Source organism: Carcharhinus amblyrhynchos, chromosome 21 (genome assembly GCF_965287045.1).
Source record: "Carcharhinus amblyrhynchos chromosome 21, sCarAmb.v2.hapA, whole genome shotgun sequence".
NCBI lineage: Eukaryota > Metazoa > Chordata > Chondrichthyes > Carcharhiniformes > Carcharhinidae > Carcharhinus > Carcharhinus amblyrhynchos.
In genome coordinates this window covers 43604924-43677012 of record NC_137344.1, presented here as the reverse complement: position 1 = coordinate 43677012, position 72089 = coordinate 43604924, and positions in this window count along the sequence as shown.

Sequence of the window (72089 nt, the reverse complement as noted above, 5' to 3'; positions counted from 1 at the left end):
TCTAAGTGCCCACATCACCAACAACCTGTCCTAGTCCCTCCGCACTGAAAGTTAAGAAAGCCCACTAATGCCTCTACATTCTCAGGAGGCAAAGGAAATTTGGTATGTCAGCTACAATTCTCACCAACTTCTATAGATGCACCAAAGAATGCATTCTTTTTTGTCGTATCACAGCTTGGTATGGCTCCTGTTCTGTCCAGAAAGACTACAAAGGGTCCTGAACGAAGCCAAGTCCATCAGCCTCCCATCCATTGACTCTACACTTCCCACTGCCTTGGCAAGCAGCCAGCGTAATCAAGGATAATCATAATCTTCCACCTTCTTCCGTGAATCAGGAATTGGTGGAAAAGGCTGGCATGGTGATTTCAGGCAGTCCTGTGATCAACTTCTGCATTCCTGCCTGTCGGCTGCGAGAATTCTGAAGTGGTCGGGTCACTTTAATCTCCAGGCCTCCTCATCACCCGGCAAGATTTTGAATTATTGCAGCACTCCATTCTGCAGCAGAGATTCCCCTTTCTCCCTGTCAGAAGCTGCAGGTGTGAGCAGACCCCTTTGATGTCCTCCAACAGAGAGGAGATGTCAATTTCACTAGACACAGGGATGGGGATGGTTTCCATTTTGCCCAGCTCTGCGCTCAGCCCCAATGTATGCACACAGCTTTGATTTGAAGTTACTGAGGCTTCCCAACTAGCTCAATTCATTGAAACCCTCACCATTGCATTTGAAGTCTTTGATCTATAAAGAGTTCAACATGCAGTGCCTCATAAATGAATCAGCTTTCAGATAAATGGATTTCTATCATCTTCCAGCCACCAGTGTTTATTTTGATTTCTCGTCACCATAGAATGCACCTAAGTATCCTAATTGATTCAATGAAGACAGAGTCTAATCTTGATTGGCAGCCTGTGGTTTTACAAAGCCACACCCCCACTCAGTTCCCCCTCCCTTGGCATAGTGGCAGTGTCCATCTGGCCTAACTGGCACTGCCAGTGTGCCAGGTTGGCACTGCCCAGCCATGTCCCCAACCAAACAAGGGCTTCAATGGCCTCTGATGGCGTGGCCATCATCCTGTTCTTCGCTAATGGAGACCAGTGGTGATTATCACTGGGTTCTCACTGCACCCAAGTATTGGAAGATGCCAGGAATCGGAAGAAGCAGAGACTATTTCTTCGGGCGGATGTAGCTGTTACTAGGGGGCACAACTATAAGGTTCATGAGATATAGCAGGGATGTCCGAGGTAGATTCTTTGCTCAGAGAGTGGTTGGGGTGTGGAATGCACTGCCTGCTGTGATAGTGGAGTTGGACACTTTGGGAACTTCCAAGCGGTTATTGGATAGGCACATGGAGCACTCCAGAATTAGATGGAATGGATAGCTTGATCTTCGGATTGGACGTAGCTCGACACAACGTTGAGGGCCTGTACTGTGCTGTAATGTTCTATGTTTAAGCTGGTGTATATTTAAAAACTACATTAAACATGCTAATTGGCCGCACACCCTCTTTGGGCTAGATCTGGTTTGTGCCAGCAGAAAGGAACTGGGATAATGTCAAACTATTTAGTGCTGGGTCTATTTAGGCTTGATGTGGATATGCCGGCGTTGGACTGGGGTAAACACATTAAAAAGGTAAATATCGACACAGACATCAAACCTTTTTACTGTGTTTACCCCAGTCCAACGCCAGCATCTCCACATCATGACTACTATAGACACCACAAACTGTCGGATCCAAGAGGAGAGGATCTCCAAGAAGATTGCGCATATCGACACAGACATCAAGTCTTTTTACTGTATTTAGGCTCGCATGTGCCAGGTATGGTGAGGCTGGAAAATTGTGGGCAGCACGTGTGACGGAGTCGATTCCAAAATCCAGGAAAACCTGAAATTTGGCATAGTCTGGGTTCCACGAGTGCCAGATTTGGGATGCGCTCAGTGTATTGCCACAGTGCGCTGCGCCAACCATTCAACCAGATTTCAGCTGACCTCTACTTAACTGTTTTGGTTTCATATCGCTAAATACACTTCATTAACAAATGATTAGCTATCTCAGTTTAGAACTTTCCGATTGAAATAGAAGAAATTATAGTATCTCTACAGTGCAGAAGGAGGCCATTTGGTCCATTAGGCCTATACTGACAGCAATCCCACCCAGGCCCTATCCCCATAACCCCATGCATTTACCCTGCTAATCCCCCAAAACAGTAAAGGGCAATTTAACATGGCCAGTGCACCTAACCCACACATCTTTGGAGTGTGGGAGGAAACTGGAGCACCCAGAGGAAACCCACGCAGACATGAGGGAGAATGTGCAAACTCCACACACACAGTGACCTATGCTGGGAGTTGAACCCGGGTCCCCGGCGCCGTGAGGCAGCAGTACTAATCACTGTGCCATCAGGCTGCCCAGCTAATCTCCACCTTCTGGATCTTCTGTCCTCCAGCACCATTCCTACACCCTATTCTGCCCAATAGCAACATCTCCTTCAGCCATCTCTCCAAGGCACATGGAAATCCTTCCCCTCAGCAGCTCTGCATTTTCCTCTTTTCTGTCTCATGGTCACCCTTGCGATGGCTTCTCCTCCACTACTCTCTGTCTTTCAGCACCACCTCACTCTCCAGTGGCTGCCGTGTGTGCTCTGCTATATCTTTTTCTCGAACCAACGGTAACGATGGAATTGCAAGATGGCGTTCCATTCGTGGCTGACTCAAGCGAGACCTTTCTGCGTTGACCTTTGAGACAAAAGTCCCATTATTTGTTTGAATTGTTCAGATGCCTCGCTGAAAGTAGCAATTACTGCGCACACTATCATTTGGAGTTAGAGGGAGAATGTCTCCCCGCGGAGCTCATTTACTAATTGGACAGTTAGTGCCAATTCTGTTGGTAATTTGTTTGCAAAGGCAGCTTCCTTCTTTTCTTCCTGTCTCACGCCGCCATGAACAAAGGCCTCGTTTAACACAGCAGTGCCCTGCAGGCAAGGGCAGTAATGGCAACACACAGCAAGAAACCATTGAAATCCCACACCCAGCTGGATCTGTTAGCTGTGAAGTTCTGAGAAATAGATTTCTGGGGAAACATTGAGAGGAACGCTGTTGTTCCTTTTACCAGAGGTAGCATAGACATCTTAAAGCAGCAACGAATTCAAACATGTCACCTTACTCCAAATTAGAGTAGGGTGGTACAGTGGCGGCTGCCTCACAACCCCAGGGATCCAGGTTCGATTCCTGGTTTGGTCCACTGTTTGTGTGAAGTTTGCATGTTCTTCCCATGTCTGCTTGGGTTTCCTCCAGGCATTCCAGTTTCCTCCCACAATCCAAAAGACGAGCTGGTTACGTGCATTGGCCATGCTAAATACTCCCTTAATGTACCTGAACAGGCACCAGCCCGTGGCAGCTCAGGGATTTTCACAGTAACTTCATTGCGATGGGAATGTAAGCCTACTTGTGACACTAATAAATAAACTTTAAATGTTTGCCTTTCTTCCATGACATTCAGAGACCACAGGTACCTGGTCTCCTTTGTACAGCTATACTATGCTTCCTTCCACCTCTGCTTTACTGCAGCAATCATTTACACCTCCTCTGCACCCACACGCTCTTCCTAAACTAATCTCATCATCACCTCATTTTGCTTTGTACCGCCTCCCTATAACCAATTCAAATTTCTCCCCCACTCCACCCCATACATTGGCCAGAACTCTACCACCTCGCCCGCCACAGAATCATATGAACATAAGAACATAAGAAATAGGGGCAGGAGTAGGCCATCTAGCCCTTCGAGCCTGCCCCGCCATTCAATAAGATCATGGCTGATCTGAAGTGGATCAGTTCCACTTTCCCGCTTTCGCCCCATTACCCTTAATTCCCCTGTCTATCAGAAACCTATCTACCCCTGACTTAAATATATTCAGCAAGGTAGCCTCCACACTTCAACGGGCAGAGAATTCCAGAGATTCACCACCCTTTGAGTGAAGAAGTTCCTCAACTCTGATCTAGTCTGACAAATTTACTTGAGTTCTATGAGGATGTGTCTAGGGCAGTGGATAGAGGAGAGCCGGTGGATGTGGTCTTTCTGGATTTTCAGAAGGCGTTTGACAAGGTACCTCACAAGAGGTTATTGCAGAAGGTCAGGGGACATGGAGTTGGGGGTAGGGTGTTAGCGTGGATAGAGGATTGGTTGTCAAATAGGAGGCAGAGAGTGGGGGTCAATGGGTGCTATTCGGATTGGCGGTTGGTGACTAGTGGGGTGCCCCAGGGGTTGGTGCTGGGGCCTCAGCTATTTACCATTTATATAGATGATCTGGAGGAGGGAACCAAGTGTAGGGTGTCAAAATTTGCTGATGACACCAAGACTGGGGGAAAGGCAAATTGTGCGGAGGGTGTGGAGAATCTGCAGAAGGATCTAGATAGGCTGGGCGAATGGGCCAGGAAATGGCAAATGGAATTTAATGTTGGCAAGTGTGAGGTGGTCCACTTTGGTAGGAAGAATGGTAGGAAGGACTATTACTTACGTGGCGAAAAACTGCAGCAGGCGACGGTGCAGAGGAACCTCGGGGTCCTTGTGCATGAGTCGCAAAAACCCAGCTTGCAGGTGCAGCAGGTGGTCAGGAAGGCGAATGGGATGCTGGCCTTCATAGTGAGGGGGATTGAATATAAAAGTAGGGAGGTCTTGCTGCAGCTGTATAGGGCATTGGTGAGGCCGCAGCTGGAGTACTGTGTGCAGTTTTGGGCGCCGCACCTGCGCAAGGATATTTTGGCCTTGGAGGGAGTGCAGAGGAGGTTTACTAGGCTGATACCGGAGTTGAGGGGGTTGAGCTATGAGGAGAGGCTGAATAAACTAGGCTTGTACTCGTTAGAGTTTAGAAGAATGAGGGGAGATCTCATTGAGACGTATAAGATGATGAATGGGATGGATAGGATAGAGGTGGAGAGACTCTTCCCGCTCAAAAAAGACAGTAGGACTAGAGGGCACAGCCTCAAGATAAAGGGGGGGCGTTTTAGAACGGAGTTGAGGAGGAACTTCTTCACTCAAAGGGTGGTGAATCTCTGGAATTCTCTGCCCGTTGAAGTGGTGGAGGCTGCCTCGCTAAATATTTTTAAGAAGCGGATTGATGGGTTCTTGATAAGAGAGGGGATTAAGGGTTATGGGGAGAGGGTGGGAAAGTGGAACTGAGCCACGACAGATCAGCCATGATCTTATTGAATGGCGGGGCAGGCTCGAAGGGCTAGATGGCCTACTCCTGCTCCTATTTCTTATGTTCTTATGTTCTTATTAAACTGCACCCCCCCCCTTATTTTGAGGCTGTGCCCTCTAGTCCTGCTGTCCTTTCTAAGCGGGAAGAATCTCTCTACCTCTACCCTATCCATCCCTTTCATTATCTTATATGTCTCTATAAGATCCCCCCTCATCCTTCTAAACTCCAACGAGTACAGACCCAGGCTATTCAATCTCTCTTCATAGGCTAACCCCTTCATCTCTGGTATCAGCCGAGCGAACCTTCTCTGCACTCCCCCCAGGGCCAATATATCCTTCCGCGGGATCAGGGATCGGAGCGGGCGTGGGGGCCAACAGTGGACATCTCAGTTGACCTTGGATGGGAATTTCCGATCTCATCAAGCCAGGCTGTAAGAATTTGCCCATTGATTCTTTTTCCATCTCCTTTCCCCTGCCCGCTATTTTCTGGGAAAAAGAAACTTAGGAGACGAAATTGAATTCGATTGTGTTGTATTTCAGGGTCCTTTCATGAATCCCTTGGCCAGAATTCTCTGACCGTTCACACCCACACCTTCACTGTAAGCGAGGATGGAGAATTTGGCGTTCAGTTCAGTGGAGAGTTACAAAATCGTACAGTAGAGAAGAAGGCCAATGTTATTTTGGCGCCAGTGCTGCCTCAAAGCTCCACGCTTCAGCCAATTCCATCTCTAAACCTCATATCGCTGAACAAGAACTAAGCAACACAAAGGCCCTCCCTCCACCCTGCGTCATGTACCCACCAGCACTATTTAATAGAATCAACAAATAATTAAAGATTAGTCGCTGTTTATTTTTCTAGCCATTGCTGCAATTTGGCACGCTTTCCATAATTGTGTCTGGTCTCAGAAATCTGCAGAGAGCGATGTGCAAAGCGCTGAAGGTACTTTCTTTGGTGAGTTAAAGGCTTCTGCACACATCAGTCATCATGATGTGGAGATGCCGGCATTGGACTGGGGTAAACACAATAAGAAGTCTGACAACACCCAGGTTTAAGTCCAACCGATTTATTTAATAGTAAACTCACAAGCTTTCGGTGTTTGTCCCTTCGTCAGGTGAATGGAGAGGTCTGGCCTCAGACAGAGCATATAAAGCACAGACAGTTTACAGATTACTGATTAGAATGTGAATCTCTACACCTAACCTGCTGTTCAAGTCTTAAAGTGGCCAACAATGTGAGTGGAAGGAGCACTGATCACAGGTTAACGAGATGTGTATTGTCTTTACAGATGTTACAGATAACCCCCATGACTTGCCTGGGTTTGTAAAACCTCACTTACTGTACTGTCTGGAGACAATACACATCTCTTTAACCTGTGCTCAATGCTCCTTCCACTCACATTGTTAGCCACTTTAAGACTTGAATAGCAGGTTAGTTGTAAAGACTCACATTCTAATCAGTAATCTGTAAACTGTCTGCGCTGTTATATGCTCTGTTTGAGGCCAGTACTCTCCACTCACCTGACGAAGAGAGAAATCTCGAAAGCTTGTGAGTTTACTATCAAATAAATCGGTTGGACTTAAACCTGGTGTTGTCAGACTTCTTACCACATCAGTCACCTCCAGGCTTGGGTACTCAAAGCCTTCCTCTTGGCATTGAGCTTGACTCGGAGAATGGACAGAGGCAATGCAGACGTCCCACTTCCACAACAAGGCCTGTTCCACATGTGTTGGACTCTTTCCGAAGCCTCTGCACATTCCCAGCAAACTCTCCCAATGTACTCAGTGCCTTCTCAGATCAACCTTCCCCATGTCGCAAGATAGGGATTCCCAAGGATTGGGAAAAACATATTTCTTTTTCTCTTTATTCATTTTTATGGGATGTGGACGTTGCCGGCTGGGCCCAGCATTTATCACCCATCCCTAACTGCCCTCAGTCAGCATTCGTGAATCAACCACATTGCTGTGACTCTGAAGTCCCATGTAAGGCAGACCAGGTAAGGATGGAAGATTTAACCTTTTCAGTGATGCCAGTGGAGATAATGCACAGAACAAGTGGGAAACTATTCAACCTATGTCACCGTTAGCACTGAAATCTCTCCAACCTCAGTCAGACAGCTTCAGTGCAGATGGTACCTGTGTGCACACCCGCTCTGAAACTGAGAACCAGGTCAGTGTTGACTCCTTCTCGGAGGCACAGGCATTTCACTAAACACCCAGTGAAGTAACGCTCCCTTTTAACCAGTTCCCAAAGCAAAACACCATCCTTCCAGCCATTAAGGTGAACAGTGAGATCCCTGACACTATGGACCATTTCTCTTAGTGCGGGGGCCTCGCCTTGATGAAAGCATGTAATGATTTCAATCAGGCCATTGAGGTTGGCCTTTTGGAGTATGAGCTCCCTGATTAAGGATCCAATTGATGGACCAATCAGAGAGTCTTTGGCTTGTAATTAATGGAGAGTGTCAGTTCCTCTGACACACCCCGGAGGCTGATTACTAACTGCTAGCACTCTGTGTACTGATGTTAGAGTCTGTAAATTAATGGATTTTGCTGAAGGGACTTCTGCCTCTGCAAACTTATTACTAGGCAGCCACAGATAATGAAATTTAACATCTCCTTCACTGTTCCAGCTCTGCCGACAGAGGAATCGTACATTTGTGGACCAGCATCTCAAACCTGAGACTAAGATCATGAGATAATAGGAAGTAGTGGTCTCATGCTCCTATATGGTTCGGAGATTTGGGCAACCCACAGCACGAAAGAAGTACAACCAACAATGCCCTCGACAAGATCCTTCAACTCTGATGGCAAGAAAGATGGTCCTACAACCAAGGAACTCTCCTGAGCCAATCTGTCCAGCATCAAGAAACCAACCACTCAAAACCAGTTCCACTGGGCGAGTCATGTTGTTTATATGCCTGGCACCGGACTCATAGCCTCATAGAGGTTTACAGCATGGAAACAGGCCCTTTGGCTCAACTTGTCCATACCGCCCTTTTTGTTTAAGTCCCTAAGCAAATCTCAATTGCCCACATTTGGCCCCTATCCCTCTATACCTATCATACCCATGTAACCATCTAAATGCTTTTTAAAAGATAAAATTGTACCCGCCTCTACTGCTACCTCTGGCAGCTTGTTCCAGACTCTCACCACCCTCTATGTGAAAAAATTGCCCCTATGGACACTTTTGTTTTGCTCCTCTCTTAACTTAAACCTATGCCCTCTAGTTTTAGACTCTCCTACATGTGGGGAAAGATGTTGAGTGTCTACCTTGTCTATGCCCCTCATTATTTTATAGACCTCTATAGAGTCTCCCCTCAGCCTCATACGCTCCAGAGAAAAAAATTCCCAGTCTATTCAGCCTCTCCTTCTAACTCAATCCATCAAGTCCCGGTAGCATCCTAGTAAATCTTTTCTGCATCCTTTCCAGGTAAATAATATCCTTTTTATAATAGGGTGGCCAGAATTGCACACAGTATTCCAAGTGTGGCCTTACCAATGCCTTGTACAACTTCAACAAGACGTCCCAATTCCTGTATTCAATGTTCTGACTGATGAAACTAAGCATGCCGAATGCCTTCTTCACCACTCTGTCCACCTGTGACTCCACTTTCAAGGAGCTATGAACGTGTATCCCTAGATCTCTTTGTTTTGTAACTCTCCCTAACGCCCTACCATTAACTAAGTAAGTCCTGCCCTGGTTCAATCTACCAAAACGCATTACCTTGCATTTGTCTAAATTAAACTCCATCTGCCATTCGTTAGCCCACTGGCCCAATTAATCAAGATCCCACTGCAATTGGCAATAACCTTCTTCACTGTCCACTATGCCACCAATCTTGAAGTAACTGCTCCGCTCAAAACTTGGTCATGTCAGGAGAATCCCAGGAGGACATGTACACCATTGGAACTGATGTTACTTTTCCAGTCTATCCCCATGCATATCAGAGAGTATGTGTTGTAGGGGATCGTGTTTTTTATGTTTTAATTGATATGTCCATTCATATTTTATTTATGATGCTTGCAGGGCTACATAGAGCAAGCCCAGAGAGCCAGACCTCACCAGAGGGAAGGAAAGGGTTAATGCAGACAGCTAGAGGCCTGGTCTGCTGACAAAATTGATTAACACAGACGATCAGCTTCTGATGTGCAGGAGATTATTACGACAATGGAAGATCTGGCATTAAGACGGCCAGCTCCATTTAGTCCGGGGAGGATATAGTCTTCCATAAATCATGACTGTCTAGCAGAGGAGGAGATTAATTAACACATCAGTGCAAATTGGCTGGGCAAATACAATGCTTTGATATTATAATCGGGTAAACAAAACTGAGCAAGAGACTGAGTAACAAAGTTGTACTGAAAAATGTAGATGGCATAACAAGATTGAAAGAGCCAGAGCTATGAGGAGAGGTTGAATAAACTAGGCTTATACTTGTTAGAGTTTAGAAGAATGAGGGGAGATCTCATTGAGACATATAAGATGATGAATGGGATGGATAGGATAGAGGTGGAGAGACTCTTCCCGCTCAGAAAGGACAGTAGGACTAGAGGGCACAGCCTCAAGATAAAGGGGGGGCGGTTTAGAACGGAGTTGAGGAGGAACTTCTTCACTCAAAGGGTGGTAAATCTCTGGAATTCTCTGCCCGTTGAAGTGGTGGAGGCTGCCTTGCTAAATATTTTTAAGACGTGGGTTGATGGGTTTTTGATAAGCGAGGGGATTAAGGGTTATGGGGAAAGGGCAGGAATGTGGAACTGAGCCATGACAGATCAGCCATGATCTTATTGAATGGCGGGGCAGGCTCGAAGGGCTAGATGGCCTACTCCTCCTCCTATTTCTTATGTTCTTATGTTCTTATTTCTGTTTCAACTCAAGGGATTAATATCTTAATGTAAACCTTTTTGACTCGAAACAGTATATTAATCTGTATCAAATCTACCAGGGCAGAGAGGACTCGCAGGCACCCTGAGATATCAGCTCTCCCTCATATATGTGGAATAAAAGCTTTTCTTGAAGTTTGACATGGTCTCCAAGGCTCAACTCGTTTTATTTCCCTCTTACAAGTATACAATCATCATCCTTTAGCATATGCCTGCCACTGGCCAAGTAGGAGTTCCCAGCTTACAAAGCCCTGGCTGCTAGTCTGCTCCCTCATCAATGGCATTAACTTGTTGGACCAAGGCAGAGGCGCTGTTCCTGATAAAGCCAACCGGATGAAACCTGGAATTGACCAAGACCCAGCAATGGGATCTTTTGATATTTTCAACAGAACCCTTCTGGCAAAAAGGTGGCGTGGTGGTACAATGGTTAGCACTGCTGCCTGACAGCGCTAGGGGCCCAGGTTCAATTCCCGGCTCGGGTCACTGTCCGTGTGGACTCTGTATGTTCTCCCCATGTCTGCGTGGGTTTCCTGTGGGTGATCCAGTTTCCTCCCACAGTCAGAAAGACATGCTGGTTAGGGTTTATTGACCATGCTAAATTCTCCCTCAGTGTACCCGAGCAGGCGCTGAAATGTGGTCACTTGGGGATTTTTACAGTAGCTTCATTGCAGTGTTAATGTAAGCCTACTTATGACACTAAATAAACTTAAACTTAAAAGATTTGTCAGAAATTGTAATCTCCTCATCACTCAGGATTTTGAAAGATAATTCCTCTTAAGCTACCTTAAACCATAGAACCATAGAACATTACAGCACAGAAACTGGCCTTTTGGCCCTTCTTGTCTGTGCCGAACCATTTTTCTGCCCAGTCCCATTGACCTGCACGTGGACCATACCCCTCTACACCCCTTTCATCCATGTATCTGTCCAAGTTTTTCTTAAGTGTTAAAAGTGACCCCGCATTTACCACGTTATCCGGCAGCTCATTCCACACTCCCACCACTCTCTGTGTGAAGAAGCCCCCCCTAATATTCCCTTTAAACTTTTCTCCTTTCACCCTGAACCCATGCCCTCTGGTTTTTTTCTCCCCTTGCCTCATTGGAAAAAGCCTGCTTGCATTCACTCTATCTATACCCATCATAATTTTATACACCTCCAGCAAATCTACTCTCATCCGCTCCAGGGACTAAAGTCCTAACCTATTCCACCTTTCTCTATAATTCAGTTTGTCAAGTCCCAGCAACATCCCTGTAAACCTTCTCTGCACTCTTTCAACCTTATTAATATCCTTCCTGTAATTAGGTGACCAAAACTGCACACAACACTCTAAATTCAGCCTTACCAATATCTTATACAATCTCACCATAACATCCCAACTCTTATACTCAATACTTTGATTTATAAAGGCCAATGTACCAAAAGCACTTTTTATGACCCTATCCACCTGTGACGCCACTTTTAGAGAATTATGTATCTGTATTCCCAGATCCCTCTGTTGTACTGCTCTCTTCAGTGTCCTACCATTTACCTCTTATATTCTACCTTGGTTTGTCCTTCCAAAGTGCAATACCTCACACTTGTCTGCATTAAACTCCATCTGCAATTTTTCAGCCCATTTTTCTAGTTGGTCCAAATTCTTCTGCAAGCTTTGAAAACCTTCTTCACTGTCCACTACACCTCCAATCTATGTATCATCGGCAAATTTGCTGATCCAATTTACCACAGTATCATCCAGATCATTGATATAGATGACAAACAACAATGGACCCAGCACTGATCCCTGCGGCACACCACTAGTCACAGGCCTCCACTCAGAGAAGCAATCCTCCACCTACCATTCTCTGGCTTCTTCCACTGAGCCAATGTCTAATCCAATTTACTACTGCTCCATGTATACCTCGCGGCTGAACCTTCCTAATTAACCTACCATGCGGGACCTTATCAAAGGCCTTGCTGAAGTTCATGTAGACAACATCCACTGCCTTCCCTTCATCCATTTTCCTGGCAAACTCCTCGAAAAACTCTGATTGGTTAAACATGACCCACCATGTACAAAGCCGTGTTGACTCTCCCTAATAAGTCCCTGTCCATCCAAATATTTGTAGATTCTATCTCTTAGTACTCCTTCCAATAATTTACCTACTACTGACGTCAAACTTACCGGCCTATAATTTCCTGGGTTACTTTTTGAACTTTTTTTAAACAATGGAACAACATGAGCTATCCTCCAATCATCTGGCACCTCACCCGTGGGTACCGATATTTTAAATATATCTGCCAGGGCCCCTGGAATTTCGACACTAGTCCCCTTCAAGGTCCGAAGGAATACCCTGTCCAGTCCTGGGGATTTATCTACTCTGATTTGCCTCAAGACAACAAGCACCTCCTCCCCTTTAATCTGTATAGGTTCCATGATCTCCCTACGTGTTTGCTTTATTTCCATAGACTCCATTACCAGTTTCCTTCGTAAATACTGATGCAAAAAACCCATTTAATATCTCCCCCATTTCTCTTGGTTCCATACATAGTCGACCACTCTGATCTTCAAGAGGACCAATTTTATCCCTTACTGTCCTTTTGCTCTTAATATACCTGTAGAAGCTCTTAGGATTATCCTTCACCTTGACTGCCAAAGCAACCTCACGTCTTCTTTTAGCCCTCCTGATTTCTTTCTTAAGTAGTTTCTTGCACTTTTTATACTCCTCAAGCATCTTACTTGTTCCCTGTTGCCTATACATGTCATTCATCTCTCTCTTCTTCTTCATCAGAGTTCCAATATCCCTCGAGAACTAAGGTTCCTTATTCTTATTCACTTTGCCTTTAATCCTGACAGGAACATACAAACTCTGCACTCTCAAAATTTCTCCTTTGAAGGCCTCCCACTTACCAATCACATCCTTGCCAGAGAACAGCCTGTCCCAATCTACACTTTTTAGATCCTTTCTCATCTCTTCAAATTTGGCCTTTTTCCAGATTAGAACATAAACCCGAGGGCCAGATCTATCTTTATCCATGATCAAGTTGAAACTAATGGCATTATGATCACTGGAACCAAAGTGTTCCCCTACACACGCTTCCGTCACTTGTCCTAACTCATTTCCTAAGAGGAGATCTAATATTGCATCCTCTCTAGTTGGCACCTCCATATATAGATTCAGAAAATTTTCCTGAACGCATTTTACAAACTCTAACCCGTCTAGACCTACAACAGTATTGGAATCCCAATCTATATGTGGAAAATTAAAATCCCCTATTTACAAAACTTTATGTTTCCTGCAGTTGTCTGCTATCTCTCTGCAGATTTGCTCTTCCAATTCTCACTGACTATTGGGTGGTCTATAATACAACCCCATTAATGTGGTCATACCTTTCCTGTTTCTCAGCTCCATCCATATGGCCTCGGTAGACAAGCCCTCTAATCTGTCCTGCCTGAGCACATTCCCCCTGACTAGCAATGCCACCCCGCCGCTGCCACCAGCTCCCCCCACCCCTACCCTTTATCCCTCTGCCTCTATCACGCCTGAAACATTGGAACCCTGGAACATTGACCTGCCAGCCCTGCTCTTCCTGTAGCCAAGTTTCACTAATGGCTATAATGTCATAATTCCATGTGTCAATCCATGCCCTCAGCTTGTCTTCCTTCCCCACAATACTCCTGGCATTGAAGTAGACACACCTCAGAAGATTATTACCACCACACACAACTCCTTCTATTTGTGATGTTGCATGAACTATTAACATCATTTATTTTCACTCCCCGCTCCACTTTCTGCTCTGGCACTCTGGTTCCCATCCCCCTGCAAATCTAATTTAAACCGCCCCCAATGACACTAGCAAATGTGTTTAACAACTAAATCTGAGTGCTCTCTGGAATGTTGGCATACATTAGATGGGCGGAATGGCCTCCTTCTTCACCGTACTGACTCTAAGACTCTCTGATTCTCTACTGAAGCACTATCAGTAAGGACAACAGTCCTACAAGAGGAAAACATACCTCCAATTCTTCAGGCCAACTAGGGATGGGCAATGAAAGGCAGACTTCCACTCAAACCTTGGCCATGTCAGGGGAATCCCAGGAGGACATGTTGCTTTTCCAGCCTAGACCCATGCATTGGGTAGTACGCGATCCTCATCACACCCAACACCTCCATCCTCCAGGGAAACATATGCCTCCCACTGGGCAAGTATAGTAGGAGCTCCCAACTTATAGAGCTCCATTCACGAGACTGCTCCCCTATTGATGGCGTTAACTTGGTTGGACAGAGCCAGAGGTTCCATTCCTGATAAAGTCCTGGAATTGACCAAGACCCAGCGCAAGCTAGGTTCCAGTTTCCACTTCCCTCGCATCCCACAAGTAAATCAGGAGCAGAAGTGAGAGCTGTGCTAACACCACAGAAAGTGGGAACGTTGATAAATAGCTTTGATAAAACATTTGCAGCTCTGTCCTGATGAGTTCCCTGAGCGGCGTATGAGCCAAATAGATTATTGACCAAGATCAGATCTCACTTCATAATTTGCAGTGAGTGGTTGTTCAGTCTTGCCGTTAATCAGCCAGAAATACTTCTATTATGAAGGAAATGCCAAACATGATCTTATTCTGTCAACTAATGCCACAAGATCAATGATTTCCCTTACCCTCAGCCTCTAATCCATTTCCAAAAATCCAATACTCGAGTTTAATATCATTTCTGCGGATTACTTAGAACTTTAAAAAAAACTGCAATGTTACAGGAGCCATGAATAACAAAACATACAGAACGTGTGAAGGGGATTGGTGTGTTTGAAAAGACAACATCTGCTTCACAACATATCATTTGTATAGTATTCTTAATGTAAGATATATCGCAAAGCAATTTACAGGTTAGTAAATGGAATTGAAAACAGAGATAGAAAACAGAGATGTATCACATTCAGAGTCATAATTTCCAGCTTACATGCCTCAGATCTTAATTCTCCCTAAGTGAGGCTTAAGGTTGCCAACCCTCGAGGATTGGCCTGGAAACCCCAGAAATTGAAGTTCAACCTCCTCACAATTTCAGTAATCCAGGTTCGATTCCAGACTCAGGTCACTGTCTGTGTGGAGTTTGCACATTGTCCCCGTGTCTGCGTGGGTTTCCTCAGGGTGCTCCGGTTTCCTCCCACAGTCCAAAGATGTGTAGGTTAGGTGGATAAGCCATAGTAAATGCACAGGGTCACATGGATAGGGCAGGGGGAATGGTGGACCTTGATAAGATGCTCTTTCAGGGAGTCGGTGCAGACTCAATGGGCCAAATGGCCTCCTTCGCACTCTAAGGATTCTATGATTCTATGGACGCTGCTCCGTATAGCCCTGGAGTAAAAGCATCACAATGTGAACAAAGATTGTTTTCCTTGGTCATTTTCTTTGAATATTTCTGTTCCCCAATAGAAAAATATTGAAAATAGGGGAAGAAAATGCTCATTGGTGGACAATCAAACATTATCCAATTGGGCCATGAGCCTTTTTGTTTTCCAATTGGTGCAGGGAGGCAGTGCGTCACAAGGATTAAGGTGCTGGCCAGTCAATGGCCAGAGTATATGAGCAAAGTGATGGAATCTCCAGGAATACAGTTTGCAACATTACCTGAGTGAGAGGGAAGAGTCACCTAACAGCCTGGTTACACCTCCCCATGGTTAAGAGAAACCTCGGAGCACAACAGCAGCTGTGTAGGGCGCACATAGTTAAAGATTAAATTGGAGGACGCTGCTTTAAAAATTTACGATTACAAATGAATAACTAATCTGTAATACCCTTAGCTTTGAAGAACATGGCATTATTAGAGAAGGAAGGCATTAATCAGTCCTGGATGAATTTTTAATGATGATAGTTCTATATTCAGTTCAAATAAAACTCAGTGTCAATTACTGCCCGTGGTCACGGCCAGTACAATAGGCTGACAGTGAAACCTCCATGTTCAATCGGTGTTAGATTTACCGCACAACAGTGACAGTTCAACACTTCAAAGAGGAGAACTGAGGCCAGAACCGCAAAGCCAGGAGGAGGTGTGGGCACCAGCTGGAGGTTGGCAGTGTGCCAGCCAAGTGTGGGAGGTGAGTCAATATGATTGCCAGGGCAGAGAGATGGATCAGTGTAAGTAATATATGAATGGAGAGGTGGCTTGCATGCTGAGGGAATCATAGAACCCCTACAGTGCACATGGAGGCCATTTGACCCGCCAAGACTATACCAACTCTCTGACAGGGCATCTTACCCAGGCCCTCTTCCCTGCCCTATCACTACGATGCTGCACATTTGCCCTCTAACCTACACATTTTAGGAGATTAAGGGGCAATTTAGCATGGCTGATCCACCTAACCTCACATCTTAGGACTGTGGGAGAAAGCCAGAGCACCCGGTGGAAACCCACGCAGGCACCGGGAGAACATGCAAATTCCGCACAGAGGGTCACCCAAAGCTGGAATCGAACCCAGGTCCCAGGTGTTGCGAGGCAGCAGTGCTAACCACTGTGCCACCAGCAATTGAGAGCACCTATGACCCTAAGATCTATGCAGCATAACAAAACCCCCAGCAAAATTCAAAATACGTGGTGGGTAAATTTACTCCTGTAAGCCCCCAATTCAATCATGGAGGTTAGGGGATGGAGTGAAGACATGAGCCAGGAACAATAGAACCTGAGAAAAGCTTGCTCCTCAAATCACCGGCTCTGTTTCTCTCTGCTCACTCCTCCAGCTGCTCCGATCATATGTTTCTGCTCTCGCTGCTTCTCAAAAGACAGGAATCCTGTGACTGGAGGTGCTGGAGGAGTTATTCCGGCTGGTCCCATGGACAGTAAAGAAAGTTATCTCCAATTGCAATGGGATCTTGATCAATTGGGCCAGTGGGCTGATGAATGGCAGATGGAGTTTAATTTAGACAAATGTGAGGTGATGCATTTTGGTAGATTGAACCAGGGCAGGACTTACTCAGTTCATGGTAGGGCATTGGGGAGAGTTACAGAACAAAGAGATCTAGGGATACATGTTCATAGCTCCTTGAAAGTGGAGTCACAGGTGGACAGAGTCATGAAGGTATTCGGCATGCTTAGTTTCATCAGTCAGAACCTTGAGTACAGGATTTGGGACGTCTTGTTGAATTGTACAAGACATTGGTAAGGCCACACTTGGAATACTGTGTGCAGTTCTGGTCATCCTGTTATAGAAAGGATATTATTAAACTAACAAATGTTCAGAAAAGATTTATTAGGATGCTACTGGGACTTGATAGTTTGGGTTATAAGAGGCTGGATAGACTGGGACTTCTTTCTCTGGAATGTAGGAGGCTGAGGGGTGATCTTTTACATGTCTGTAAAATAATGAGGAGTATAGACCAGCTTGATATTCAATATCTTTCATCAGATTATTACTTTGACTTGGTTACAGTTCTGTTTTTTGATCACATTATAGGGATCCATTGTCTTATGTACTTTGACTTTAATTGTTTTCGGGCCATCCCCTGTCGACCTGTTTACAATATCGCTGTGTTTGCTGAACTGGATTCAATGGTCTGTTAATTGTCCCATCTCCTGGATATTTGATTAGTTTTCCAGAGACACTGTGGCACCTTAAGATGTTTTGGAGCCTTGATAAGTGATGTCGGTTCTCTTATGTTGCTGTGTGACAGTGCCTTCTAGGATATAGTTATTTGTAATTTGTCATGTGTCTGCCTGCAGTGAGTGTGGACACCATGGTGGTGTCTGTTTAACCCTTTCCATACATTCCTCTCCTGCTGCAGCCCATACTCTCTGTGTTGGCCCTACTATAGTCAGTACTACAGCAGGATGGCAGACAGGGCTGGATTCTCCGACCTCGCGCATGGCTGGGATTCTCCAATTCTGCTACAGTGGATGAAGATTTGTGTGAGTGCCAAATTCCCTGTTCTCACTGGCAGCAGAACAGTGAGGGAGGGAGAGTGGTGTGGGGTGGGAACTGCCAGAGAATTCCGGCCTAGTTTTCCAGATTAGAATTTGAACCCAGTACCTTCTGACGCAGAGGTGAACGTGAGCCCACTGCACAGTTGACGGCATTTTTCACTTTTCATACCAACTCTCCCTCCTGCTTTTAGCCAAACAGCTAAACAGGCGATATTAGCACAAAATCTGCATGTTTTCTTCCAATTGCCTCTTAATGAACAGACATATAGATGTACAAACAGAACCACACACAGCTGAATGATGTCTGTGTCAACATGGTGTGGCATTAAATTTGTTTAACGGAGATGATTTTTTTAGGCACGTGTCCAGGCAAGAAGCTACCAACTCTCTCCCTTGCTAAACTCCAATTGTTCTGGCCCCGGAACAAAGCAAGGCCCAACCCCGCAAAACCCCAGGCGGTAAATGTACCAAATGAAATTAAAGGAAATTAATTTGTGGTTTGCATTTTTTTTGATGCGTCGTTCTTTCTGAACCACCGGAGGGAGAATGGATGGAAAAGAAATGAAATAAGTTGACATTAAGGCCAGATGGGTTGGCAAGGTGGCAGGTGGTTAGCACCGCTGCCTCACAGTGCCAGGAATCTGGGTTCAATTCCCAGCTTGGGTTACTGTCTGTGTGGAGCTCGCACATTCTCCCCATGTCTGCATGGGTTTCATCCGGTTTCCTCCCAGAGTCCGAAAGACGTGCTGGTTAGGTGCGCTGGCCGTGCTAAATCCTGCCTCAGTGTGCCCGAACAGGCGCCGGAGTGTGGCGACTAGGGGATTTTCACAGTAACTTCATTGCAGTGTTAAGGTCAGCCTACTTGTGACAGTAATAAATAAACTGAACGTTGCCACCATTCACGCTGGCAGGATTTTCCCATCCCGCCACGCTTAGGGCACCAAATACTCCGACCTCGCTGCAGCGGGAGCATGGCAAGAACGGCTGGTAAAATCACACCCAAGGATTTCTGTCTCTCGAAGGCAGTCATCCAGAAAGATTTCCTCCTCACTGACAGACAAATGAAAGAAAAATAAATTCCAATACCACAGGAGATTAAAGAAAAGAAATAGGGCTGATGTTCTGATCTGGTAATTTGTGCAATGGTGTTCATAAAATTGCTGTGAATTTTTACCCAGGTTGTTGAGTGGGAATGCCCTCGCTGTTTTCTCTTAGCTTGAGATTCCAGCAATTCTGGAATTGCATGTGTCTCAGACCCATATGGTGAAAGAGAAGGAATTACAAGAACAGAGCCTTGTCACTGTAGGGGAGCACATCCGTGGGCCCCTAGCTACCCCCACCCCCCCCCACCCTCCTCCAGAAACCCCCACTTCACCCAGTTACAAACAAACCTTAGGCATTCTCGAGGAAGCTAACTCCCCAAGTGGGTGGACGTTGATTCCTCAACTCTCAAACGCTCCAGAAAGTGGCAATGCCCCCAGTTTCAAAAACAAAAGCAAAATGCTGGAATCTGAAACAAAAACAAAAAATGCTGGAAAATCTCAGCAGGTCTGACGGCATCAGTGGAGTGAGAATAGAGCCAACGTTTCGAGTCTGGACGACTCATCGCCCATCCAAGATAACTTGTGCACCCCACAACATCCCCAATCCCATGTCCTCTCATGTTCCCCACACATCCCCAATCCCATGTCCTCTCATGTTCCTGTTGCCAGGTTTTGCTCTTCCACCCACACTTTTATGCCAACTACGCCAAGAATTAACACCTCCATGCCCATAGACCCACTTTCTAGAACCAATGAACATCGTAATGTATTGTGACATGTATAAGAAAAGCGTTGAAAAATATAATCCACTGATAATTTTCTCCAATGCTTGAAGAATGTGCACTGTAAGAGAGTAGAAGTGTCAATTTGAAATTTCAAAGACGTTTCAAAAATCACACAACAAACCCTTGAAACCAGTTGAATTGGGTTAACAAATATAGTGAAATTGACTGCAGAAGCCAGAGAGCATGACCTGTCAATCAAACAATGTTTTCTCTGGGGATCAGCTGTTCCAATATGCTAATAGCTGTCTGGGCTTACAGCCAAGCATACGTAATGGGGCTTGGCTGAGAGCCGATACAGCAATTAAAATATGCCAACACCTCATAACCGAAGGAGTGTTGTTTTGGGCTAGAAACGTTAACTTTGTTACATCATCGTCAATATAACCAGTCCTGCAGAGCATTTTCTGTTTTCATTAGTTTGAAAAAGTTGCTCCAGTGGGGATACATTCACTTTCCACTTGTTTTAAACACAGGACAAGTTCCAGCTCAGATGAATTGTGGAAGTGGCTCCTTTGCATTGCACACGGGAGTGATTTTTTCCAAAGGTTGCCTGGGTTGCCACACCAACTTGACAGGCCTACAATCTATGTTCTGGGTTCTATCAGTAACTCAAAAACGGCTCTCACAGTTTGAGCCACACCGCCAAACAAACACTCAACGTGCTTTGGTTCAACATTTCAAGAGCTTACTTAAAACAAACAGATTTTCTAAAATAGTAGAATTGTGAATTTGAAGCAACTGTGTTGTGCCCTGCCATAGGAAAGCTCAGGATGGCGTGAGGGGGTAATCTTTCTGTAGGCTGCCAGGGGAGATGGTGATGTGGCACTAATGTCATTGAAACATTAATTCAGAAGCCCTAACTGGGGAGGTGGTGGTTCAGTAGTGTTGTCACTGTGCTGGTAATCCAGAGACAATGCTCTCAGGACCCAGGGTTCAAATCTCACCACGACAGCTAATGAAATTTGATTAGGGTGTCATGGTGGCGCAGCAGCAGTGCTAACCAAATCCTAAATCAAATTGCACTGGCTGTCGTGGTGGGATTTGAATTCCGGCTCCCCAGAGCATTGGGTTCGATTCCTGGCTTGGGTGACTGTCATGTGTTGAGTCTGCACATACTCCCTATGTCTGCGTGGGTTTCCTTCGGGTGCTCTGGTTTTCTCCAAAGATGTGCAGGCTAGGTGGATTGGCCATGGTAAATTGCCTCTTAGTATCGGGGTAATAGCGGGATTAGTACATGGGGTTACGGGGATAGGACCTAGGTTGGATTGTGGTCAGTGCAGACTTGATGGGTCAAATGGCCTCCTTCTGCACTGTAGGGATTCTATGATTTTATGAACTGAATTGGGGGTATTGGTTGCAAACCCACCATTGACGCTGATGGAATTAATGTTTTAAAAACCTGAAAGAAGATGCAAATGCCTGAGGTCACGCACCAACTGACTCAAGGCCAACCTCTTCCCTATTGCTGTCAGACTTTTGAATGGTCCTGTTACATATTAAATTGATCTTTTTCTTCATCTTAGCTATAACTGCAACGCTATATCCTGCATCCTCTCCTTTCCTTCTCCCTCTATGAACGGTATGCTTTGTCTGTAAAGCGCACAAGAAACAATACTTTTCACTATATCCCAATACATGTGACAATAATAAATCAAATCAAATATGGCAAGTGAGAGAAATAGGAGCGTCTGTTGGTTAGACATGTTTGATGTGCAGTGGCTCCTTATTAATCCATCGAGTCTGCTAACAGATGGGGAACCTGTTTCAGGAAAAACCAGCAATGGAAACAGCATAAATGCATGTAGTGTCTGCCTCCCTCATCACTAGATGTGGCAAAGACCCTGAATGTAATTTTCACATCCTACCCGTCACAGGAAACATAGTACATGGGACAGGGACCATAAAATAGAATCCCTACAGTGCAGAAGAAGGCCATTTGGCCCATTGAGTCTTCACCGACCACAATCCCATCCAGGACCTATCCCTGTAGCCCCATGTATTTACCCTACTGATCCCCCGACCACCAAGGGTCAATTTATCATGGCTGATCAATCAAACCTGCACATCTTTGGACCATTGAAGGAGCACCCAGGGGAAACCCACACAGACACGGGGAGAATATGCAAACTCCACACAGACAGTCACCCGAGGCTGGAATTTGACTCAGGTCCCTGGCGCTGTGAGACAGCAGTGTTAACTGCTGAGCCACCGAGCCGCCCAATGCAGAGGTCCGTTGACCTCGGGTGGGGTTTTCCGGGTTTGGAACAAGCACGGCTGGAAAATCCCACCCTGTAAGTAACTCCCACGTCAGTGTTGAGCCTCACCTGGAGCACCTGATTTGGTGAAATAGTAATATCGAGGAAATGAAACAGAGTAGTTGTCGGCGCATATGGAGGGGGGTTTTGTAAGGAAAGGTGTTCATTGGAATACATGACTTAAAACATTTGGGAACTTGTTGTGATGTGAAAAGTGTGACATTAGTCAGGTGTGACTTTGCATGATTATTAAAACAAGAAGTAAAAACCTGGAAACCGGGATAGGTTAGTTTCTTGATAGGAAATTTCGATCACCATAGTAACTTCACAAATGTTTACTCGACAGACTTCCACTGCCTTTGCACTGAGATTATGATTGAAATTTATTATTGATTTAGATTAAAGTGCTGTGCCCAGTGCTCAGTCCTTCTTGAAACAAGCAAGAAAAATTATTGTCTGCAGCGTCCATGAAAAAATTCTGCGGTGGCACAACAACATTTACCCAAAACCAATGACTTCACTTCAGTTTATCTCCATTTACATAAAAAGAACTTGTTCAGTTGCTGCGTCACTTCCAAACTGACCTTCACTTTAAAACTCAAAAACACAGCAAACCAAATAAAACCTGAGAAGCCCAGACCGAACGCTTCGTTGACTGATGGCCTTCGAGGGAAATGACACCCTTCCGTCGCTCCCATATTGAACCGAATAGGTTCCAAGATTCAAAGCTGTTTCTTTCTCAGAGAAACCTCACAACACCAGGTTCGAGTCCAACCAATTTATTTGATAGTAATCCCACAAGCTTTTGGAAACGCTGTTCCTTCATCAAATGTGTGGAAGGTTCTGATCAGAGAAGGGTATATAAAGTCACACACGGTTTACAGAATACTGATTAGAATGCGAGTCTTTACAGCTAACCTGCTGTTCAAGTCTTAAAGATGCAGACAATGTGAGTGGAGATAGCATTAAGCATAGGTTAAAGAGATGTGTATTGTGTCCAGACAGGACAGTGAGTGAGGTTTTGCAAACCCAGGCAAGTCACGGGGGGTTACAGATAGTGCGACATGAACCCAAGATCCCTGTTGAGACCGTCCTCGTGTGTGCGGAACTTGGCTATCAGTTTCGGCTCAGCGACTCTGCGCAGTCGGGAAGGCCGCCTTGGAGAACGCTTACCCGAAGATCAGAGGCTGAATGCCTTGTGACTGAAGTGCTCACCAACAGGAAGGGAACAGTCTTGCCTGGTGATTGTCGAGTGACGTTCATTCACCCGTTGTCGTAACGTCTGCATGGTCTCCCCAATGTACCATGCTTCAGGACATCCTTTCCTGCAGCGTATCAGGTAGACAACATTGGCCGAGTTGCAAGAGTATGTACCGTGTACCTGGTGGATGGTGTTCTCACGTGAGATGATGGCATCCATGTTGATAATCCGGCATGTCTTGCAGAGGTTGCTGCGGCAGTGTTGTGTGGTGATGTGGTTACTGTTCTCCTGAAGGCTGGGTGTGTTTACCCCAGTCCAACGCCAACATCTCTACATCTTTCTCAGAGAAGCAACTGCTGAAGTGGCTATTTTTCATTCATTTGTGGGCCAGCATTTCTTGCCCATCCCTAATTGTCCTTGTACTCAGTGGCTTGTTTGGCCATTTTAGAGGGCAGGTTGTGGCCATCGAGCTCACCAGACTCTGCCCATCAATTGATTTATATTTAAGCTGTTCATCAAATCACAGGCTTATTCCTTCCTGCATTTGCTACTGATAGGCTCAAATGCAGAGAGAACTGACCTGTGATTGGATGAGCAGCAAGCACAAGAAAGGTGGGGGTTACAAGGAGTTAGGCCGGAGGGTGGGGTGAGAGCGAGAGGAGGGTTCGGAGAGTTAGGCCGGGCGTGGTGTGAGAGTGAGAGCAGGGCCTGAGGCCAGGGGTGGGATGAGAGTGAGAGCCAGGCCTGAGGAGTTAGGCCAAAGAGTGTGGTGAGAGCAAGAGCAAGGCCTGAGGAGTTAGGCCAAAGAGTGGGGTGAGAGTGAGTGCAGGGCCTGAGGAGTTAGGCCAAAGAGTGGGGTGAGAGTGAGAGCAGGGCCTGAGGAGTCAGGCTGGTGTTGGTGTGAGAGTAGGAGCAGGGTTCAAGGAGTTAGGCCGGAGGATGGGGAGAGAGTGAGAGCAGGGTTCAGGAGTTAAGCTGGGGGTGAGGTGAGAGCAGCAGAAGAGTCTGGGAAATGGCAGACTGGAGTTCAAGGGAGCCAAAAGGAGATTCAAGAGAGACTTCCATCACCTCCGCGAATCACAACTGATAAAGTTTCATCACAAATTCAATGAGTAGGATTCTCTGGCCACACTCGCCTCAAAGCTGGAGAATCCCACCTGAGATCAATGAACCTTTGTGTGGTCCCCCCCGGCCCCTGTTACACCCTCACCCCCCAACCCTCCACCCCATTCCCGCCGTCCGCATTGATTTCCGGGTGGGACAGGTAAAATCCTCGCCCGACGACATTTCTGCCGAAAACCTAAGCTTGAAAACCGTACAAAGTGATTTAAAAATTAAATGTTTACCCTCTTGGCAGTCAAACTAGGTTAACGGCAGCAGAAACAGAAAATGCTGGAAAGTTTCAGCAGGTCTGGCAGGGTCTGTGGAGGAAGGAGAACAGAGCTAACGTTTCAAGTCTGGATGACTCTCTGTTAGAGACTTGGCACAGACCAGTCAGTCAGATCTGAAGCATTGGGTGTGATCTTACTGCCTGTTCATGCCATGCTCCTGCTGCAGTGAAGATGGAGAGTATCCCGTTGGCACGAATGGTCGGAAAATCCTGCCCTTTGGCCCTGTTCTCTCTCCACAGACCTGCTCTGAATTTTATGTCTCTGTTTCCGATTCCAGCAAGCACAATAATTTGTGTTGATCTGAGGTTGATTGCAGGGTGATTAGACCTAGTGCAGCAATCCACTTCCAGCAGGACGGACTGCCCTTGTTAATGGTCTTACTCCCAGTGGTACTGTCTCAACGAGAGTGTTCGGCTCGATCTGATACTTGAGCTGCATGGCCACTGCTCTCCTGCTCAATCCCACCGTTGGCAGCCTCTGTCCAGCTTCTGGAGTACACGGTTACATGTTCGGAAAATTGCTTGCTCATTTCTGCAGCAAATTTACACAAACCTTGAAACAAACTCTTACATTTTTTTTATTCGGAGAGTGGTTAGAATTTGAAACTTTAGTACAAAGGGAAGAGAACTCTTCCCGGGGCTCAGGCCGGCTTCTCCGGAATCGTTTGCGTTACCGCACTGGAACGCAGTTTGAATGCACATTCTCCTCGTGTCTGCGTGGGTTTCCTCCGGGTGCTCCGGTTTCCTCCCACGGTCCAAAGATGTGCGGGTTAGGTTGATTGGCCATGCTAAGAAATTGCCCCTTAGTGTCCGGGGATGCGTAGGTTAGAGGGATTAGTGGGTATAATATGGGGGTAGGGCCTGGGTGGGATTGTGTTCGGTGCAGACTCGATGGGCCGAAGGGCCTCTTTCTGCACTGTAGGGTTCTATGATTCTATAGTGCTGCACGGAGAGTTTGAGTGATTAGCGTAAACACATTTCAGGGAGAGCTAGCAAAATACTCGAGGATAAAAGTAACAAAAAGATATGTTGACTGGGTGACATGTATGAGGTTCGTGGGCAGCAGGAATGCTGACATGGATCAGTTGAGCAAAATGGCCTGTTTTTATGCTTAAACTCGATATAATTCTACTTATTTTCTCCCAGGAATAATGATGGAGACTGGGCAATGATGTCTGAGGTTGGATTATGTCCAAATGAGATGAGCTTGATGAATTCCCACTGTAATTTATATATGCTTGTATTTTTATAGCAGTTGGAAAGGGTTTGAAGCAGATTTTGGATTCCCAAAGTTTGAAGTTTCATAGATTGCACATGTCATACTGCCCATCACAACAGAATAATTTATAGACAGTCACTTGGCAATGCAGAACTGGAAAAGACACATGCCGCTGAAGCTTTTTGTCTTAGACTCATCAGGACAGAAGCAAGTATGGCAAATTGGAAAAAAACACATGCTGTTGAAGCTTTTTGTCTTAGGCTCATCAGGACAGAAGCAAGTATGGCAAATTGGAAAAAGACACATGCCGTTGAAGCTTTTTGTCTTAGACTCATCAGGACAGAAGCAAGTATGGCAAATTGGAAAAAAACACATGCTGTTGAAGCTTTTTGTCTTAGACTCATCAGGACAGAAGCAAGAGTGGCAAATTGGAAAAAGAGACATGCTGTTGAAGCTTTTAGTCTTACACTTGGCAGGACAGAGGTAAGAATGCCAAATTTCAAAGGAAGCAGCAAATTATACTGCATGAGGGAAGGGGGCTGATTTGTTGGCAATTCGATTCTGATTGGTTAAGATGTCGCCATAGAGAATGCATGGTGAATATTCTTCTTCAGTGTGCTCATAACTTATGAAAATTTGCACAGGGCCATGTTCAGTCTGAAAGATGTGCTGGTTAAGTGCATTGACCCGAACAGTTGCGGAAGTGCGGTGACGAGGGGAATTTCACAATAACTTCATTGCAGTGAATATAAGCCTTCCTGGTGACAAATAAATAAACTTTATACTTTTTAATTTCCAAAGGAGCTGTCACGCTGCCTCCTTTTTGGCCAGTTCTTTCTTCTCCCACTGCTTGACCTTTGACATCAAGTCTAAGGCTTGCTCTTTAGAGACCAGTGTCAGCCTCACGTACGTTAACTGTGCAATATCCACACGTACATATTATACGGAGATACAATGAGATTCGCATTTCTGCAAGAAACATATGGTGGAAATCGTCAAAATGCCCAGACATTCCCCCCAGTGCAGACTAGCCAGAGTGTGTCATCTCACTGCTGTACAACATGCGGAAGTAAACACCCAAAGGAGAACTGACCATGATGGACATTGTAATCGATGTCCATACATCAATAATTCCACTGGGGGCCAATGGAAAACTTGATGGCGTCTTTTAAAAATTAAGTCTGCTTTTGGCTTAGGGATGCTAAGAGTTGTAATAATGAGCTCAATCATCTTGCCAGTTCATTCAACTCCACCAGATGAAAGATCTTGGTACTTCTTTGGTTGGCATCATGATCAGTCCACCTTTTTTTAACAACCTAATGAGCTTAGAACTCAGGTTTTCCAGTATTATGCCTTTGATGTAAAGCCTCAGTGCAGTGACTCACATGAAGCCCCGGGTACCAGAGTGACATTGACGCAATTTCCCAAAATGCGGCCTCAATCGGTGAGGGCTTGTGGCCATAACGCAAGAGAAGCAAATTAAGGAGTTAAGAATGAGTCGATGAGGCGCACCCGTGTAGTTTGCAGCCCTCATTACAGACTGACACCGATTATTTCCCTTTCCCTCCTGGCTATGGTCCAGATGAGGTTGTTAATCAACGTGAATTAGTGTCATATTACAGTCGGATTCACCGTCTGGCTGTGTGCCGACTGGGGACTGCGCTATGATCTGACAACTCAGACTACTTCACTTTTTTTAACCTTTTAAGTGGAGCTTCCCTGGGTTCAGCTGAGAAGTACATTTGGATTGTCACTCATTGTTATTCACTGCCTTAGAAACATAGAAACTTGAAGCAGGTGTAGGCCATTCGGCCCATTGAGTCTGCTTAAATTATTTAATTTAATTTGATCATGGCTGATCATCGAATTCACTATCCTGATCTCCCCTTCCTCAATCCCCCTCTCCTCCTCCCCGCCATATCCCTTGATCCTTTTGGCCCCAAGAGCCATATCTAATTTCTTCCTGAAATCACACAACATTTTGGCCTCAACTGTTTTCTGTGGTAGTGAATTCCACACATTCACCACCCTCTGAGTGAAGAAATTTCTCCTCACTTCAGTTCTGAAACTATCCTCAAACTGTGACCCCTAGTTCCGGACTCCCCCACCATCGGAAACATTCTTTCTGAATCTATCCTGTCTAACCCTGTTAGAACTTTATAAGTTTTTATGAGGTCCCCTTTCACTCTTCTAAACTCCAGTGAATATAAACCTAACGGATTTAATCTCTTCTCATATGACAGACCTGCCATGGAATCGGCCTGGTAAACCCTCGCTGTAATCTCTCTATAGCAAGGACATCCTTCTTCAGATAAGGACACCAAAACAGCACACAGTACTCCAAGTGTGGCCTCACCAATGCCCTAAACAGTTGCAGCAAAATATTTCTGTCCCTATACTCCTCTCGCTACGAAGGTCAACGTATCATTTTCCTTCTTATCTGCCCGTTATACTGTGCACTTACTTTCAGCGACTGATGCACAAAGACATCAAAATCTCGCTGAGTATCCACCTCCCTCCGTTTTCACCCATTCAGTTTCAATTTAATTTTATATTATTATCTGTATTCCTGGTATTTACTTGGCAGCAATGGAGTAAGTTGTGTCTTGCTGTTGTATCAGTGGCTGCGAACGAGCAAATCTTCACTCCACTTGGGACAGGAGTTGTGCAGGCTCTCCCACGGCTGCAGAGCCGAAATTCAGGCTAGAATTCTCCAACCTCATCCGCAGCTGGGATTCTCCAATCCCGCTGCTGCGAATGGAGATTTGGCTGAGCGCCGCATTCTCCATTCTTGCCGGCAGCGAGGTGTGTGCGAGACTGGAGAATTCCGACCTCAGTCTCAAGGGAAGGTGTTTCAATGTCTGTTTTCAGGATGAAAGATACTCAACACGAGGCAGTTACGAGGCAACACAGACCTGATGCTGCAATGCTGCCCCTATACTTGCTGTGGCAGTTCACCTCTATTATCCTGACAGCAGTTTATATCCCACCCCACGTGGACATGATTACTGTGCTGAGTGAAATATACATCACCACAAGCAGCTTTGCGATGAAACACCCCAAGGCCTTACTCATTGTGGATGTTGACTTCAACCAAGCCAAGCTCAAGAGTGAGGTATCACCAAGATTTTACTTAAACGTCTCTTGTTCCACCAGAGGCCCAAACATCCTCGACCACTGCTACACAAATATCAAACATGCCTACCACTCTATCACCCACCCACACTTTGGCAAATCAAGCTGTGCTCCTGCTCGGGGCTTACAAGCAAAAACTGAAACAGGGGATTCCGATAAAGCAAGTAGTGCAATGTTGGTCTGGGGAAAAGGATGATCTCCGAGCTTAGAGTCTGTAGATTTATCAATATTTAGGGACTCATTGATCAACTTAACTGGCTACACCACTATAGTAACTGACTTCATTAGTAAGCGCGTGGAAGACTGTGTGCTAAAGAAGCAAATCTAAATGATTCCCAACTGGAAATCATGGAAGAACAGGGACATCAACTGCTGACTGAAGTCCAGGTCTGAGGCATTCAAGTTGGGTAGTACTGATCTGCAGAAGAAATGATGTGGAGATGCCGGCATTGGACTGGGGTAAGCACAGTAAGACGTCTCACAACACCAGGTTAAAGTCCCACTCACCTGATGAAGAGGCAGTGCTCCAAAAGCTTGTGGCTTGTGCTACCAAATAAACCTGTTGGACTTTAACCTGGTGTTGTGAGACTTCTTACAATAAAAGAAACCCAGATGTGATCTACGGAATACCATCAAAGATGCTAAGCGACAGTACCAGACCAAGCTAGAGTCCCAAACTAGCCACCACCGATTATGTCAAGGTCTGCAAGACATAGGCTACAAGGTGAAGAAGTGTAGAATCACCAGTAATAATGCACCCCAATGCTCAACACATTCAATGCCTGTTTTGAGCAAGAGGTCAGCGAGAGGACGTCATCCGTTCTGGGAGCCTCAGTCAAACCAGTATGTAAGGTCACAATCACAGTTTGACCATCTTGGAAGTTAACCCTCGGAAAGTGACTGACTGGATGGGGTACCCAGACAAGCACTTAGATCCTGCACGGACCAGCAGGTGGGGTGGATTTGCAGAAATCTTTAACCTCTCCTTACTCAGGTCTAAGGTTCCTATCTGCTTCAAGAAGACAACCATCATGCCTATACCAAAGAAAAGCCAGGCAGAGTGCCTCAATAACTACCACCCAGTGGCTCTGACACCCATTATGAAGTGCTTCAAAAGGTTAGTCACGGCATGCATCAAATCCAGTCTCCCAGATCACATGGATCCACTACAACTCACCTATCGCCACAACAAATCCACGCAGACACCATCCCCCTGGTCCTACACTCAATCCTGGAATACCTGAATAACAAAGACACCTGTGTCAGACTCCTATTTATTGACTTCAGCTCAGCCTTCAACACCACATTTCCTACAAAATTCATCTCCAAATTCTGTGGCCTAGGGCTCGGCTCCTCCCTCTATGAATGGATCTGAGACTTCCTAACCCACATAACTCAATAGGTAAGGATAGGCAACAACACCTCCTCCACGATCATCCCCAACACCAGTGCCCCTCAAGGCCGTGTGCTCAGTCTCTTTCTATACACCTTATGACTGCATGGCCAAATGCCCCTCCACCTCGATTTTCAAGTTTGCCGATGACACCGCCATAGTGTTTCAGATCTCAAACCATGAGGAGATGGAGTACGAAAGAGATAGAGAATCTGGTAAAATGGTGTGACGACAATAATGTCTACCTCAATGTCAACAAAATGAAGGAGATAGTCATTGACTTCAGGAAACATCATGGAGGACATGCCTCTGTCTACATCAATGGGGATGAAATGGAAATGGTCAAGAGCTTCAAGTTTCTAGGTGTTCAAATCACCAAAAATCTGTCCACTATATTTAAGAAAGCCCACCAATCCCTCCTATTTCTCAGAAGGCTGAGGAAATTCAACATGTCCGCTGCGACTCTCATCAACTTTTACAGGTGCATCATAAAATAAATTTCTGGTTGTTTCACAGCTTGGGGTGGCTCCTTGGTATGGCTCCTGCTCTGCCCAGGACGACAAGAAACAACAAATCATAGTGAACAAAGCCCAATCCATCACTCAAACCAGCTTCCCATTCATTGACACTGTCTACATTTCCCTCTGCCTCAGAAAAGCAGCCAGTATAATTAAGGTCCCAATGCATGCCGGACATTCTCTGTTCTATCTTCCTCCATTGGGAAAAAGCTACAAAAGTCTGAGGACGCATGCCAACCAAATCAAGAACAGCTTCTTCCCTGCTGCCATCAGGCTTTTGAATGGACCTACCTTGCATTACATTGAACTTTCTCTTCATCCTAATGTATAACAATACATTACACACCCAGCTCTTTCCTTCTCTACGAAAACCAAAGGGTGAGATGTGATTTTGTAACTTAGTGAGTTATGATTTGGAATGCATTGTTTGAAAGACAGGTTTACTCATAACTTTCAAAAGAAAATGTGATAAATGCCCCTGTCGAAATTTACAGCAATGAAGTGGAAATGGTCGAGAGCTTCAAGTTTCTAAGTGTCCAGGTCGCCAACAACCTGTGCTGATCCCTCCATGTCAACGCTATAGTTAAGAAAGCCCACCAATGCCTCGACTTTCTCACAAGATCCATTCAAATGTCTGATGGCAGCAGGGAAGAATCTGTTCTTGAGTCAGTTGGTGTGTGATCTCAGACCTTTGTATCATTTTCCTGATGGAAGAAGTTGGAAGAGAGTATGTCCACAGTGTGTGGGGTCCTTGATTATGCTTTTCCAAGGCAGCGAGAAGTGTAGACGGAGCTAATCACATCTTACTCTTTGGCACGTCCGCTACGACTCTCACCAACTTTTATAAGTGCACCACAGAAAGCATTCTTTCTGGTTGTATCACGGCTTGGTATGGGCTCCTGCTCTGCCGGAGACTGCAAGAAACTACAAAGGGTCATGAATGTAGCCCAGTCATCACATAAACCAGCCTCCCACCCATTAGCTCTGTCTACACTTCCTGCTGCCTCGGCAAAGCAACCAGTATAATCAAGGACCCCATGCACCCTGGACATACTCTGTTCCAACTTCTTCCATCAGGAAAATGATACAAAGTTCTGAAATCACATACCAACTGACTCAAGAACAGATTCTTCCCTGCTGCCATCAGACATTTGAATGGATCTATCATATATTCAGCTGACCTTTCTCTTCAATTATATTCTGGACCCTCTCCTTTCCTTTTCCCCTATGTAACCTATGAATGGTATGCTTTGTATATGTCACAAAGAAACAAAACTTTTCACTGTATCCCAATACATGTGAGAATAATAAATTCAATCAAATCAAGTTATATGTCACCTTTAACTTAGCAAAACATTCCGAGGTAATTCATAGGAAACAATGAGAAAATTTAACCAGGCAGGTGAAGAAAATCTTCATTGAAGAGAAGAGGTTTTAATGAAGAGAAGGGATCGGAGAGGTTTAGGGAAAAATTGCAGAACTTACCAACCTTGTCAGCTGAAGACATGGACACTATAGTTAGGGTGAAGTAATTGGGCTGGGGGAGGTGGGGTTTGGGCTAGTGGTGGGTGGGTGGTGGTTGGTGGTGGTGCATGGGGAGGGGGGGAATGGGTGGCAGGGTGGGGGGAGGTGCATGCCAAAGTGTTAGAGAAACAGAGTTCTCAGAAAAGGCTGAAAGACTTTAAGGAGTTTAAATAAACAAATGCATGTCCGTTCTGCAATCTTGTTCATTATTTTCCTTGAATACTAAGCTTTCCATGCTTGGAAGTGAAGTCCAGACTTCAAAGTCACAACCTGAGATTACAATTAAAGTTTAAGTCTATTTGTTGGTGTCACAGATAAGCTCATAGTAACACAGCAATGAAGTTACTGTGAAAATCCCCTAGTTGCCACACTCCGGCACCTGTTCGGATACACTGAGGGAGATTTTAGCATGGCCAATGCACCTAACCAGCGTCTAACCAGCATGTCTTTTGGACTTTGGGAGGAAACTGGAGCACACAGAGGAAACCCAAGCGGAAGAATGTACAGAATCAGTGACCAAGCCTGGGGCTGGACCTGGGTCCCTGGTGCTGTGAGGCAGCAGCGCTAACCGCTGTGTCACCGGACCGTCTCATCGGTGGAACAGATGAACCTGGAAACACGACCCGGACATAATAGTTATCCCTCGGGCAACTCTACTCTTATATATACTGCTGCAATCGTGATCCTATAGAAAAACACAGAGGTATTGGATACAGAGTGGGTGATATCCCCCCCCCTGTCTCCGTGGTGGCGGAGACAGCCTGTCATTGGCCAGTGGTTGAGCTGTCAATGGGTTTTCGCACTGTTCACATCCTCTGCTGCTAGGGAACCCGCAGTGGAGTTGGGGGGGGTGGGGGGGGGGGGTGTGTGGGGGGATGGGGAAGGGGGCAGGGAGGGGGGAATGGGCAGAGGGTAGGGGGAATCGCCATTGGCAGGATCGGAGGATCCCCATCAGCAGGAACGTGAGGAGAGATTTGGCCAGTGTCTCTGTTATTATAAAGTGGATCACACTCCTAAAGCTGATAACAACTGATAAAATCAGAACATAGCTGGCTGGATTTTGAGGGGGATGGTACTCGAACCGTGTGTGAATATTTGGAAAGGAATGCCCCCAAGTATAATGTTTTGGTCGTTGTCATACCTAGTACAGGTGTGTTATGTTATGAACTTTCAGTCAATACTTTTAAAAATTGGACGTTATCAAGTTGTTAAGATGGCTGCTGCAGATCATGTGACTTTTGGCATTATTACAATGAACAGTATCAGGTCTCTGATGAACGCCTAATTAAATAGGGACATAGGTGAGGGTATCACACAGTCATTTGTGGAATTCTCACATCTCATTGTTTAAGGATGAACCACACTAAAGACAAGGGTGGGATATTCCAGTTTTTCTTGCCAATGGGATCTTCCAGTCCTGCTGAAGGTGTCGCCCCAGTGACAGTTTCCCCAGTGGGACAGGCGAGCTTTGTAAAATACCATAGACATCAATGGGGCCAGAAGAGCCAATAGAAGGCAGCCTCCACCATCAGAATACATACTGTGGGCGGAGCAGAAAATCCCACCCAGTGGAGTTGTCAGACTAATGAAGGGCAGCACGGTAGCACAGTGGTCAGCATTGCTGCTTCACAGCTCCAGGGGCCTGGGTTCGATTCCTGGCTCGGGTCACTGTCTGTGTGGAGTTTGCACATTCTCTTCGTGTCTGCGTGGGTTTCCTCCAGGTACTCCGATTTCCTCCCACAGTCAAAAGATGTGCGGGTTAGGTTGATTGGCTATGCTAAAATTGTCCCTTAGTGTCCTGAGATGTGTAGGTTAGAGGGATTAGCGGGTAAAATGAGTAGAGATATGGGGGGGTAGGGCCTAGGTGGGATTGTGGTCGGTGCAGACTTGATGGGCTGAAGGGCCTCTTTCTGCACAGTAGCGTTCTATGTTCTAATTGTCCCAATGTTTCTGCCTGGACAATCCTGCCCAAGGCCCTATCCCCGTAACCCCACATATTTACCCTGCTAATCCCCCCAAAACTAGGGTCAATTTAACATGGCCAATCAATCTAACCTGCACATCTTTGGACTATGGAAGGAAGCCAGAGCAGCTGGAGGAAACCCATGCAGACACGGGGAGAATGTGCAAACTCCACACAGACAGGAAAAATCAAAATTCGATGGCCACTATCAACTTCCTCTTGTATCACAATAACCTCCACCACCCAAACTCGACTGGATAGTCCACAGTCGTGTTAACTGATTGTCTTGTGATCAAGGCTTGGTTCAGAGACTGGACCCTCATTACCCCAGGGGTCAGCAGATCCCTCAGAACCATCTATCATCAACAGAACCAAACTCTGAAACTAGCTGCATGCCATTAAGCAGCCAAATTACTTATGCTGTTCCAGTTTGCAAAGTTCACCTGAGAAACAACTGGCCAGATTTTCGACTACAAGAAACCTCACAACTTGCTGTGAACTCTATATTTTACACTTCATCTTTAAAGCAACAAATCCATTCAAGAACATATAGGCCTGCCACATGGGAGAAGGGAAATCATAAATCAGAGCTGAATGAACTGGAATCTGTAAAAAATCTGTATCTAGTATTTGTCTGTGAGTGCCTGTGTGTTTGAGTGAAACCAGGTGTATTACATCACCTTAATCTATGGTAATTGTGTGAGAATAACAATCTCCTTTATTTTAAACCTACAAAAGCTTGCTGCTAAACAATTTAATTGGACTACAAGTTCAAAGGATAAGAAAAGACACACCTCTCTCCGCACAGGACACACTGATTATGGGTAATAAGGGAGTAAATAAATTCTGTGAAAATCCCCCAGTTGTCACCCTCTGGTGCCTGATTGAGCACACTGAGGGAGAATTTAGCATAGCCAATGCACTTAGTCAGTATGTTTTTCCAGACTGTGGGAGGAAACCTGAGTAGACTCCCCACAGACAGTGACCCAAGCTGGTGTTAAACCTGGGTCCCTGGTGCTGTGAGGCAGCAATACTAACCACTGGGCCATCGTGCCTCCCATCCAATCTATTTAAACTAAGGTTGGCCAGGGAAATGTGGCCAGGTTCTGTGATGGGTTATTCAGGCTGATGGAAGACCATCCAACACAATCTGTGTTAGAAAAATCCATTCATGCTCATAAGTTGTGTTATGTAACACATTGCCATATTCTCAAGTTGCTCACAAGTACTTCACAACTAATGATTCAGTGCAGTTCCCAAATTAAGCAGTCAACTTGTGTGCAGCCAAAATGATAGAACTATAAAAAGCCAGTCTGCTTTTGGATGACTGGTGCTTGAGGGAGATGGAGAGAATTTGTTAGCCTTCTATAGATAGTGCTGAAGGATGGCAATATTCATTTAAACCACTTCAGGAGATGGGCAAGATAGTCATTTAATCTCTCCTATAGAAAAACCACGCCTCCAACAAGGCATCTTTCACATTAGCACCGAGGGGTCAATCTAGGATGTGAAGCCTTCAGTTTGATTGAGTGGGAAAGGCGAGGGCTATCAGTCTTTCACTGTTTTATTGCATTTAAGTTAACAACCTTAAGAAAGCAAGAATTCACAATGGGGCACGCATTGTTGAATTCTATAAGGATCAAACTCAGAAATCAGAGGGACTTGAACTTATCCCAGCAAGACCAGTGAATGAACAAAGAACAAATGCTATTGGAGTGCTGAGTAGTGTATAGTATTGCTGTTAGGTGGAAAAGTTAAGTGCTGCTGAAAGTGTTTTGATAGACCATGGTCATGTAGCTCACACAAAAACAGAAAATGCTGGAAAATCTCAGCAGGTTTCATAGAATCCCTATAGTGCAGAAGGAGGCCATTTGGCCCATCGAGCCTGCACCGACAATGATCCCACTCAGGCCCTATTCTTGTAACCCCACATATTTACCCTGCTAATTCCCCCAAAACTGGGGTTAATTTATCATAGCCAATCAACCTAAACTGCACATCTTTGGACTATGGATGGAAACCAGAGCACCTGGAGGAAACCCACACAGACACAGGGAGAACATGCAAACTCCACACAGACAGTGACCTGAGGCTGGAATTGAACCTGGGTCCTTGACGCTGTGAGGCGGCAGTGCTAACCACTGTGCCATTGTACCACTCCTCAACAGGTCTGACAGCATGTGCGGAGAGAGAATAGTGCCACTGTTTTGAGTCTGGATGAACCTTCATCAGAGCAGCTCTAATACAGACTTGAAGCGTTGTCTCTACTCTGTATTCACAGATGCTGCCAGACCTGCTGACATTTGCCAGCATTTTCTGTTTTTGATTCAGATTCCAGCATCCACAGTAATTTGCTTTTATCTATGGTCATATAGCTGCCCAGTGTCAGTGTGATTATTGGAATACAGCAAAATGTAGGGTAAAGTTCGATACAGCGCATGCATGCTTGCTGTGTGTTGTAATATTGTATGCATGTCAATGCAGACAATAACATGTATCTTTAAGTAGCTGCACAGTAACAGCACCATGGCTCACTGTGTGCAAGGTCAGAGGGTAAAAGGCACAGTCTCAATGTTAGGTATTCACTATTCCCTGTGATCCTTACTGCAGATGTTCACTACTGTCTGTGACTCTGTATCAGTAAGATGTATACCTTGTGAGGGAGGTGTATAGTCAAGTAATCAGCTATTGTGACTGTTAGGATGCAGTGTAGATTAAGGCCTGTGCAGAGCTTGTATATAGTTGTTGCTGGTAATAAACTTCACATTAATGTGTTCAACCAGAAACATAGAAAAACTACAGCACAAACAGGCCCTTCAGTCCACAAGCTGCCGATTGTATCACTACCTACTAGGCTTACCTATAATCCTCAATCCTATTAAGTCCCATGTACTCATCCAGAAGTCTCTTAAAAGACCCTATTGAATTTGCCTCCACCACCACTGATGGCAGCCAATTCCACTCACCCACCATTCTCTGAGTGAAAAACTTACCCCTGACATCTCCTCTGTACCTACTCCCCAGCATCTTAAACCTGTGTCCTCTCGTAGCAACCATTTCAGCTCTGGAAAAAGCCTCTGAGAATCCACCTGATCAATACCTCTCAACATCTTAATCACCTCTATCAGGTCATCTCTCATCCTTCGTCTCTCCAAGGAGAAAAGACCGAGCTCCCTCAACCTATCCTCACAAGGCATGCCACCCAATCCAGGCAACGTCCTCATAAATCTCCTCTGCACCCTTGCTGTGGCTTCCACATCCCTCCTGTAATGAGGCGACCAGAACTGCGCACAGTACTCCAAGTGGGGTCTGACCAGGGTCTTATAAAGCTGCAGCATTATCTCCCGACTCCTAAACTCAGTCCCTCAATTGACGAAGGCCAGAACCCTCATTAATCTCAATATCTTGCTTAGCGTGGAGTCAGATCCCTTGAGATCTACATCTTTGGATATTAAGGGGCAATTTTTACCATGACCAATACACCTAACCAAACATCTTTAGGATCGTGGGAGGAAACCGGAGCACCCGGAGGAAACCAACCCAGACACAGGAAGAACGCACAAACTCCACGCAGACAGTGACCCGAGCTGGGATTCGAACCCAGGTCCCTGGTGCTGCGAGGCAGCAGTGCTAATCACTGTGTTCGGTTGATATCTGAATGAAATGATACTTTCCATTACATTGAACCATGATTGAGACGGCACACATTCTGTTGCAGCAAACCTCATTTGCAGCATGTTGTTAACTTAAGCATCGACTTAAATAATGCATACGACTGTTGTTCTTCTTGCAGAGAAAGGAGCTTTTTGATACAAAAACACTTCCTCAGATCAGGCCGTTCCACAGGTTGCCTTTTGAAAAGCTTGAGTGCCTCAGAACATGTCAGTTATTTTCCATATTGTGACAATGTCCCACTACTGCGTCCAAAACTGACGAACTGAGAACTATCCGAGGCTAGGGGGCCTTGTCGAATCTGTCAACTTTGGTTACTGCACATCAGCCCATCCCTGTTTACAGCTGCATATTAAATAGCTGCTCCCAATAGATCACAGGGGTATGTGGCCAACATGTTCCATTTGAATTACAATTTACATAGAACTCGCACCAATACGGATTGAAAAGATTCTTATAGTATTCATCCAGAAGTAAGAATCCTCCAGCAGCAAGCAATAATAAGCAAAAACACCACTTCTCAAAGTTTAAAGCTTTTAAAATTTATTTATTATTGTCACAAGTAGGCTTCCATTCACGTAGCAATGAAGTTACTGTGAAACTCCCTTACTCGCCACACCCCGGCGCATGTTCGGGTACACTGAGGGAGAATTTGGCGTGGCCAAATGCATCTAATCAGCGCATCTTTCAGACTGTGGGAGGGAATGCATGCAGACACGGGGAGAATGTGCAGATTCCACACAGACAGCTACCCAAACCGGGTATTGAACATGGGTCCCTGGCACTGTGAGGCAGCAGCGCTAACCACTGTGCCACCCGTGGGTTCAGTGAAGGTTCTTTGTTGCATCACCCCTTGGGCCCCGCCACGGGCCACCAATACCTCCCCCAGTCCTCATCTGCTTCCTATTTCTACCGGGTCAGCTGACCACCACAGCATGTTGCCGTTGGTTACTTGGTAACAAATAGTGCAGACTATCAAGAGTTTACAATGAGCCCAACAATTCAACTTTTATAAATGAGTGGCAAATGGAAAGTGATGATCTATCCACACCATTTCTACTAGACATTAGCTCAAACAGATCATTTAGGATTGGGATTCATCTATCCCTTTAATAAATATCCTCGAGGACTGGCAGGCCAACAAAAGCCTGTGTTACATCGCTGTAATTTCCCTGCAAGCCAGGTTTTTGGGGCTGACTCTCCAATTCCGATGTTAGCTGAAGTCTGCACTGGCTTTCTCAAGTGTTTTCATTCATGTGTAATTTCCCCTTCTGGACCCTGAGGGTGTTATTGTGATCAATGGCTGCAAAATAGGTGCTTGAACAGGTGCTGTGTTAATTAGGCATGGCTGAGAAGTCGGGGATCTGGGTAGGGTTTTTCATCCTAATTTCTGATGGTGATCATAGGAACTTGGCAAGGGTTAAGTACTGAAGTGTTGATGAGACGCAGTGTCCGGGCAGCAGTGCACGGAATGCTGGTTGTACTCACCTCCACTGAAGGTTGACTCTATTCTCTCTTCACAGATTGCTGTCAGACCTGTTGAGTTTCTCCAGCGTTTTCTGTCTTTGTTTCAAATTCCACCGTCTGCAGTATTTTGCCTTTATCCAATATGACATTGGAAGTGCAGCTAAAGGAGTTCTGGAGCAAGAGGGGTAGAGACCATGTTCCACACACACCCCCTCCTCACCCCCACCCCACCTGCTCTTCTCCCTTGCTGCTCTGCCAGTTTACAATATCTCCTTCAATTCCTTGTCCAGACCACAGAGAGCTTCCTACAGGATGTCTATAGGCAAATATTCACTTTCTCTGACTCCTGTGAGATGGAATAGCGCAGCACTTACTTAATTTAGACGGAGCCCTCCAGAGAATTTCTGACATCAATGTTTTCCACTGGTGGGTAAAGTCTTTACAAAGTGTCCCAGAAAGTCATCCAATGAGTTTCAGTGGATAAATTCAGCAGCAAAGTGAACATTAAAGGGTAAACATTCCTGTAGCATTTGCCGGGTCTCCTCCCAAACAGCAGCTGCTGTGAGGAAAGGGCCTGAGGAGAAATGATAGGCACCAAACACCTCTGACATTGAGAGCTAGCTGGCATTATAAGCAGCAGTCAGCTCTTTAATTTATCTGAGTAGCTTCAGCTCCTTCATCAAGGTTGTGTCTTGCGTTAAACCAGTGTTTGAACTCTTGGGGCTGAACTTTATGACCTCAGCTTGTCCCGAAACCATAAAATCCTGCCCGAGGTCAACGGACCTTCTGTTCTCCTTGCCCCTCCCACTCTGATTCCCATGGCAGACAGGCCGATAAAATTTTGGCCTGGATTCTTACTCACCTCAGGAGGTTATTAGTCCTTGAACATAGTGTCAAAAATCACCTCTCATATTTTGAACATTCAGGTTACCGATTTACATTATTGTTTGAGAAAAACTTTGGGCTCAATATAAACACAAGTTCTTTCTTTCTATACTCTAATGTAGAGCGGCACGGTAGCACAGTGGTTAGCACTGCTGCTTCACAGCTCCAGGGACCTGGATTCGATTCCCAGCTCGGGTCACTCTCTGTGTGGAGTTTGCACATTCTCCTTGTGTCTGCGTGGATTTCCTCCGGGTGCTCCAGTTTCCTCCCACAGTCCAAAGATATGTGGGTTAGATTGATTGACCATGCTAAAAATTGCCCCTTAGTGTCCTGAGATGCATGGATTAGCGGGTAATAAATATGTCGGGGATGTGGAGGTAGGGCCTGGGTGGGATTGTGGTCGGTGCAGACTCAAATGGGCCAAAGGGCCTTTATCTACACTGTATGGTTCTATGGATGGCGTTAGACTCTCAGCCCAATCTTTAAGTAGGGAGCGGGGGAAGGGGGCATGAACGTCGTGGTACTTTCTTGACTTTACTTTCCTCTTAAAGAGGAAATGAGGAAAACTAGAGAGAGCGATCCAAATTTTAGATGGCATTTATATTTGGGGGAGAGGTAGATCTCACTGCCAAGGCTCCTTTCTTACATCTTAGGCCAAGAAGCCAACACTTCTTTTCCGGGTATTGGCAGGAAGGTCTGAACTGAATGGGCCTGTTGCTCTGGAATGTAACCAGTCTCAGACAGCTGTCACAAAGCGGTCAGCTCGAATGTTTCAGGCTTGGCTGCAGCACCAGCTACTTCTATCCCCCCCAGGATGTGAAATTCCCATAGATGCTTCTTATAGTTCCAAAGACAATGAACACATAATGAAGATGCAGTGAGGGGAACTGGTCTTGTTTTCTGCAGGATTACACCAACCAGAAGAAGTAGGGTTTTGTTGCTGTGGCAGGCCTGAGTCCACACCGAGAGGATGAGCTTGCCAAGATACATCTGAGCCCTGTCAAGGTGCCAAACAGCTCTTGGATTATTCATCCGGCATATTTTACTGGTCTCTCAACACCTGCCCCAAAGTTGAAAGGCACATTTCTGGAATAGGGGATGTTTTAAAGTAATCAACTGATTTAATGACTGAAATCTGAACGGCTCAAACTCCACTGAACTTAATACCAAAATCCAATTCTGTCAGACTGAGGATTAGAGCCCTTGTTGCTAATACAGCTGATCGCGGGACTGAATCCAGCTTACATTCCCTTAATAATTACCTCTTATTAGAGAGAATTTAAAAGTTATTCTTTTTCATACACTATTGAGAGCTAACTGATTCCAAACCCTGAAAGGATAATGCACATTTAGCTGCGAATGGAAGCACAGGTAGTGTTTTGTTCCATCTCACAGCTACCTCAGTGATAGCGCTGTGACTTATTACACGCGACTGTGCAGCAGAATCGAGCCTTTACTGATGTGAGTCTCATTCTCTTCCCCGCGCTTTCCATTAATGAGACTTATCACCAACTTGCAAGATAGACTTCAATGAGACAGCAGCAGGTTTTAGCTTGATGCCTTAGCCATTCCTCAGGTGACAAACACTCAGAAAGCTTGGCACCATCCAGGACAAAGCAGCTCACTACAGACATTCACTCCCTCCACCACCAATGAACAGTAATAGCAGTGTGTACCGTCTACAAAATGCACTGCAGGAACTTACCGAGGCTCCTTAGGCAGCACCTTCCAAACCTACAATCACCATGATCTAGAAGGGGAAGGGCAGTAGACACATGGGAACACGACCACCTAGAATTTCCCCTTCAAGCCACTCACCATCCTGACTTAGCATTATCATTCCTTCAAAATCGCTGGGTCAAAATCCTAGAACACCCTCCCTAACAGCGCTGTGGGTGTACCTCATCCTTACTGACTGCAGCACTTCAAAATGGCACCTTACCACCACCTTCTGAAGAACATAGGACATTACAGCGCAGTACAGGCCCTTCGGCCCTCGATGTTGCGCCGACCAGTGGAACCAGTCTAATGACCCTCTAACCTAAACTATTCCAATGTTACCCATATGCCTATCCACTGACCATTTGAACGCCCTTAAAGTTGGCGAGTCCACAACTGCTGCAGGCAGGGCATTCCACGTCCTTACTACCCTCTGAGTAAAGAACCTACCTCTGACATCCGTCCTGTAATTATAAGAGCAGTTAAGGATGGGCAATAAATTCTGGCCTAGCCAGCAATGCTCATATCCTGTAAACTAATGCAAAAATAGGAATGAAATTCGCAGTATAAATGTTAGACTTTCGCACTGTGGCTGGAGCACTTTGAGAGCTTATATTTATAAAGCACCTTTAATGTGCTCTGGACATCCCAAAGCAATTCACAACATCAGCTTACTCTTTAAGTGAAGCTACCTCTGTATTGTAGGTAGAAATGGCAACCAGCTTGAGCACAGCAGGATCCCACAAAGCAATGCTAAAAATAACCAGTTAAGGAGATAAGAAATGGGGCAGGAGTTGACCATACAGCTTGCTCTTCTATTCAAACAGTATGCATGGTTCATTTTTAACCGAATCCACCTTCCAACCTGATCTCCACACGCCTTCATTCGTTTAGATTTCACAAATCTATTTATCCCAGCCTTGAATCTGCTCGGTTAACGGACCGCCGATTCCCTTTGGAGGGGGGAAATCCAAACCACCGGAGCACTCTGGATGAAGAAATTTCTCTGTCCCAGGCGGCTGACTCTTCACCCGAGTCCATGAGCCTCAGTTCCGGACAAGTTAAGATAATCTCATCCGAAGGTTCAATACTGAGGTGGGTAGCTCAAGTTGGCAGGTTGCATCAGGAAATTGTCTGACTCAATGAACCAAAGGCCCACGAGGGTGGGGGAGGGGTGGAGAAGAGAGCCAGGTCAGCTGACCCTGGAATTAGCCCGTAGGTAACCACACGAGTGACCGAATGGTAAGGCAGACTGGTGCAAACGTTCCCTTGAATTTTCCTAATTGCCTTGTAAGACTGTAGATCTTCTAATCCTCATCCCTCACACAGAAACTAGAAGCACGGGTAGGCCATTCGGCCCTCTGGGCCTGCTCTGCCATTCATTTTGATCGTGGCTGATCATCAAATTCAATATCCTGATTCCGCCTTTCCCCCCAGATCTCATGATCTCTTTAGCCCCAAGAACTATATTTAATTTCTTGTTGAAATCACACAACATTTTGGCCTCAACTACTTTCTGTGGCAGTGAGTTCCACACACTCACCACTCTCTGGGTGAAGAAATTTCTCCTCACCTCAGTTCTAAAAAGTTTACCCCTAATCCTCAAACTATAACCCCTAGTTCTGGACTCCCCCACCATTGGGAACATTCTTTCTGAATCTACCCTGACTAACCCTGTTAGAATTTTATAAGTTTCTATGCGATCCCCCGCTCGCTCTTCTAAACTCCAATGAATATGATTCTAACCGAATTAACCTCTCCTCATGTGACAGAACTCATCACCTTCCAACTACCTCCCAACATGCCATTTAATCCCTCATTCAAACTCAACCCCACCTACACGCATGGATCCCTATATTTAGATATCAACACGTGCCCCCAACCCACTCCACATGGCCCCTTACACCTAGAACACTTACACTGCAGAAGGAGGCCATTTGGCCCATTGAGCCTGCACCACCAACAATCCCAAACAGGCCCTACCTAACCTTGTAATACCATGAATTTACCTCCTTAGTCCTCCAGACACTAAGGGGAAATTTAGTGCGGCCAATCCACCTAACCCGCACATCTTTGGACAGTGGGAGGAAACCAGAGCAACTGGAGGAAACCCACACAGACATGGGGAGAATGTGTAGATTCCACACAGACAGTGACCCAAGCCGGGAACTGAACTCAGGCCCCTGGTACTGTGTAGCAGTTCACCCAGTATCCTGCTTGAGCACACTTCAGAAGATAAGTAGAGACATAAGAAAATAAAGTTCTAAACATCTGATATAGAATTCACTATACGAACTTAATAGTAAAAAAAATTCCATTCATGAAATACAGTTCAAAACGTTTTTTAAAATCCCAAGTGCTTAATCCCTCATAAAAGCAAACAAATATTCATACCCCATACAAAGACAGCTAATCCATTAATGGCCCTTTAAGCTGTCAATCAAATTGTGAACTTAGAAACTCCTGCTGAGGTATATGTAGCTTTTGGAAATCAGCCCAGCATTAAAAAAAAGAGCCCTGAGGAGCATATCAACAAACAGTTACTGAAACTGCTGGAACAGATTTTCCTGATTCCTCACTGACACCTGCAGCTTGTTTCCTTTTTCAGCAGACAATAGCGGGGAGGTGGTTTAGCAGGATTTGTGACCAGCATCTGGCCGATCACGAGTCTCCGAGGAGCTTTTTTTCTATGTAATCATCTCCACTTTTATCTACCAGCTCCCCACTGACAGATTGGAGCATGAACAGACAGAAGTCTCACAGCACCAGCTTAAACTCCAACAGGTTTATTTGTAGCAAACACCACAAGCTTTTGGAACAGGCTGTCCCTTCATCAGGTGGGTGGGAGTTCTGACCACAAATGGCATAAAGACCCAAACTCAATTTACATGAATAGTGATTGGAATGTGAGTCTTTATATTGGGGCATGTGCAGTGGACCACTCAGTGCTATGCTGCTGGCCTCTCAGGCAGAATGGGACCCCACCCTCCACCCTCTGGAGTGAATCTCCCTGAGGCACGGAGTGTCGGAGAGTTATTCAGTTCAGTATGCCCAAAAAAAGGGCAGGAAGTTCTCCTCTTTCCCGCTTATTGGGTACTTAGATTTCTTTTTAGGAGAATCCCAGCCAATGGATGGATTTCCATGCCTCGCTTGCCCCAAAACTGGAAAATCCCACCTGAAGTCAATGGACCTTTCCAATGTCCGCCCCCCCCCAACCCCCACCCCTGCCCCCATCCTCTACAATTCCCATAGCGAGTGGGAAGGGAAAACTCCCTCATGTTTGCAGCCAATTATGGCTCAGCTACTGGCACACTTGCCCCTGAGTCACAGATTTGTGGGTTCAAGTCCCACTCCAGACCCTGCAAGACAAAACTCAGATAATGTTCAAAGGCGTGCAGGTTATCCAAACAACAGCATCAGGAAAATAAAATGATTATCTGATTATTGTCATAAAGTTGTAGCTTGGAATTCTGAGCTGTAATTCATAAACAGCAAACACAAAGGGACGGAGATTTTAAACACGACCTCAGAATAATGTAGCTTAACAAAAACATATTATTTGCACAAACTGATGGGGATGATGTTCAATATTATGACAGTAGAATAACAGTTTTTATGCAGTGAGTGTAAGTAGCAATGGCGGATGAGACAGAGCTGACTGGCAAGCACAAACCGTGAAAACACCTTTAAATCTGCCTTTAAACTGGCATCAGAAATTGCTGCTAGCTCTGGGTGCGAGCAACTGGTACCAACTCCAATGTAAATGGGTGAGGTTTGCAGCTCCAACTGCTGGGAAGACTTAATGCCTTTTTCAGCTTTTGTGGAGAGTCAGTGGCTTTAGTGCTGCTGTTGTTGGCACTAAGCTGGTAATCCAAAGACCTGAATAACGTATTTGGGGACCTGGGTTCGAATCCCACCACGGCAGATGGTGAAATTTGAGTTCGATGAGAACCTGGGATTAAAAGTTTAACGGTGACCGTGACATCGTTGTCGATTGTCATTAAAACCCATCTGGTTCGCTCATATTCCTTTTGGGGAGGAAATTTCTATCCTTGCCTGATCTAGCCTACATGTGACTCCAGAGCCACAGCAATGTGGTGGACGTTTAAATGCCCTCAGGGATAGGTAATAAATGCAGTGCCAGCCAACGATGCCCACATCCCTTGAACAAATTCTCATAGTGCCAAGGAGCTGGGCTCACTTCCAGCCTCGGATCACTAACTGTGTGGAGTTTGCACGTTCTGCCCGCGTCGGCGTGGGTTTCCTCCAGATGCTCCTGTTTCTTCTCACAGTTCAAAAATGTGCGGATTAGATTGATTTGGCCATGCTAAATTGTCCCTTAGTGTCATTAGCAGCGTAAATAAGTAGAGTCACTGGGAGAAGGATTGTTGCTGGTGCAGGCTCAATGGGCTGAATGGCCTCCTTCTGCAGGGTAGAGATTCTATGGCCCTGATTTCACCAGCACGCCTGCCTCGGGCACAATCTTACAAGTCTCGGCCTGGCGTGTCGGTAAAATTCCGACCTATGGTTAATTTTGTCTCACACCGTGGGCTGTACCTTTGCAATTGAAGGAGAGACCTATCTTCTGGTTTTGCAAACTGCTTTCAATTTTTCAAGGTTATTTTCGAGTTGCCTCTTAAATTGACATTTCCTCAAAGAATTCCCCCGTCCCATACACGGTACCCAGGGGATTTTGATTTTCTCATCTCCGCTTGTGTCCTTGGATGCGGAATCTCAGTTCTCAGGGTGATATAGAAGACAGTCTAATATTGCTTGCAATCGCAGCCATATATAAACTGTCATCCTTGAGCTCCTTCACACGAAGGCTGGATGGAAAAATATTCCGTGCTTTGTCAGATTAAAGATCAGAAAATATAAGAAGAGAACACATTCAATTACTCAAAAGCAAACCTAATCATTCCATTCTGCTATGAGCAGTCTTTTCCCTTTAATTGTCATCAGATCGACACTTGCTCTCCCCTCTCAAATCAATGAAGGAGCTCGGTAGCTGTTCTGATGCATAAATAATGGACATTCTCTTCATTAACAACGCTTGCAATGCATGAGGCCCATACAGGGAAGTCATTAAAACATCTTGTGATTTTAAAAATCGCATAAATTATGAACTGTGATTGGGCACAGTGAAGTGGAAAATGTTTTGTCAAGTGAGGAGCAAGTTCAAACCCAGTGAGCAGACAGAAGGGAACCTCCTTGTAAAGGGGAGACAGCACAGTTAATTAAATGTACTTGTTTCATTGGTAACACACTTAAAGTAAAAGCAAAGTTTAGTTATTCGACACAAGTAGGCTTATATTAACACGGCAATGATGTTACTGCTCGGGTCAATGCACCCAACCAGCACGTCTTTCAGATCTTCAAGAGATCGTCTCACCTTGCACCGCACAATATGCTTAAATGGCATCGCAATGTTTTACTTCAAGTCCAAGATAAGGGGAGAAAGGGTTCAGCGCAGATGTGCGGGGGAGGTTTTTTACACAGAGGTTGATGGGGGCCTGGAATGCACTGCTAGGTGAGGTAGTTGAGGCAGACACGTTAGCGACATTTAAGACTCATCTCTATAGACACATGAACAGAGCGGGTATAGAGGGATTGAAGTGGTTGGTTTAGATAGGATAACGTGATCGGCATAGACTTGGAGGGACGAAGGGCCTGTTCCTGTGCTCAATCTGACCCATTTTTGCTTGTCAAATCAAAGTCCCAATTTATTTGCGAAAGGCAAGGTGGGATTTTAGGGATCTAATTCATTTACAAATCTCTTATCAGTACAGGCATGTCAAATACAAATGCATGAGATGAAATTCTGTTGAATGGAACGCTTTGACTATAAGGAGAGCAAGACTACCATATAGATAAAATAACTCTATCATTGCTGTATTTCTACAAATGATCACTGCAGCAGAATTTGTCAAGCTTGGGGAGGGGGGTGGAAAAGAGGGAGGGGCATTTAGGCAGTAACGCCTTGTTCACCATTCGAACAAAGACTTGAGTCAACATGCACATTAAGGAGTTCAACAGCACCAGTTTGAATTGAGTTTATTTGATTTGATTTATTATTGTCACATGTATTAGTATACAGTGGTAATTAGTATACAGTGGTATACAGGGTGTATTACTTACTTGGCGAAAATCTGCAGCAGGCGACGGTGCAGAGGGACCTCGGGGTCCTTGTGCATGAGTCGCAAAAACCCAGCTTGCAGGTGCAGCAGGTGGTCAGGAAGGCGAATGGGATGCTGGCCTTCATAGCGAAGGGGATTGAATATAAAAGTAGGGAGGTCTTGCTGCAGCTGTATAGGGCATTGGTGAGGCCGCAGCTGGAGTACTGTGTGCAGTTTTGGGCGCCGCACCTGCGCAAAGATATTTTGGCCTTGGAGGGAGTGCAGAGGAGGTTTACTAGGCTGATACCGGAGTTGAGGGGGTTGAGCTATGAGGAGAGGCTGAATAAACTAGGCTTGTACTCGTTGGAGTTTAGAAGAATGAGGGGAGATCTCATTGAGACGTATAAGATGATGAATGGGATGGATAGGATAGAGGTGGAGAGACTCTTCCCGCTCAAAAAAGACACTAGGACTAGGGGGCACAGCCTCAAGATAAAGGGGGGGCGTTTTAGAATGGAGTTGAGGAGGAACTTCTTCACTCAAAGGGTGGTGAATCTCTGGAATTCTCTACCCGTTGAAGTGGTGGAGGCTGCCTCGCTAAATATTTTCAAGAAGCGGGTTGATGGGTTTTTGATAAGAGAGGGGATTAAGGGTTATGGGGAGAGGGCGGGAAAGTGGAACTGAGCCACGACAGATCAGCCATGATCTTATTGAATGGCGGGGCAGGCTCGAAGGGCCAGATGGCCTACTCCTGCTCCTATTTCTTATGTTCTTATGTTCTTGTTTCTTGCACGTTATACAGATAAAGCATACCATTCATAGAGTAGGAAATAGTGCAAAATGTAGTGTCACGGTCATAGCTAAGGTGTAGAGAAAGATCAACTTAATGCGAGGTAGGTCCATTCACAAGTCTGATGGCAGCAGGGAAGGAACTGTTCTTGAGGCAGTTGGTATATGATCTCAGACATTTATATCTTTTTCCCGATAGAAGAAGGTGGAAGAGAGAATTTCCAGGGTGTGTGGGGTCCTTAATTTTGCTGGTTGCTTTACAGAGGCAGTGTGAAGTGTAGACAGAGTCAATGGATGGGAGGTTGGTTTGCGTGATGGATTGGGCTACTTTCACGGCCCTTTGTAGTTCCTTGCAGCCTTGGGCAGATCAGGAGCCCATACCAAGCTGTGATACAATCAGAAAGAATGCTTTCTATGCTGCAGCTGTAAAAATTGGTGAGAGTCATAGCAGGGGTGCCAAATTTCCTTAGTCTAATCCTAATTGTGCCCTGATTCTAACCGAAACCCTCCGGGTTTCTTGTCCTTGGTCCCAGGCCTAGATTCACGTGCTAAGGCTCCATTGGTGACGGCCTGGCCAAATGGCCTGTAAAAGATCGCTGTCCTAAAGGGGTCACGCTACCACTGATGGTATGCAGGAAATCTGCTGCCAAGTAATCATGCATTCTTCTTTTAACATTGTACTACGTAATTCCACTAAAATGGGGAAATTCCCTTTTTTCCAAATAAACAATTGCTGACAGAATCATTGCTGCCTCCTCCCATCAGCCACTCATGCCCCTCCTCCTGTGTTGCAACGCTGGAAGCAACCAGCCTGGTCGCTGGAAGCGACCCATCAGTGAGGATTAAAACTGGTGCCCAACAATGGGGACCAGGCATCATGGCCTCTCTGGTGGGGGCAAAGGCCATTTGAGCCACCCCAGGAGGTCAGAGGAGGAGAGTTGCCCCTGGACACTGCCAGCCTGGCACTCTGACACTGCCAGTCTGGCACTCTGGCACTGCCAGCCTGGCACCCTGGCACTGCCCTCCAAACACCAGGCAGCCTTTTGGGCTTAGGCCACCTGGGGTTGGGGCCAGACTGGGGGCACACCAATCGGTGGTGGTGATGGGGAGTCCACCACGCACTCTGCACAGATCAGTTGGAGGTGGGAGGGGAGAGGAGGTGATGGGTGCTGGCCATGGTGGGGTGAATCAGGCTAGCCAACAGCAGGGGAGCAACCAGGGCTGGCCATTGGAGGGGGTTGGGGCCAGTGAATGGGAGACCAGCAATGGGGTCCAATGTGCATGCGCTAATCTCCATGGGAGATTGGCACATGCGCAGTATCACACTCAGTGGGTTGATGCCAGCCTCTTGGGCAGGATTAGGCCCTGTTCCCCCTTCTACCAGTGGGAATCCCCTGGCAAACTCTGTAATGCAGAGTGCCAGAAATTCACCTGACTATGTTCGCATAAAAAATAGGGGTGAAAATCTCCTATTTTCCAGCCAATGGACACTTCGGGCTCGCCCCAGGCCAGAACATCCCTCCCAAGGTCAATGGTCTGTCCATCATTGCAGATATTTTATCATAAGTGTAAAAGAAGCTTTTGGGGACCATTGATGTAAATTCTCTGGACTACCTTCTGTGTTAATGTTTACTTTCGAATTTTGTTAGAATAGAAAAAGGGTTGAGAAATTAATTGTCTTTCAAATTAAGAAATTTTATTTTTACAACAGGGAGGAGGGTAACATGTCATGGATCTGCCCAGCAAAAGATAAGATCTCCCTACTAACAGCTGCAACCAGCATTCAAAGGGGATGATGAGATGTGATGTTTCCCAGTTACAAGGTTAGCAGGCAGAATTAAATAGCTATCACCAGGAAACAGCTTACCTAGATGACAAAGAGATCAGTGGGGGTGTACAGATATTAATTTCAAGAGTCACAGAATGTGTGATGTACAGACTGCTCAAATATACAGACGGGAGAATCACGGAGGGAACTAGAGTATAATTGCCAGTGCCTCAGAAGCAGGTGGGCTAGTTTTAAGGCATTGTCATAACTAAGAGCTTGAGTCTTGGAGTCAAGATAGTGCAGAATCTTTCGCAAAGGGAGGAACTGAGATTTCCCAGACTTAATCATTCACCCTGTATTGTGTAGTAACTATAATCTGAATTTGATTAAAGATTTGTTTAATTTGGATGTTGCTTGTGAATGGAAGAGTATTAAGGAGCTCAGGGATCACAGTTATATCTTGAAACAAAGGGTAATTTCTCTATAAACAGTGTGTGTGTGTTTAATAATACATATATTTAATTGTCTTAGAGTATTACAGTTCTAATTGTGTGTAATTGAATTTTTTTTAGTTTACTAAATAGTCTTTGGTAATTGTTATACAATGACTGGACTGGTTATTCTCACTGGGAGTTTCCCTGTCTCCTCACGCCACTCCAAAATGAAATTATACACCACCAAGAACCGATGTTGAGATGCCCTCGCAGATAATGTCCGTCTGGTTCATGACACCCTGGGCAGAATTTTACCACCTCACCCACCCTGGAATCGGGGCGGGCGAGGCTCGCAGAACAGAACTGTCCGTTGGCCTCGGACGGGATTTTACGAGCCTAAGGACAGCGTATATGCCCACTGTACAGGTCCATGATGGTGCTTGGGGTTGGGAAAGTTTTAAAAAAAAGAAGGAAAAATAATCCTTGAAGATAAAATGAAAAGCAGAGCTTGCAAAGAACATAGAACAGCACAGCACGGGAAACAGGCCCTTCGGCCTACAAGCCCGTGCCGCCCATTTTAACACTCAGTGAGTGCCTTCTTCAAGTCTTACATCGCTTGTCAATGTTTTTGTTTACCTCTACTGGAGCTCCATAATAAAGGGGATGGAAATGTAGGGAATTATATGTACGCCAGATAAAGGGAGATCCAATTCAGGGACAATTTAATTGACGCCAATCAGCCTAAGAGCACAATTTTTGGGGTGTGGGAGGAAACCGGACCACCCGGAGAAAACCCATACAAGCACGGGGAGAATGTGCAAACTCCCACAGACATTGACCCAAGCTGGAGATCCGACCCGGGTCCCTGTATCTGCACAGCAAACAGTGATAGTCACTGAGCTGTCGTGTTGCCCGTCAGTTGGTCCAGTTTAAGCGTACACTAACGACACAAAGCACTAGGCAACTCTCGGAGCAACATCCAAGAGCAGCCCTCGCACGGCCCACCGCATGTATGCCCCTTGTTGGCCAAGGAGGTGGACAGAGTCCCCTGTGGATGTAAAACGAGACATCAATAAACATTGCATTTATGTATAGTTTTGCAATTAGTATAGAGACAACATGCATTTGATGTGGTAATTGAATATACATTTGTAAAATACCAGCTTCTATTTATGAAAGCCAAGATCCCATATTCTTTCAATATTCCCTGTCACCTTCAAAGATCTGTGCCCATGAACCCCCAGGCCCCTCTGCCCCTGCACAGTCATTAAACCAGTGCCATTAAGTCGACATTCCAAATCTGCCAAAATGCGCTGCTTTACTCTTCTCTGTACTAAATTCCATCGGCCACTTCTCTGTCCTTTCAGCTTTAAAGACTGATAGAATGGTGAGAGGGAAGCGTGTAGGGTGAGGTGGTCAAGATCAGATACTTCTCCTTCGGACAGGAGGATAGTAAACTGAGCACAAGAAGCGTTGGCAAAAGCCTAGGGGCAGTGTATATGCCCACTCTACAGATCCATGATGTATGTGGGGTTGGGAAAATTTAAAAAAAAGAAGCTAAAAGAATTCTTGAAGATAAAATGAAAACAACAGCTTGTATTTATATATAGTTTTGCAACTAGTATAGAGACAATACACATTTGATGTGATAATTGAATATACTTTCAGCCTATTGCAATACCATTTTTCGCAGTGAACCATTGCTAACTCTCACCAAGTCCAAACACAACACAAGCGAGTATGGGCTTCCAATCAATTGCTTAATACTTCAATTATTAACCTCAAACTCACCCTATTGTAACAACTCCACATAATGTTTCCCTGACAACATCCATAGCAATCAATGCATGGGGACAGATATGTCAGAAAACAAAAAGTCAAGAAATATACCACTATAAAATGAATGCAGAGAAAGGCAACCTTCCTTAAAGCTTCTGGTCATGGTTTCTGCTGTTCTCCTGCAATTTTTAGAGGAATCAGCATGAGGAACTGACAGCAGCTCCCTAATCCCTGATTGTTATGTGTCTCCACAGATCCGTGCATGAGAGTGGGATTGTCTTCTCCTGACTCACAGGCTGCTCTTCAAGTTTTCTAGTCTAAAAGGCTACAGCGAAGCTTTGCATTGTTATCTGTGGTCTCCTTGGATAACAACAACACAGAGGGAAGAGTAGCAAGACAATTTCTGTTTTTAAAGTGTGGGGGTGGCAGGGGTTTGTTGTGTGGGGGGGCAGTGATTTTCAGCCAGCGCTCACTGCAGGCAGAAGTGGTGATGCCGACAGAAGGTTCCGTCATGCCCCACAGCGAGATCTTGTTCTCAGATTTACCCTACCCTTCCCCAGTGCCCCTGGTGCCCCATAGCATCCTGGGGCAGTGCCACCCTGGTAACACCACCCTCTCAGTGCCAGGTGGTTGTACAAGGCTGGATTCTCTGGGGAACCCCACTGGAAGCGGGCGGGGGGGGGTTTCCCCTTATGTATGGGAATGTTGCCTGGGGCTTGTGTGGGGAGGAGGTTGCCCTGATACTTGTGTGGGGGTTCCCCTATGTCCATGGGTGGGGGGGAGGATTTATTTTCAACGCAGATTGGAGCATCCTTTAAAGATGTTGCTCCAATATATGTGGGGCTGGCGTTGCCATCTCTGTCAGGCTGCATCCCACTAGAATGACAACAGAAACCATGGGGGTGATTCTCCCAAAAGTGCTGAATTGGCGGGAAAATCGTTCTACATTGTGACAGTTCTGACACTCCTGAATCTCTGCACTCCCCAGTTGTGAATCTTATTAAAAACCCAAGGGGATAGGGCCTCTTCACATCGGAGTTTGACAGTTCTGGAGCTCTGTGCATGCGTCCCAAAGTGTCAAACCCTCGATTGCTGGCCAGCCCAGGTCCCCCACAGTGCTGCCCCTCCAGTCCCCCGTGGACCGATCATGGTCCCCACTACAATTTCCAGGCTAGCCCTGACCACCCTGCTATCCTGGAGCGCCCCATGCCCAGGTTCCACTTCCCAGCAGCGGTGATCCTCCCCCCCCCTCCCCTCACCCCGGCCAGACCCCCCCACCGTTGCCGGATATCCATAGCGGGGATGCACAGTCAACAGGATCAGAAGATCCTGGAGGCAGGGAAGGTGGGAAGATCCCACTCCTGGAGTCCAAGATAAAAGGACCTTCCCAGATTACTCAGTGGGGTCAAAGGACTTCCAACACCTCACTCTACAATAAAACAGATCAATGTTAAAATGCGTTGAAAGAAATCAATCATACTGATGTAACAGAGGATAAGAGAAGCTTGGGTGCAAGGAAAATGGTGATAAAACTTCATTACTCGGGAAAAAGAGTGAGTAATCCAATTGTGTGGACATGTATTATAAAAGATAAATTACACTGTTAAACATAACATCATTTAAACTATGTGGTGAGTCATAAACAAAAAAAATATGAAAAATGCGATTCAAATTTAATGTAAGAATTTTTAATATTTCTCAGAGAGAATGTATTATCTTTTTCAATATCTTTTTCCCTCGTATCACTACAGTAAATGAAGTTACTATTGTAATCTGAGGGATAAGGTCCTCATCACATCCCCAGATATTCTATATCCATTTTTGCCCAGAACATAATCAAGACATTGGAGCACGTGGAACTTAGCCTCCTTTGCTTGAATGTGGAGGCCCAAACTCCATCCCCCCTCCTCCCAGCCCACCCCATATTGGGCCTTAGGTTTCATTCATATCAAGCCTGTGAGATGCGGAGAGCAAAGGGCAATGGATAGCTGAGGAGGCTCACATATGTGAGGAGGGAGGGAGGGAGGGTGAAGGGAGGGAGGTACCTATAGCAAACAGGGGAAGCAGTGACACACTGTGAGGAGGCCTGGATTTCCAGACTGTCATACCCGACGAGCAGTGGAGGCCTCAGACACCCATTAGGAGGCGGCACGGTGGCACAATGATTAGCATTGCTGTCTTACAGTGCCCGGGACCCAGGCATGATTGGGTGGCTGTTTATGTGGAGTTTGCACATTCTCCCCGTGTCCGTGTGTGTTTCCTCCGGTTTCCTCTCACACACCAAAGACGTGTGGTTTAAGTGGATTGGCCGTGCTAATTTGCCCTCGGAGAAAGGGGGATTAGCAGGGTAGATACGTGGGATTCCGGTGAGAGGGAATGGGTGGGATTGTTGTCGGTACAGGCTCGATGGGCCGAAAGGCCTCCTTCCTCACAGCAGGAATTCTGTGGTGAGGCCAAATGAATCTGCAATTACAGCAAATCTAAAAAGATCTCTTCCCCCTCACTTGATCACAAAATATCTTCAAGTGGTGAACATAATCAGGGGAATTTTCTCATCCTGCCTGTCATGGGAATCATAGTGGGGAGTGGGGGGGGGGGTCGATGGCGGGGGGATCCATGCAAAGATCCATTGACTTCAGGTGGGATTTTCCAGGTTCGGGGTGAGTGTGGCCGGAGAATCCAATTTTCCACCCACAGAAACATTGACCTAGATTTTCAAACTGACTGTTGCAGAGACCCACAAGGCATTTGCACTCAAGCATTTATTTAAACAGTAGTGTTTAAACGCAGGGGATTTCTGGTTATCCGTCCTCCTCAGAATTAACTATCACTCCAGGGATAAGCAGTCCGAGGGATGCCCCACAAGAACCGCAGCGATTCAAGAAAGCCACTCACCATCACCACTTTCTCTTAAGGCCGATTGGGATTGGGCAATAAACGCTGGCCTTGCCAGCAGTGCCCACGTTCCATGGAAAAAAAACATTTTAAAAATGAGTAAACTAAGCCTGTAGTACAGCTTAGCTAAATGAGTGCATAAATGACACACATTCCCCACTATAATTACCGAAGATGACTAAGTGTACACCTATATTTAGGCTGTAAAGGACTCACCCCAGTTTATTTTTTTAAAAATCAAATGGCTTGTAATTTGATACCTATTTGTGAGTGTAATGTAGAATTAAGTCGATGGAAAATAACTGTAATCATTCTACTTGAGATCTGATGGTATTTAATTACCATCCTGAATAATCAAGATTTTGGCTCGTGGATAAAAGAAATGGGGTTGCTATGTTAACCCAGGCACCAGAGGGAGTGATGGGAATTTTCCGTCTGGTCAATGGCCGTGTACTTTACTCATGATATATCACTGTTCCTTCACAGTCACTGAGTCAACATCCTGGAATTCCCTCTCCAATAGCATTGTGGGTCAACACACACACACACACACACACGTGCACACACATACACATATACATGCACGCACATACATACACATGCATACACAGATGCACACAATACACACACACTCCCCCATATGTGCGCACATACCACACACACACACACACACAACATACACACACATATATGCACACGCACACTCACATACGAATATGGGGAATGATAGATTAATGAGTTAGAGCCCAGTAAAAATCAAAGGGACACACAGTTTGTGGAGGTTATGACTTGGCAGGCTTCAGGCTAAATTAGGCAGTCCTGCCTCTTTCACTCGGTAGTTCTGATGATTTCAATGTTGAAGTGGTTTAAAGTGACAGACAGATGATTTATCTGTTCTTCTGGGTCAGTCATACTGGATTGACCTCTTTCAAAAAACTCCATCTGCAGCACCCTGAATTAGTCACAATCAGCAAACAGGGTTCAAAAACTTGCAAGTTGGGTGGAGTGAGAAAGAGAGAGAGAGGGGGTTTGTTGCCACGACGTTTTGGCTGTCCATTGTTCTGCAAATAAAGCAGATGCTTAAAATGCACAAAAGGGTCGACTTGTCACATCACCTTCTCTCCCCAGTTATGCAAGGATCCAGATAAGATCATTGCCAGTGTCGTCCAATTTTGAATTGATCAGATCATATCTGGAAAATCCCTCTCTCATTCAGGGTCTCATTGTTCAAGTGATTATACTGAATAGTTTGTCTTCACCCAGTTGAGTGTCTAGATGCTGTGCCAATGGGATGTCATCCATTCATGTTCCCCTGAGGCCATTGTCTTTGGTGGGCTTCAGCAGACAGGTAGCTCCCATCGCAGTAGTGTTGGAATGCAAAAGGTACAGTGATGCAAACTATGTGGCCATCTTTGCTGCAACTCAGAACGTGGCTTTAATGTACATTTTTAAAAAGTCAACAGATATTTCCATTCGGTACTTTCAGATACCTTTTTCAAAGCATGTCTTCACCACATCAAGCGATGACATCCTCATCTGCAATCACACTAAAAGTGGATCTGAGACTATATGCACACTGATAACATCAGCTCGATAATGTAACCTCACCTTGAACAAAGGCAAGTGCTTCCTCAATGAAAGCACAATCAAATGGTTTGTTCCTGTCTTCAGTGATGATGAAGAATAACCTGACATATGGAAGGTTGCAGCAAGCATTGCAGATCTTACAAATGTGCACAAAGTTGTCAGGATATGAAAATATCATGAAAATCCAATCATTTATAATGTCTTCTCCTGGGTTATATATCTTTAAACACTATTGGAAAATGTTTGTAGTTGAAAGACACAGACAGTTTGGTAGCATCAAATGGAAATAATGCTTTAGATATGTTGATGAGTTGAGCAATGCAACAAACAGATGTTTATCAAAGGCAAGTTGGTAACAATGGGAAATAGAACATAAAGAGTTAGAATAAGGTGTTAGAGGTTCAAAGGAGGAGACAAAGTGTGAAAACCAGGCCAACTTCTGAATTACAGATACTTCTGTTTTTTTTTTATTCAGCTGTGGGCATGGGTGTCACTGGCTGGCCATCATTTATTACCCATCACAAGATGCCTTTGTTCAGAGGGCAACTGAGAGTCAACCACATTGCTGCAGATCTGGAGTCACATGTAGGCCAGATCAAGTAAGGACAACAGATATCCTTCTCCAAAGAACGTTAGTGAATCAGACAGGATGTTACTGTTTATTATTGTTTATTGTATTGTAGTTTATTCTGGTGTCTTATAAACGTTTATTGGATTCAAGACTGTAACACAATGTCAGGGACAGTGTACTCTGGATTTCAAACCTTTCCTGTGTGATATATAATTGCAAAACACAGTTGAGGGCAATTGCTTCAAGTTTCTCCTCTGTGATTTGGAATAACTCGGCATTTAACAGTAGCCAAGTTCTTAACAAAATCCAGAGTCTGCTTGGACTCATTACATGCTACCATTGCTTCCAGCTGGATTTTCCTGTTAGAGATGGTTGGCAACAGTCAGGAAACTTCGTGGACAGAACTTTCTGGCCTGTTTTGCTCTCATGTTTATCTGAATTAAATTCCATCTGCCATTCCTCAATCCATTGCCTGTAGTCTTAGATAACCTTCTTCACTGCAACTACATCACCAATTTTGATTTTCATCCGTAAACTTACTAACCATGCCCCCTATATTCTCATCCAAATCATTTATAGAAATGACAAATAACAGTGGACCCAGCGCTGATCCCTGCAGCATACCACTGGTCACAGGCTTCTAGTCTGAAAAACAACCTTCTCCCGCCACCCTCTGTCTCCTACTGGCAAGAAAATTTTGTATTCAATTGGCTAGTTCTCCCTAGATTCCATGTGATCTAACCTTACTGATCAATCTACCATGTGGTACCTTGTCAAAGGCCTTGCTAAAGTCCATGTATACAACTTCACCTGCGCTGCCCTCATCTATTCTTGGTCACCCTTTCAAAAAAGCTCTATCAGGTTTGTAAGACACAATTTCCCACACACAAAGCCATGCTGACGATCAGTCTTTGCCTGTAGATCCTATTTCTCAGAATCCCCTCCAATAACTTACCCACCACTGATGTTAGATTCACCGGTCTGTAGTTCCCTGCTTTTTTTTAGAGTCATAGAGGTTTACAGCATGGAAACAGGCCCTTCGGCCCTTTTTTTAAAACCCCTAAGCTAGGATGCAAGACTGGGCGGAGAAGTGGCAGATGGACTTCAACCCAGATAAGTGTGAAGTGGTTCATTTTGACTGAACAAATAGGATGACAGAATATAATATTAGTAGTAGGACTCCTGGCAGTGTGGAAGATCAGAAGGATCTTGGGGTCCGAGTTCATACGATGCTCAAAGTAGCTGCGCAGGTTGGAGCTGTGGTTAAGAAGGCGTATGGTGTTCTGTCCTTCATCAATCGAGGAATTGAGAGATAATGTTGCAGCTGTATTAGACCCTGGTCAGACCTCACTTGGAATACTGTGCTCAGTTCTGGTCGCCTCATTACAGGAAGGATGTGGAAGCCATTGAAAGGGTGCAAAGGAGATTACAAGGATGTTGCCTGGATTGGGGAACATGATTAATAAGGATAGGTTGAGGGAGCTCAGTCTTTTTTCCTTGGAGAGACGAAGGATGAGGGGTGACCTAATAGAGGTGTATAAGATGTTGAGAGGTATTGATCGAGTGGATAGTCAGAGGCTTTTTCCCAGGGCTGAAATGGTTGCCACAAGAGGACACAGGTTTAAGGTGCTGGGGAGTAGGAACAGAGGAGATGTCAGGGGTAAGTTTTTCACTCAGAGGTGGTGGGTGCGTGGAAGTGGCTGCCGTCGGTGGTGGTGGAGGTGGATTTGAGAGGGTCTTTTAAGAGACTTTTAGATAAGTACATGGAACTTAGTAAGATAGAGGGTTATAGATAAGCCTAGTAATCTCTAAGGTAGGGACATCTTCGACACAACTTTGGGGGCCGAAGGGCCTGTATTGTGCTGTAGCTTTTCTATGTTTCTATGTAAGCTAGTCCCAATTGCCTGCATTTGGCCCCTATCCCTCTATACCCATCTTTTACCCATATAAATGTCCAAATGCTTTCTAAAAGACAAAATTGTACCTGCCTCTACTACTACTTCTGGCAGCTTGTTCCAGGCACTCAAAACCCTCCGTGTGAAAGAATTGCCGCTCTGGGCACTTCAGTATCTCTCAAAAAGATAAGTTGCTGTCAGTCAAACTATGAATTTACAGCCCCAACACCGTGTCATCCACCACCCCCGCCCTCCCCCTCCCCCTCCCCCGGCCCACCGACACTACTTTGATCATGACAGGCTATGGAAACACTCACAATGCAATAATGATTATATGACAATAAGCCCTTAGGGGTTATTTCAACAAATGTTTATTGAGACTTGTCGAATGGATTTTTTTCTTCATGCTTAGCAACGCAGGCAGTCAGTTTGTTCACAATGTAAAGGACAGAGAATTTAAATAACTTGACAACTTGACAGTTCGACATAACATAGCCAGCCTTTGTGAGTATTTACATCTCAACCATGAAGTTCTGGGAGATTCACTGTGGCTTGAGGCTGTTCCTGGAGTAAAAATCGGTTCTGCTTGTCCCTGTCCGCTGAGATAAAATTGCCCAGCTCACTTTGAGTTTCCCATCTCATGCCCTACCCCCCTCCCATCGAAAATGGGAAATTGGGAACTGTTGTATTTGAGGATCGGAATTCCAGATCCATGTCCCAGCCGCCATTTGTAGCGGCAACTGGCATCTCCCCGTCTCCGGAAAAATCCAGCCCTTCCCTCCCGGCCTCACTATCCCCCCCCCCGACAGGAGCTGGCAAAAATGACCGACACGTAGGCTTTATAAGAACATAAGAAATAGGAGCAGGAGTAGGCCATCTAGCCCTTCGAGCCTGCCCCGCCATTCAATAAGATCATGGCTGATCTGAAGTGGATCAGTTCTACTTTCCCGCTTTCTCCCCATAACCCTTAATTCCCCTGTCTATCAGAAACAAGACACAGAGACAGATCACAGAGACAGGCCGGACACCTGAGCAAACAACAACACCAGCAAGTTCCACACCTGTATACTTTGACCATGGGAAAACCCCCGTACATGGATATGAACCTGGTCAGTTTAGGTACGGCTCTCGTAGAGGCAAACAAGGCAGGCAACCCGTCCGGCAAGCGGACGGCTAATGTGTGTAGAGCAACGTAATTCACAAACAGGCAGAGAGGCATTATCAATCACATGGCATATCTTACACTTTCATCTGTAACCAATCACAGAGCAGCTCAACACACCAGGCATCAAACCATCCCCTCAATCTTTCCCAATTCTTGCAGGGATGTGGGGGGTCATCAGAATTTAAGGACATAAGAACTAGCAGCAGGAGTAAGCCATCTGGCCCTCAAGCCTGCTCCGCTTTATTATCCCTTTCTGATTACCCTTGGACTGAGTGGCTTGCTAAGCCATTTCAGAGGGTTTTAAAGAGTCAACCACCTTACTGTGGGTCTGGAATCACATGTAGGCCAGACTAGACCAGGTAAGGATGGCAGACAGGGGTTAGCACTGCTGCCTAACAGAGCCAGGGGCCTGGGTTTGATTCCCGGCTTGGGTCACTGTCTGTGCGGAGTCTGCACATTCTCCCTATGTCTGCATAGGTCAATCTTGCGCATGCACTTTTCAACGTATGGTGCAAGAATAGCTATGAAGTAGGCTTCATACTCAAATATTGGGAACTCTTCATTACAGGTGTGTACTATTCCACAGTAAGATCCTAGACTGTCTAACCAGGTCCCACGCTGGTAGGAGCTAATCCTCCCAGGGTCACCTGGCACGCGCTCTTAAAGGGGCAGTATGCACTTTAAAATCCCAAAATACAACTTATAGATATGTTACAGCTAATTCTGACCAGGATATTTTACACCCCCTCCAACCCCCTTTCCCCGCAGCAGGTTTTCCAGCAGTAGATATGAGACTCGCCATTGGCCACCATGGGGATCATCCAGTCCCGCCGATTTCAATGGCCATTTGCATTGCTCATTGAGCCATCTTGCCATTGTGGAGGCTGTCCTTCAATGGGATCAGAAGATCCCACCAGTGGGAAGCGCTGGAGAATCCTGGACAGGATTCTCCGGTCTCATTCGCGGCGGGACCTGTTGTGGACGAGAATGGAAAATTCGGCGCTCCAAACAAAACCCCATTAACTTTCAGCAGCAACTGAAAATCCCAGCCACAGACAAGGGTGGGAGATTTTGACCCCTTGCCCTCTGAGTCTCTCTACACGGATGCTGCTGAGACCTTTTTAGAGTATTTCCCGCTGTTATTGTTTTTATTTCAGGTTTCAGGCATCTGCAAGATTTTGCTGGTGCGGAAGACACGGAAATCATAGAATCCTACAGTGCAGAAGGAGGCCATTCGGCCCATCAAGTGACCACAATCCCAGCTAAGCCCTATTCCCGTAACCCCACATATTTACCCTGCTAATCCCCTGGCACTAAGGGTCAATTTAGCACGGCCAATCAACCTAACCCGCACATCTTTGGGGTGTGGGAGGAAACCGGAGCACCCGGAGGAAACCCACGCGGACACGGGGAGAATGTGCAGGCTCCGCACAGACAGTGACCCGAGGCTGGAATTGAACCCGGAAACCCTGGCGCCGTGAGGCAGCCATGCTAACCACTGTGCCATGTGATCAAAATGGTGGAGATTCCAATGAGATGATGGCGGTCCATCTCATTTCCTTCAATCAAAGCAGAAAGCGTGAATCCATTGCAACATGGTGGGCTGAACAAGCTGCCAAACCTTCCGTACATAATCCAATTCCAAGCATCAAATAGATTTCCCGACCCACGTCAGTGAAACTAAGACATAGACGATCGAACCTGGAGTATTGTGTGACAGCTCCGTGGAATGTGAGTTGTTGCCAAGCTCCAGTTCGGAATAAGGGTACACGATCTAGATGTGATAATGAAACAAAAATTATTGTCAAGCAGATAAATGTTGAATTCAAATTGCATCGCACTAAGGAAAAAAAATCACAGTTCAGGCAAACCACTCAAACTGTACGTGGTGTGGTTGGAGTGTGGAAATTATCTTATACTGGTGATTTGCCTTGAGAAAGGCAAAACAATACAATCCCATCAGTTCAACAGTAGGTCTCCATCGAAGCATCTAATTTAAATTGATAATCTAAGTTTAAAAGAATCACATGTCAAAACAGCACAAAATACAGCAATTTATTGAAGTACCTGATGCAGCTTTCGGAATGACTCATATTTATTCCCCACGTCAGAATGGAACTCCAATAATTTAGCAATCAGCACTGAGCTACCATAATACATTTTCTAGCATTGCCTGTTCATCTGCAGAATGTTACTGATAAATCTGGTTCCAAACCCATAGAACAATAGAATCCCTTTATAGCAGAAGGAGGCCATTTGGCCCATCATGTCTGCACCAACCTTTACCCAGGCGTGCCCTATAACCCCACATATTTACCCAGCTAATCCCCCAAATCTATATATCACGAGACACTAAGGAGCAATTTAGCATGGCCAACCCATCTAACCTACACACCTTTTGAAGTGTTTGGTTTTGATTTGATTTGATTCACTATTGTCACATGTGTTGGCATACAGTGAAAAGCATTGTTTCTTGGCACTATACATACAAAGCATACTGTTCATAGAAAAAGAAAGGAGAAAGTGCAGAATGTAGTGTCGTAGCCAGAGTGTAGAGAAAGATCAACTTAACGCAAGGTAGGTCCATTCAAAAATCTGATGGCAGCAGGGAAGAAGCTGTTCTTGAGTCGGTTGATAAGTATCCTCAGAGTTCCATAGCTTTTTTCCAAAAAAAAAACTGGGAAGAAACTGGACAGTCTGGAGGAAACCCATGCAGACATGGGGAGAATGTGCAACCTCCACACAGGCAGTGACCCAAGGCCGGAATTGTGAGGCAGTACTGCTAACCACTGTGCCATTGTGCGATCCAAAAGCAGCCAAGTGCAACTCAATGACACAGAGATCCATTGATTCCTCTTCAATACAATTGATATTCCTTTAAAAAAAGATAAACGAAGTCAAGAACTAAAGCTGAAATGCTCAGGTCTTCGGAGGGTACCAACAAAGTGCAGAGGAGGAGGGAAGCGAAAGGAAGTCATGGATCGATGTAGATTGCAGGAGGAAGTAAAAGAGGGAGAAATCTAAGCTCCACAATTCTGAGTGAAGATGAATAAGAGCAGAAAATGTTTTCTTTCATTCATGGGACATGGGCAGTGCTAGCTGGCCAGCATTTATTGCCCATCCCTCCCATTGCCCGAGGGCAGTTGAGAGTCAACCACATTGCTCTGGATCTGGAGTCATATGTAGGCCAGGTTGGGTAAGGACGCCAGATTTCCTTCCCTAAAGGACTGTAGTGAACCAGGTGTGATAAAGACAAAATGGCTCAACACTAAGGAAATGATTTGTGTGGAATGCTACAATTAGTATTAGAGGAAAAAGAAAGAAAAATTCCAAGCAGGAATGGCCATAGAATAGTGACAAATTCAATCAAAGAAAGAAAAGTCTCTCATTTTTATTCTCATTTTCACAGCATCATCAGGGCAATGACAAGCATTGTGATTTTATTTGTTCTCAGGAATGTGACCACCACTGGTAAATGAAGTGCTTTTGATGTGCAGTTACGGCTAGAATGTAGGGGAATGTCCCAAGGCATTGGCACTCAGTAAAGTCCCACAGCAATGAGTCAAATGACCAGACAGTATTTTATGATGTGGTTGTATTCTACATCTTTAATTTAAACAATTTCCAAACATTCTGGTTTAAGAGACAAACAAGGACAAAAATTCAATTATTTCTCTTGTTAACATTTCTATTACCAACTCAAACATAAACAGTTGCAACTCATTAACTCTCTACTGAATTTTAACTCCAATTAAACATCAACTCTCAACTGAATGTTAACTCTTAAACTGCACTTTAACCCTAACTGAACATCATTTTTAAGTATTCAGCTGAAAATAGATATTACAGAGTTAGGCCAAGAAATACCCTTGCTTCAGGGTACAAGTTTTGTTGCAATGGTTGTCTCTTCTGAGTTACATAAGAACATAAGAAATAGGAGCAGGAGTAGGCCATCTAGCCCTTCGAGCCTGCCCCGCCATTCAATAAGATCATGGCTGATCTGTCGCTGCTCAGTTCCACTTTCCCGCCCTCTCCCCATAACCCTTAATCCCCTCTCTCATCAAAAACCCATCAACCCGCGTCTTAAAAATATTTAGCGAGGCAGCCTCCACCACTTCAACGGGCAGAGAATTCCAGAGATTCACCACCCTTTGAGTGAAGAAGTTCCTCCTCAACTCCGTTCTAAACCGCCCCCCTTTTATCTTGAGGCTGTGCCTCCTAGTCCTACTGTCTTTTTTGAGCGGGAAGAGTCTCTCCACCTCTATCCTATCCATCCCATTCATCATCTTATACGTCTCAATGAGATCTCCCCTCATTCTTCTAAACTCTAACGAGTACAAGCCCAGTTTATTCAGCCTCTCCTCATAGCTCAACCCCCTCAACTCCGGTATCAGCCTAGTAAACCTCCTCTGCACTCCCTCCAAGGCCAAAATATCTTGCCAAACAAAGAACTCACGTGTCTTTTATCCACAATTCTCCACTTGCTTCCAGAAGATTCCCTGTCATCCAGCCAATTGTGTAACCAGAAACTGATCACATGGCTCGAACATCCAGTGAAATTACTTTTGAACGAACTAATGACGCTTAGTTCATTTTACAAGTCCCACGCATGGCAGTCATAAAAATCGGAGCCACAATATCTCAGTTAATGTGAACAGCTTCCCTGATCTGACCAACACAAGAAGCTTCAGATCCCAGCTCCCAGACCACAGCCTCTTTACGACCTACGTCTGGCTTTAATCTTTAAATTGACCAAAATTCCCAGCGTGCTTCACTCCTAGTCAAAATAACCATTTTAAAGCCACTACTGCCATTATTGTTGTTAAATCATTGTGTAGCCTTTCTTTCTCCGTCCACAGTTGCTTGAGGTCCAATTGTTACCTGGGAGATCATCACTGCTCCATTTTGAATGGTGCCGTGAAAAGTGCTGCCCTTTTAAGCGTTTGCTTGGAACAGTAAAGGAAGCCGACAGGCCAGAGCGGGAGTGCAATGAAGAATTAAAATTGTAAATTGATCAGGAATATTGGCTCACACCTGATTTTGATTTGATTTATTATTGCCACATGCATGAGTATACGGTGAAAAGTATCGTTTCTTGTGTGCTATACAGACAAAGCATATCGTTCATAAAGAAGGAAAGGAGAGGATGCAGAATGTAATCATAGAATCAACGAATCCTTGAGGTACAGAAGGAGGCCATTTGGCCCATTGTGTCTGCACTGACCACAATCCCACTCAGGCCCATTCCTGTAACCCCACATATTTACCCTGTTAGTCCCTTGACATGAGGGTCAAGTTAGCATGGCCAATCAACCTAACCCACATATCTTTGGGCTGTGGGAGAAAACTAAAGCACCCAGAGGAAACCCACACAGACATGGGAGAATGTGCAAACTCCACCCAGACAGTGACCCGAGGCCGGAATTGAACTCAGGTCCCCCTCGCTGTGAGGCAGCGGAGCTAACCGCTGTGCCACCGTGCTGCCCCTAATGCTACAGTCATAGCTAAAGTGTAGAGAAAGATCAGCTTAGTGTGAGGTAAGTCCATCAGCTTAGTATGAGGTAAGTCTGGTGACAGCAGGGAAGAAGCTGTTCTTGAGTTGGTTGGTACGTGGCCTCAGACTTTTGTATCTTTTTTCCCAATGAAAGAAGGTGGAAGAGAGTATATCAAGGGTGTATGGGATCCTTAATTATGCTGGTAGCTTTCCTGAGGCAGCAGGAAGTGTAGACACAGTGAGTGGACGGGAGGCTGGTTTGCGTGATAGACTGGGCTACAAAGAACAGTGTAGGACAGGAACAGGCCTCCGGCCCTCCAAGCCTGCACCAATCACACTTATCTATCTAAACCAACTGCTTATATCTCTATTCCCCGTTCGTTCATATGCCTATCAAGATATGTCTTAAATGTGGCTAACGTAACTGCCTCAACCACATCACTTGGCAGCACATTACAGGCCCCAATCGCCTGTGTAAACAAACTTCTCCACACATCCCCACTAAACATCTCCCCCCTTTACCTTGAACTTGTGCCCCCTTGTAATTGTCATTTCTGCCCTGGGAAAAAGCTCCCAACTTGTTCACCTTATCTATGTCCCTCATAATTTTATACATTTCTATCAGGTCAATAAACGTCTATCAGGTTGGCACGGTAGCACAGCTGCTTCACAGCTCCTGGGTTCGATTCCCGGCTCGGGTCATTGTCTGTGTGGAGTTTGCACATTCTCCTCGTGTCTGTGTGGGTTTCCTCCGGGTACTCTGGTTTCCTCCCACAGTCCAAAGATGTGCGGGTTAGGTTGATTGGCCATGTTAAGAAATTACCCCTTAGTGTCTAGGGATGCATAGGTTAGAGGGAATAGTGGGTATAATATGTAGGGCCTGGGTGGGATTGTGTTCGGTGCAGACTCGATGGGCCGAAGGGCCTCTTTCTGCACTGTAGGGTTCTATGTTCTAGGTCGACCCTTCATGACCCCTATGGTTTTTTGCGAGCTTGGACAGAGCATTGAGCAGAATCAAACAGAAGTGTTCAGCAAAGCACTCACCAGCTTCCCAGAAGCGAATGACTATTTTAAGTCAATTGGTCACATCATCCAATTGTATCAAAGAAGAACTGCCCTCACTCTTATGTGAAGATGGGTGAGGTAGATAAGAGAATGCAGAAAGGAGAAAAGACAAGGGTAAAAGCAGAACGCTGTGAAACATGGCACAGTACAAAGCAAAACGAGAGAGATAGGTGCAAAGTACATTCAGATAAGGAAATAATTAGAGCAGCTTAGCTAAATTAACTGCCTTAGCGTGAAAAAGAACCGTTAGTAGTGACCTATATAACTCCAGATGACCACATGGTAACCTACAAGTCGCAGTGTAGAACGGATAGGAAGCTGAGAAACAGGCCTTAATATTAATACAGAATCAAAAGCAATGATAAAACCACAGGTAACACAGTAAACCCATGACCTCAGTGATCTAGTCTGCAATACAGAGAAAAGGAGAAGGTTTGACATTTGATAGTTTATTTTGAAATAATGTGCATGTTTCCATTGTGACACAAGTATGCATCAATAGAGAGTCTGGAGCTGTAAATGACAGAATGTCTCGAGTTTGACTTGGAAAGCCTCTCCCGCATGCGTGTAGTAAAATTGTGAATAAACGCACCTTGTTACGCTTCACTCAGGTCTGAAGGCTCCATCTTTATTAAACCCCCGAACAGTGCGCCAGAGAAATCAATATTCGATGTACAACTGTGAGACAAATTTGTTTTATGTCTAGAATCTAAAGTTGAAACAAATTATTGAACCATTTACCTCATTACCGATAGTGGGATTTGCTCTGTACAAACAAACTATTTATTTTCTGTATATTACAGCAGCGAGCAGATCTCAAATCAACTTCAATTTTAAAGCCCTTGGTGATACCTTGAGGTTATGAAAGGCGCCACATAAATGTAATTCTTCCTATACGTTGTATCTGATGCAGTTTGAACACCATAATCTGTGATGCGTGAGACAGTTTGACAAAATATGATGCTTATTCATAGTCTCCTCTCTCTGGGGCAGCATGGGGGCATGGTGGTTTGCACCGCTGCCACCCAGTGCCAGGGACCCGGGCTCAATTCCTCAACATGGGTTTGTGCGGAGTCTGCACATTCTCCCTGTGTTTGCCTGGGTTTCCTCCAGGTGCTTTAGTTTCCTCCCACACCCCAAAGATGTGCGGGTTAGGTTGATTGGCCGTGCTAAAGTGACCCTTAGTGTGAGGGAGATTAGCAGGGCTACAGGGATAGGGCTTGGGTGGAATTGTTATCGGCGCAGCCCTTCAAGTCTGTGCCAGTCACGACGTCCTAACTAAACTAAGAAAGAATCATCTGCCCTTACTCGGTCCATATCCCTCTATTCCCTCCCGATTCATGCAGCCATCCAGATTCTTCTTAAATGTTGCTAATGTGCCCAATTCCACCATCTCCTCTGACAGTGCTTCCCAGGCACTCACCATTCTTTGCATGATAAATTTTCTTTGCACGTCTCCGTTAACCTTTCCCCCTCTCACTTTGAACTTGAGCCCCCTTGTAAGTGACACTCCCAGCCACGGAAAAAGCCTCTAACTATCCAGCCTGTCTGTGCCCTCATAATTATTCATTCGTGGAACATGGGTGTTGCTGGTTGGCCAAAAGTTATTGCCTATTCCTAGTTTCCCTTTGTTCAGAGGGAACTCCAGTGCTGTGGCTCTGAAGTCACATATAGGCCAGACCGAGTAAAGATGGTAGATTTCTTTCTCTAATGGACATAGTGAATCAGATGAGTTTTTTTGACAATCGACAATGGTTTCATGATCATCAGCAAATTCTTAATTCCAGATATTTTTTATTGAATTCAAATTCCATCATCTGCCGTGGTGTGATTTGAATTCAAGTCCCCAGAACATTCGCCGAGTTTCTGGATTAATAGTCTAGCGATAATACCCCTAGGCCTTCACCTCGCCTAGACCTCTCTCAGGTCTCTCCTCAGCCTCCATCATTCCAGTGAAAACTATCCTAGTTTATTCAACCTCTCCTCATAGCCACGACCCTCAAGATCAGGCAACATCCCGGCGAATCATCTTTGCACTCTCTCCAAATCTTTCACCTCCTTCTGGTTTGTTTGGAATCACGAGCTTTCCGAGTGCTGCTCTCACCTGATGAAAGAGCAAGGCTCCAAAAGCTCGTGTTTCCAACTAAACCTGTTGGATTTTAATCTGATGTTGTGAGACTTCTTACTCATCTTTTTTAAACATCCTGGTGAGTATTGAATTTCTAATCAAATGTTAAAATAATTTTAACAAGTTTTCAGAGGTTCTGTGATGCAGTTGCTGTCCAGTCCTTTTCACCTTCAGAATCTGTTAGCCTGGGGAGTTAGTGGTACAACGGTACTGTCGCTGGACTAGTAATGCAGAGACCCAAGGTAATGCTCGGGTTCAAATCCCACCATAGCAGATGGTGAAATTTGAATTCACGTGACCTTCAGGATTTTAAAAATCTAATGATGACTGTAATACCATTGTCGTAAAAACCTATCTGATTCACTAAAGGCCGTCGCTAGGAGAAGGGAATCTGCAAACCTTACCCAGTCTGGCCTACATGTGACTCTAGACCCAAAGCAATGTGGTTAACTCTTAACTGCCCTCTGAAGTGTCCTAGCAAGTCACTCAGTCCAAGAGCAATTAGAGATGGGCAAGAAATACTGGCCCAGCCAGTGATGCACACATCTCACAAATGAATAAAGAATAGACCCTTTGTCTTACAGCGGCAATAGAATCTCTACAGTGCAGAAAGAGGCCATTTGGCCCATCATGTCTGCTCCGACCACAATCTCACCCAGGCCCTATTCCCATAATCCCACATATTTACCTGCTAATTCCCATGATGCTAGGGTCAATTTAGCACGGCCAATCCACCTAACCTGCACATCTTTGGACTGTGGTAGGAAACCGGAGCACCTGGAAGAAACCCACGCAGACAGTGCGAGCTCCACACAGGCAGTGACCTGAGGCCGGAATTGAACCCAGGACCCTGGTGCTGTGAGGCAGCAGTGCAAACCACTGTGCTGCCTGTGAAAGCCCCTCAGTGCATCAGTACAATTTACTGGGCTACCCAGCCCAAGTCTCCATCCATGCACATTTCTGTTTTGATACCTGGAGCCATCAGGATAAATATTGCAAAACCTTACATTTGCCAACTGAACCTGGATTTCACCACTCCTGATACAATAATAGTCTTTAATAATGTGAAATCTTGATGCCACATGCTTTCGGCTGATGACTGGAAGTTCAAATTCCTCTTTAGAAGTTATCGGTCTCCACGGAGATTGTACCACTCCCAGCACAGATGTCATTTGACTTGCTGAGTATTTCTGGCAATTCAGTTTGTACGTGTGGGATCAGCCCCTCAAGGGACGATCAAGGAAGAAAGTGCAATCACTTCTGTGTAATTCATCTGCCACTTGGATATTAGATTTGATGTGCAGTTGTTCTTTTAATAAATACATGCCTCGCTCTCTGTCTCTCTCTCTCTCTTTTGAGCTGTGGCACAGTGGTACTGTTGCTGGACTAGTAACCCGGAGACACAGTGCAAGGTCTGGGGACCCAGGTTCAAATCCTGCCACGGCAGATGGTGGAATGTGAATTCAATAAAAATACATAATTAGAAGTATAATGATGGAAGTGAAAGCATTGTTGATTGTCATAAAAAAAAAACCCAATTTGTTCACAAATGTCCGTTAGGGAATAAAATCTGCCATCCTCCAGACCCACAGCAATGTGGATGAGTCTCAAATGCCTTCTGAGATGGAATTTATTTAGGCAAGGGAATGAATTAAAAAGAACATCAGTTAGCGGAGTGGAGTTAAACTGAAAACTGAAGGGACTTCTGATCTCCTATGTTGGAGAATCCCTACAGTGCAAAAGGAGGCCATTCAGCCAGTCCAATCTGCACCAATCCACCTTTTTTTAATCTTACTCAGGCCCTATCCCTGTAATCCCATAAACTGCATATATTGGGACACTAAGGGGCAACTTTGCATGGCCAATCCATCTAACCTGCACATCTTTGGATTGTCTGAGGAGACTGGAACACGCGGAAGAAACCCATGCAGACATGAGGAGGATGTGCAAACTCCACGCAGTCACCCAAGGCTGGAATTGAACTGGGGTCCCTGGCACTGTGAGGCAGCAGTGCGTCACCGTGCTGCCCTTGACAAGAAATAAGGATAATATAAGAAAGGCCTGAGAAATGATGAAATAATAACCTGAGGGGTTAAAATTTACCATTCCTTCCCTTCCCACCTTCACCATTGTCTCCTTTTTTAAAAGCCGTTTGAGTGAATATCAATGTTGTGAGCAGTTAAGAATAAAGCCAACAGCTCACCAATTTAACTAGAACTGGTAAGGTTTAATGGGAATATGTCACTCCAGTCTTTTATACATCTTGGATCTGC